The 72,089-nt window shown below is 31.6% G+C and overlaps 2 protein-coding genes and 1 long non-coding RNA gene across 3 annotated transcripts; 1 reads left to right on the top strand and 2 right to left on the bottom strand.

Annotated features, from left to right (window-relative positions):
- The first annotated feature begins 9,873 nt into the window (after positions 1-9,873).
- On the top strand, positions 9,874-10,796 carry LOC149540017 (ethylene-responsive transcription factor ERF054-like). The gene has a single exon (XM_089799420.1). The coding sequence runs from the start codon at positions 9,929-9,931 to the stop codon at positions 10,652-10,654; it is 726 nt and encodes a 241-aa protein (XP_089655546.1). The 5' UTR covers positions 9,874-9,928; the 3' UTR covers positions 10,655-10,796.
- An 11,366-nt stretch (positions 10,797-22,162) lies between these two features.
- Positions 22,163-22,530, bottom strand: LOC149540016 (uncharacterized). Its single transcript, XR_016355962.1, has 2 exons — positions 22,445-22,530; positions 22,163-22,315 (listed from the first exon to the last, which is right to left on the bottom strand). It is a non-coding gene; the product is annotated as an uncharacterized LOC149540016 (long non-coding RNA).
- A 9,014-nt stretch (positions 22,531-31,544) lies between these two features.
- On the bottom strand, positions 31,545-35,911 carry LOC149540015 (HXXXD-type acyl-transferase family protein). Its single transcript, XM_089802642.1, has 2 exons — positions 35,432-35,911; positions 31,545-32,420 (listed from the first exon to the last, which is right to left on the bottom strand). Exons 1-2 carry the CDS (start codon positions 35,909-35,911, stop codon positions 31,545-31,547), a joined length of 1,356 nt encoding a protein of 451 aa, XP_089658768.1.
- Positions 35,912-72,089: the final 36,178 nt, after the last annotated feature.

Raw genomic sequence — 72,089 nt, 5'->3', positions numbered from 1 at the left:
AACTACAACCCTAAACCTACATTAAACCTATTTGTCAAATTCAAATATTTGTCTTATACATAATAGTATTATACAAGTTCATATTATACAATTTATGTATAATATAATATTATATAATAAATATTAGAATTGTATTCTTTTAACATCCCCTCTGGATGCTACTAGCTATATACATATTATATATTTATATAATATATATACATTTAGTCAAGAGATATCGAGATTTTAATTTTTTAGTATAATTTTTTTCTTCTTCTGTAAATTAAAGCCTCGATATCTCTCGGCTAAATGTATATATATATATTATATAAATATATAATATGTATATAGCTAGTTAGTCGATAGGCTATTATAAGTGAGGACTTCATCCCAAACTTGTCAAACACTTAAAAAAACTAACAGTTTTCAAAGGTGGTTTGGAAATTGGATTGTTGGATTATAATTTGATGTATTCAGTTGATTTTTATTCTTGCTTTGTCTTGCAAGTCTTAATTTGTTAGGTTTTCCTTGCAATGACAAATATCATGAAATAGTCATTTTTATGTATTCATTTGTGTCAAAATATGAAAATGCCAAAAAAGGGTGAGAGCTAACAAAGGGAGAAGATTTTTGAGTATTTCAAATATTTAGTGAATACTAATTTTTAAATTTTCCTCATATGATAAATTTAAGACTTATTGGGGCTCAACTCCTTTGCAACATATGTAATAAGCTACTGCAAATTTGTAAGAAGCTTAAGTAGAATTTCAACAATGTTTAAGGCAGAACAAAACTTGAAATTTGTAAGTTGTACTAGAAAAATGCAGTCAGTTCTCAATAGTTCTAGATTTATGTTTGACGACCATTTGTTTTAGTTTTGATTTATTTTTTTTAGAAAATAAAATTCAGCAAAATAGAGAAATGTTAGGGATTATGTTTTGAGGATTGTAGTCATACCTCCTTTAATAAATATTGAATAGAATATTCAAAATTAAGATAATAGTATAGAAGTGATACTCCTCTAATTAATATTGAATAAGAGTATTAGAAATTAAGATAGTAGTATAGAAGTGATATGTTAGAGTTGTTTATTTTATTTTTTGGTTGAAGTTGTGAGTTGTTTAATATAAGTCGAAAGTTAGTTGTGCTGAAACAAGTTCTTTATCAACAATCATCTGAATCAAACTCCATTTCCATTTCTATGGAATCAAACTAAAATTATGGCAATGTTGAGAATGATTTAATGTATACATTCTCTCAACATCGAAATTTGAAATTAGAGTATATATTATAGTCGATATGCTACATAAATTGATAATATAAATTGTTGGCGGAATTGAAAATGATTTTACTATATAGATGGTCTATACAAATCTTGTTGGTAGTCTTAAGAATGCGGTATTAGTAGAGTGGTATTGACGATAAATTTCTAGTATATATTGTCGGTAGTAGTAAATCACTCTGCATATTTTTTATTGGTTTTTAAAAAAAGGAGTTTACGATATATGTTGCAAATGAATTATATAGCTTGGTACACACTATTTTTTATTATCTTTTCATGTCTTATGAGTTGTTAAGCATCATAATGTATAATATATTAGTCTATATATAACTTAATCGTACATGATTAGTATATCAAAAAATTCAAAAAAAATGTATAAATGTAAAATTAAAAAATCAAAGTTTAAAATAATTTATAAATTTATAAATTAATATACACGATAATAATAAATTTTATAATTAAAATTTTAAAAAATAATGTAGTGATTTTTTAAATTTGAGTCAATTGAAATTTAAAAATATAAGCAATAGCTTTTATCTAGTGACTAATGTTTTTAATTGAATCAATTAAAATTTAATATTATTTACAATAATATTTATAAAGTAAACTTATTAGATACTTGGTTTCTATAATTTTAAAAACTTTTCATACTTTTGTTTTGAAGTTGTAATTTACATTGTTCAATTTTGTCTACTAAAAATACTATTTATTTTAAATGTTATAAGAAACATAAAATTATTTGAGTCTATAAGTTTGTAAATCTAAGGTTCTAATGTTGTTCGGTACTCTTATCAACCATGCACATGGTTTTTCAATCTCCTCTAGAGAAATGAGCATGCTTAAGCATCATCTTTGCCTACAAATGTAAGTAGGAAATCTTGGTAGTCTCCAGAGGTTTCGACCACTATTACATGTTTTAGTTTCTTGCTTGTCATTTAAAGTAGTTTTCTTTGATGGTCTTCATGTCAACCTTAGCATGTTTTACAACCACTCTTGTAGGTGGAAATTCATCTATCCTAATTTTTTCCATTAACAAATGTAGGACTTGCATAGAATACAGTAGAATTAAATTAATCTTCAAAGAAGATAATCAATGGCAATGGTCTTAAGATGATTTTTCTTATTGTCTTTTGGATAGATATAGGAAATGAGAATTAGTAATATGAAAAGATAAGATGGTACTTCCCTATGTTCAAATTATTTCTTGCAAACATAATGGATCTTACCATCATGAAGTGCATTTTTGGACAACAACTGCATCTAATAACAATTCATAATGCATCCTAGAAGTCATTAGGACTTTCACTTTTCAAGGCATGTGTATACAATAACAACATGCCACTTAGATTCTAGAATAACTTTCTTAAAATGTTCAATTTGGTATCAGAAATAAACTCTTTAAGCTATCAGAATGGTGAAAAAACTAATGTCATTTATTACATTTGACATTTAAAAAAAAAAACTATTGCAATCAAATACCTTCTTAAGTGCATGGGCTAATCATCCTACTTTTCACTTTCATAACTCTCTCTCTCTCTCTCTCTCTCTCTCTCTCTCTCTCTCTCTCTCTCTCTCTCTCTCTCTCAGAGTGAGATATCAAAGATCGAGATTTGAGATTGAGACCTTTTTTTTGATGCTCCATCTCATTATCTACTTGATTCACCAATATGATTTCATAGAATTGTTCAAATTGTCTATATACCTTTGTGTAGCATCTGCCCCTAGTTTACATTTAGCTATTATTGTCGAAATCTTTCAGGTTAGTTTATGTTTATGCTTGATGATTAGTAGCATTATCTTCTAGATTATTGGATATTGTTTTCATACTTAGTTGATTATAAGATGAGACTACTTTGATACTAGTTACTTCATGTATGCATGATTATATTTCAAATGATGATGATTATTTATGGTGATTTTAGTTATTGGATGATGTCAGTTAGATGGATTATTTGTACATGTTTTATATGGATACTAACCACATATTGCATGTGTATGGTGTGTGCGTATATTTTCTTTATGTATGACATTTCTGATGTGGTTAAGGGAGTCGTAGTCACCTGTTAGTCAGGATCTACATGATGCACCACTTCCTGTCATTGCCTCTTTAGCTTAGAATATATGTGCTTGTACATGTGTGGATTTTATGTAGATTCTAGGTACTAGGTATCGACTTTCTTGAATTTCTAGGATGAGCGTACCCTATCACAATATCTCAATGGTAAGAGATGGGAGATAAATTCTTGAGTCCAAATCCTAACCTTTAAACCAATTGTCCTAGAAAATTAGGACAAGTATCTACGATGATTACCCTTCCAAATTTATCATATGACATAAATTCGTGATTATAACCCTTGAGTTCAATTTTGTCTATGGTATTTTATGATGGGTTCTCATATTTCGTCTTATAGGTGTTTGATATTTTTTTGTTAATTAAGTCAAATTAAAAAATTAATTAATACTTTAATTTAATAGAAAATTATTAAGATAATTTCAATATTTAATTATATTTAATTAATTGGGAAATTAATTAAATAAAAAAATTAAATTTAAAAGAGAAAATTATAGTTCTAATTTGAGAGCACGTAATAATATTTATTTAATTTAATAATAATATATTTAGGAGATTATTTTTAAATAAATGTTAAATATTATTATTACTTAAGTTAATAAATATTATATTAAAAAACATTTTGAAAATTAATAAGAGAGAGTAAGAAATTATTTAATAAAGTTTATTTTAATTAAATTGCATAAAGATTATGCATGAAATTAAAATATAATAAATTTATTTAAAAGAGAAAGAAAATAAATTTAATAAATATATTTTATATTGCAAAAAGCGTGCATGAAAATGTAAAAGATAAGTAAATAAAGAGTTAAAAAGATTGTGATCAAGGAGTTCCCTTGGGTGATTGCACAATTAGTGCCCCGAATTTAAGAGAGAACTCCATGTCAGAGATTGAGAGTTCTTTTCACAGGGATGGACATTTTTGGATATGGGATTTTTTTGAGAGAAAGTTTTGAGAGAAGAGAATTCCCTCACAATCTTTGGGTGATTGCATATTAGCATCAAAACCAAGTAGAGTTTCCTGTTTTATTCACCCAATGATTTATGTTTCTTCAAATTTCCTATCTTTATCATGATTGTTGAATTGTTTTCCAAATTTTGTTTGTGATGAACCTTTCAATCTTTCATTTGAATTACTAGTATTCATATCAATTTCTTCTATAATTATGAGGATTGAAAATTGGTAAAACCCTCGTTCTGTAGATTTAAAAGTTGTTAATTAAATCGAGAAGGGTTTTGAAAAGAAATGGAAATTTTAGATTAAAATTTTGATTAATTGATTTGGGTTTCCCTATCAAACTAAATTTGTAATATATATATATATATATATATATATATATATATATATATATATATATATATATATATATATATATATATATATATATATATATATATATATATATATATATATATATATATATATTGAGGGGGGATTGTTTAAAAGATTTAAAAAATATCTATTTGTAGAGCCACCACACACCCACCTCCCTTCCTCCCTTTCTGATGACATTATTAAAAGTTGTGCTAACCCCAGTAAGGATTGCAGCAATAGCAACAATATTTTGTAATGTTTTTGCAACCGTAGGCCCACTACAGTTGATAGCCCTTTAATGCTCACACGATTGTTTCTAGGTTGATGGGCCATAAACAATTGTTTGTGTGTGTGTGTGTGTGTTTTGGTTTTTCTTTAAAATGATTTTTAGATTTTGGTTTTTATAAAAATTTATTATTAATTAATGAATTTTATAAATATATTTTATTAATAAGTTTTATTATTAATTGATGAATAAAATTTTATTTATATAGTTTTTTAAATAATTATTAATTCAAATTAATTAATTTAATTTTTTAATTAATAATAAATATTATTCAATAAAATTTTAGTTATTTATGAGAATAATTATTTAATAATTTTAATTTTCAATAAATTGTTAGTGAATTTTAATTTTAATTAATGGACAATTATATTATTATAATGATTTATTTGAGATAATTATTTTAAGTCATCTTATGATATTAACTTATGAATTTGGGGGATTTCATAAGATAAGGGTAATTGGATAATTTTGTTCAAATTCGAGAATGGGTTAAGCTGTAAGGGTAAAATTGTAAATCTCATCTACTCAAAAAATTACATTAAAACAAAAACTTAACCTTACTGTTAATTTAGACTGTGTGTCTTCAAAATCAAACCAAACTATGAAACTACACTGTTGACTGCCTGTTTTCTTGTGTTTTGGGATTTGGGTGGACTAGAGTGTGGACCAGTTTTAGGGTGTTTACTAGAGGCTCGGGAGTTTTGTGTTTGTGATGTCATGATGATGATTTGATCTCAATCTTTTAAACTCAACATGGTAATGTGTCTGGTATGCTCTATGATGAGTTTATTGTTCATTATTGTTTTTAGTGTTCTTGTGTGAAACTGAGGTGAATGGTATGACATATTTGACTTAACCTTTGAGTCTTCCATCAATTTTTTTGGGATGCTTTCCAGTTTCTTTTAAAGGACTAAGATGTTATTGTGAATTCTCTTTTGATGCTTTCCAGTCACTTGTATAGGGCTGAGGTGAAAATTGTGATTCTTTGATTTGTACTTTTATGAGCCTAGGGTGGGTAATTTTTATGTTAAGTTGGGAAGTGGCTTGCAATGGAGGTCAAGGCCCTAAAGAGGCTGACGAGTAACCCATCGTAAGTAGTTAATAAGTGAAAACACTACACTAAATGAGAGTAAAATGAACCTAATAAGAGTCTTTTCTTTCTTCGCCCATGCCTTGAGTGCTAATACAGACTAGGATGGGAGTAGAGAGGATGCTTGGTTGCGACCATGCATTGTCAGTATGCCTTGTCAGTATGAAAGGATACTAGTGCCGCATAGAGTCACTAAGGAGCCGAAGAATTAAAAGACTGGCTAGGTAACCCTAGAGTTGGTTCATGCAATGACACTTTCCCACTAGAAATATATATTTCTTACATGTCTTTTTTTTCCTCTAGGTCTAGATGTCATATTATCTTGGAACCTTTGAGTTAAATTACTTTTAGGGATTTCCTTGACATAGATATTACTCTTGATTTTTGGGATTGATATTTTGTTTGGGACTTGAGATTATCTCCTTAGTGCAGTGGGAGTGGACTTTTTTGGGTTACCACAAGGTCAGGTGGTAGTGCTTTTTACTTTTACAATTGAGATCTATCCATAGATGTCGTGGTTGGAGTTGCTTGTTTTGCATTTCCTTTCATTTTATCTTTGTGTATTATTATGGACAGTTATATCTATATGATGGATGATTTTACTTATTGCTTTGTATTTTGTTTCATGGATCCAAAAGGGATGATGTAATCTATTTTATAAATGTATATTCTTTTAGCCTTTCATACCCTATGACATGTACATCAGATGATTATGCATTTTGAATTCATTATCAAGTGGCATTCAGAACAAATGTATATTATTTAAATGGACTGGACTTGTAATTATTCTTTCATGTGGATTTGTTATTTATTTGACTTGGTATAATTTAAATTTAAATGTGATTCAATGTCTTGGGATCCTTAAGGAATGTAATATGTTATGTTTGCTTATGTATGATTTTATGTTATTGCTTCTGCTACTTTATGATTGATGCTATATGTTATCTTTAAAAATTTTTTTTGGAAAACTTAGTAAAACTTGAGGTTTGTTCTTTTGGATCCCTTGGTGGGGAATTACACTTTGTTGATACTCCAGTTAAAAAAAAACCTTTACCTAGATGATAGAATTGTCCTTTCATTTAGACAATTATCGTACATTATGAATTCCCCCAAGGTTTCAACTCAAAATTTGTTTATGTGATCAAATCAAGTTAGAGTTCCATATACCCATGCGATCAAATCAAAATATAATGTAGTAAACATACAAATCCAATATTTTTACTTTGTAGGCGTTTCCACTTGAAATGTTCCAACCTATTTGATGCTTCAAAGGGAAATGACTATCATCAAGAGATTCTTTTTCATCCATTCCAAGTGTTTCATTGAGCTCTCAAATATCCATATTGATGCATTGAATATAAATTAATGTAGTAAAATAGAACCAAAATAGAAAAGTTGACCAAGTCTACACATTTTTATAAAAAAAATTATTTGATGTATACCAACTAATAGAATGACAAATCAATAATTGTGAAATATACATATTTGTAGATGAAATTTACAATTTTATGCATATTTGCATGCCCCTATAACAACTATGATGTCTTTGTTTATTAGAATTCTATTGTATATGTTGTATATATTGATGTGAACATCTACTCCATTATGCAGTGGGAACTCTCATTCTATTTATCTACTACCCTTATACAATTACTTAATGTCCATTATTATTATCTTTGTGTGGTTTGTTATGCACACCATTGAAACTACTAGAAATGATCTTTTTATCATCAATCATAGTGCCCAGGAAAATATTACACATCTCTTTCAATCATCATCATAATTTTGAAGTCCAATGAATACCAAACAAAGGTAGTTAAACAAGATTCTTAGTGACTTAATGGTAGCATTTTTTCTTAACCATAAACATATATGGTGCATAAGTTCTTGAATTAAAGAATATCATAGCGAATTTTGTGACTCTTAGCAAGAAAGTCATGTAGTACATTTTTCCAACACTCAATTGGTTGAAGAATTGACACATTTTAGATCTTTCTTGAGGAGAACCCTAATGTGTGGAAGAAAATGGCATGGTGAGCTTTCAAATATGATCAACTAGTTAGGATCCCATACTCTATTTTTCACATCTAGTATCACAGATACTAAATGGCCATAATTTAATCGATTGTTTTCAAGTGACCTTCCATCTATCCTTGAAAGTAACAAAAAACACACAAACAATAGTAATAATAACACACATACCATGTCCCCATTCTTGCATCAAAGGTTTAGGCTTTTATACAAAATAGTGATATAAAATTCTTTTCCTTGACATACTAATGGTATAGATAAGTATGGCAAAATTAATTTAAGAATAAAATATGTAAATAATGAGACCATTTATTATTTTACTATATTAATTTAACTGTATTTCTTTTCTTTTTCTTTTTTACATTTCCTTTCATATTATACCAAAAATAATATGTCTTTTTTTTTTAGGGTCACTTTCGGCATAGCCCTTCTCCTGCAGGTGCTAGTTATTCTTGTTTATATTCAAATTGTGCTCACAAATATTTTTATGATTTCTTTTGGATCATGTTGAACTTATGCAAGCCAGTTTGTTGAACACCAGATATTTGTATGAACTGTGCGAATACACGTCTTCCTACTCCGCATGAAACGGCTTTCAGTCAAGAAATTCAACTGTGTAGCTGCAGATTCATTCCCCAATGGACACTGTGCCGTACAAAGTGTGATTTCTGGGAACTCTAGAACCTACATTGCGGCGCACAGAATCGAAGTTGTCAGACTTATCATCACAGTTTCATTTAAAGGCAACAACTATTCCTTTAATCTCCGCGAATTGGACGCTTTGAATGGTGGGACGATAGACTGGGCGGGTATTCCGAGGAATCTAGGGTTTACTTCAGCAATCTGGAATCTACTTCTGGATTAGATCGATTTTTCTAAAATTTTGTGTAATCGAGGTGCAAAATATATCAAACGACAATTTAGTTCTTTATAATATTAACTTTGTAGGTTTCTAGAATGCTGTGCAATGGATCTTCAAAATGCGTCAAAATCTACGAATGATGGAAATGAATTTGAAAATATTTATTAACTTGTGCAACAGGTCTTCAAAATATCTGTGGAACGTCTATTTTATGTAGAATTATACGATCATTAGATCTAGAATTATTATTTATAAATCTCTTAAATATTGTGCAACATATCATAAAAATTTGCTCCTTAAAATATCTCTGAATCTTTAGAATCATACGATCATTAGATCTAGAACTATTATTTATAATTTTCTTACAGATTCATGTGCAAGAGATCATCAAAATGTGCTCAACCCTTTGAAATGATGTCAGTAGTACAAAGAAAATGTTTAAACAAACATCATTCGCTTTCATTTGCCATCAAACTCGTAGGGTTGGGACAAATTTTTCATAGTTAGGGCACATTCTGAACTTTCGATTTACAATTGTTAGTGTTTAAGATCAGGAAATTCAGACAAATTTAAAGCAAATTTAAGGGTTAGGACAAATTTAGAATTTTAAGTTCGCAATTAAGTTTTTTTTATTAGGTTTAAGACAATATTTAAAGCAAATTTTTAGGGTTCAGACAAATTTAAATGCAAATTTCTAAGATTAAGACAAGTGCGATGAAGATGGAATTCATGCTCTATTTTCCATGTTTTGCTGTAAAACCTCGCCACGTAGCTGCGCGATCCGATTGGAGCATCATCCCGCTAATGAGTGGCAAGCAGGGGACGCGTGTACTGTGAGCAGCGCCTCTGTTGACGTAACAGACAGCTGTGCTGCGCGAGCTTCGAACCGGCTAGGGCAGATCAGATTCGGACCATGCTCGCTTATATTGGATTGGCCAGGCAGATACCAAACGTAAATTTGGAGGCAAGGGAAAGCATTTACCTACATACCTAGGGTTGATATTCTCAGGAGATGCCAAAGCAGGCGAGGAAGAGGAAGAGGGAGGCGGGAAAGGGATCGAAGAAAGGGTGTATGAAAGGCAAAGGCGGGCCGGAGAACGCTCTCTGTACTTTCCGAGGAGTAAGGCAGCGTACCTGGGGAAAATGGGTGGCCGAAATAAGAGAGCCAAATCAAGGCGCTCGTCTCTGGCTCGGCACTTACGCCACTGCCGAAGAGGCCGCGCTCGCTTACGATGCCACGGCTCGTGCTCTCTATGGCTCCTGTGCGCGCCTCAATTTGCCTTGTGCTGTCAGATCTAGTTCTTCCGAGGGAAAAAGCCCTAATTTTGATGAAGAAAACCATAGCTTTCATGGAAGCCCTAGTTCTGATAGAAACCCTAGTTTTCATGGAAGCTCTGAGCCCTGTTCTTCTTTACCTTCGAAAGCCGAGGAAGAGAGGGGAAAGTGTCCGGAAGAGGATTCGAAAGGCAGGGCCATTGAGGGGCAAGATCAGGGCGTATTGGAGGAGACATTTGGGGAGATTTTCGATTCTCCGTCGCATGCCCTTGCTGAAATTAGTCCCGTCTGGGACAATCATCCCGTGATGAGTACTGTGGAGTATTCGGACTTTGATGAATTGAAGGGAGATGAGCTCTATGCTTTTGATGATGGATTTCATATGGACGAAACTGCTCTGAAGAAATGGTTCTCTGAGGGTTACGATCCATTCGTTCATTTATCTTGGGTTTCTCCCGTTTGATTCAAAGTATATTGGTTTATATTGGCTTAGATTCATATATTGATCTTATTTGTTTCAATTGTCTTTCTATTCGTTCTGTAATGATCTAGTATATTTTTTTGCCAAATGTATGGGCCAGGTTCGAATCTCCATTCACACCTTCTCTCCGTCTGTTCGATCCCATTAATGGTGCCGCTGCTTCTGCTTCATTCTGTTTCTGTTAATTCTTATGTATATAGATAAATTATCTCTGTTTCGTTGGTTTTCTCTTGACGTCCTGTTCCGCCCGGAGATTCCTTTTGAATTCCGTGACCCGTTTTATCGTGAAATTTGAATTTTGGTGCCCAATTTGTCAAATGGTTTGATTGTTTCAAGGAAATTGATTCAGTGTTCCGTTTTACCATGGAGTTTAAACTTTTGGTGCACAACTTTTCAAATGGTTTGGAGGTTTCAAGGAAATTGATTCAGCGTTCTGTTTTATCATGAAGTCCAAACATTTTGTTACCAACTTTTCAAATGGGTTTAAGATTCAATATAGCTGTGCGTTGCCTCATTATTGAATCATATTTTCTGAGTCGTGCATTTCTTCGTTCGTTCATTCGGATAATGTTTAAAACTTTTTATCGTGGATTCAAATTTTGGTGCCCGACTTTTCAAATGGTTTTTAAGATTCAATTAAGCTGCGCGACGTCGCATTCTATTGAATCATAATGATATTCATAATATATACTGAAACAGAAATGAAATCTCAACTATGATCTATTAAATATAGTAATTGTTTTGTTTTTTCAGATACTGTGAAATGTAATATATATAGTTTTAAATAATGCAATTATATGTTTTCTCATTGTTTGGGATTGCACTTCTTATAATGGTAATGGTAATCCGTTTTGGATAAGGATAATATGCTGTGGATCGCAGTATAACGCCATTATAATGATCAAAGAGTATACGTTGAGCGTTCCACTTGAGAGTGATACGATTTGATTCTAACGTCTCGTAATGATATAAATATAATAGCGATAATGGTAATATACAGAGTTCATCCGTTGGGATGATAATAATAATAGGAATGGTCGAGAAGATAAATTTGGATTATGCATTTTATGATGATAATGATTATCACCTCACATAATAATGATAAAGAAGAGTTTGTTTTGGATTACACTTCTGATGATGAGATCAAATAGATGTTATAATTATAAGTTGAATTTATCCAAATTAAAATTTCGTAAAACTATTTTTTAAAAATAAAGATTCCTAACAGCAAAATAATGCACATTTATTTACTGTTCAGTTGACTCTTCAAATTCAGCTAAAAAAAAAATTCCCTCGAGTGGATTGTTCACGGCCAACCTTTGAAAAAAAAAATTAAAAATTTCAAAAATTAAATTGTGGATATTAGATATTTTTTAGCTTGGCCCACCACCCAAACCCAATTTATATTGTACTTCATTTATTCTTCAATATAAAATAAAAGCTAAAAATTAAATTAAAATTAAAAATTAAATCTAAATTCTAATATAAAACTTAGAAAAGGTTGGTATAAAAGCTAAATTTCAATATAAAACTTAGAACAATCTATCTAAATTATAATATAAAACTTAGAACAAAGTTAGTTTGTACATGTATTGTTATTGCTATGCTTTTTTATTGGAAATGAACATGAACATCATAGTTTCTAAATCTAAATTAAAAATTAAATCTAAATTGTAATATAAAACTTAGAACAAAGTTAGTTTGTACATAGTATGCTTTTTTATTAGAAATGAATATGAGCATCATAATTTTTAGAAGGAAAAATAGTATTGCTAATGTATTAGTATTGTTATTCTTTTTTATTGGAAATGAATATGAGCATCATAATGTTTAGAAGGAAAAATAAGGCTAAATAAAATATAAGGAATGTAAAATAAATGTCAAAAAAACAAATGAAGTGAACCATCTTCATCTACAAATACTAATGATTATGGTAGATCTACCATCATATTCAATTAGATTATTCAATTGGAGATTTGAGGATGAGTGTAGATAAATATAAGACACAATCATAAATCAAACAGTAAATACCATAAAAAATAAGTTAAAATCAAACGAGTACTATTAAAAATTATTTATGACAAACAAAAGATTTTAAAAACACCATTCCATTCATAAAAAATTCAAAATATTTACGTTAGATAAACCTACATTTCTAAGCAAGGAATCATATTTAGTGACTTATTCTCATTTATATTAAAGAAAAAATTAAAAGGAAAGGAAATCCTTATGCAATTAAAAGAACCTAGGTGAATATGCATAGAATAAAGCGTGAAGAGAGGAAGGGACAAATAAATATTGATAAGTATTGCATGAAATGGACCACTATTTGGGAGACTTTGGAGTCAAGTTATGACTTAGTCACGATGATAAATTCTTGCAAACATTGCTCCAAGCATGTGAGAGATCTTTTGAGTAATTGATGTTATCCAATTTAGTTAAACTACTTTTGTCATTAAATGTAATGTCTAATGTCTAATTTACTAATTATGCATACGAATATTAATCTTATGTAGAAATAGTCAAACAATGATTTTGAAACCAATCAAATTGGGATCCACTTACAGCTAAGACTACTTTCCACAAGCTTAGTGTGATTTCTATGTCGGTAACTTTTCACAAGCCTAGTGTGATTACATTTAGGTAATTAAATTCAATAGCATTTCTTCATCCTCAATATGTGTAGCCATTACAATTGAAGAGTTTTCTTGTTGTTCAATGCTAAATAGTTTGTTTTAGAATTTTGCATTGTTCCTTAAAAAATGTATTATATTCATACTTTAAAAATGTATTATATTCATACCTAACATTGGTTATGTATTTTTCTAACATGCTACATATAATGTGTACATGAAAAAAACTTCAAAAGTAATTTATAATATAGTTAAAGTTTTTGAGATCTACTTTAAAATTATCATTAAATTTAATTACAAATCAAAATACATGCAATAGACATAAGTATAACAAGTTATATATAAGTTATAATAATTATAATTTTATATATAAATATAATTATTAATTAATTAAGTCGGTAGTCTTTTTATTGTGAAATATAATGGCCAGAAAACTTTCTCATACCAAAAAACTGTCAGACACTAAAAATGTGTCTGAAGCGGAAGCGGAGTAATAAATTTCTCTTCATTTCTTCTTTTGCTTGTGACCAACATAGGCCAATGTCAAAGACCTTTAGGTTTCCATCACTGTATAGTAACAAATTGTCTCTTTTCAAATCTCTGTGAAACACTCCCTTCTTGTGAAAGTATTGCAATGCACATATAAGTTGTTCAAAATATAGTCTTGCTTGATTTTCTTCCAGCTTTCCACCTTGCAATACAAATATTCAAACAATGTAGTTGTTTAATTAGTCATAAGAGCTAATAAAAAAAAGTTGTACTAAATTGCAATACAAATATTCAAACAATGTAGTTGTTTAATTAGTCATAAGAGCTAATAAAAAAAAAATTGTACTAAATAAAAAGAAAAAAAATTACCATTCTATAGTTCGCACAATCAAATTACAAAATACTAGTGCTTATCATCCCTATCTTAATTCTGATTTTGGTTTATATTATTGATGATTACATTATATTTAATTTGAGTCCAATATAGTAAGAATCCTTGTATCCTTGTATCGATGTTTGAGATTAGAGATTTTTAAAGTCTAATACTTTTAAGAGAAATGGTATTAGTTTTTAAAAATTATAAATATGAATTGATATATTAGTTTATTTTTAAATAGTATTTTTTTTTTCTTGGATAGGTAATCTACCTTTTATTTGTAGGTTCTTTTCTATTTTTAAATAGTAAATTGTTATAGGTTAAAATAATTGTATGTTTAAGCATGATTTTATAAAATTCTATTGCCTAACAATTTTTTGAGTAATATTTTTAATTATTATTTCTTGCGGTCATTTTCGACTTGTATTCACATTTAACCATAAATAGTTCTTTCCATTCGAAATAAATATAAAACATTTTGAAGATTCGTCGTCTCTATCAAACTATGTTAAACTATTTTCCTTGTAAGAACAACATATTTTTTTCCATAGTATTAGTTGTTGATATAACAATGAGAGAACTGATATAGTTTTGTTATTCACTGCTAAAAGGTTTTTTATGGTCAAATAGATGGAGCTATTCCTGTTCATATACCTGCTATAAACTCTAGGATTACCCAGTTTATAGAGAGTCTCTAAAGCTTTGAGCCATTAATATATATAAATATATAAAATGTCCCTCACACAGATGGGGGCACAACATATTAACATTGGGTGCTTTGTTTCACCTAACCTGATTGGTCATTTTACAACGTCAAAACTCTAAAACCATCCATTATCAGAAAATTGTATTCATTTCATGTGAAGTGGAGAAGTCTCTGTACACTATTTATATAATCCTCCTCCTCTCGGGACATGTTTTATTTCCAATAAACAAATATAATAAGTTAAACCGCCAATTAGCTTTGTAAATTGAATCTAATAAATGCAAGATATATTTTCTGGACCGAATGTTAATTCAATTCATGCAATATATTTTGTTATGAAAAAGTTGGTAATTGGATCTCTTAAATCAATTATTTTTTCGATATGTATTAATTTTTTCAAAATTCTATGCATGTACTATTCATTATTTTTAACTTAAAACAAACTTTCATCAAAATTATAATAAAAAACATGCCTTTAAAATTTAGTACGTACATTGGATTGCAATTACTTTTGTTCAAAATTGTATACATCATTCTATTGACTCTAATCGATAACATTGGTAGAAGCCTTATAAAGGCCTAAAGATGTTACAAAGAAAATGGTGGTTGTAATATATTAATGAATCTATACCATTGTCTGCATGTATATGCTTAGTCCTACAAATCATATAGTATGTACATTTCTTACGCTTTCTTTCTTAAGGCCCACTGTTACTTTCTTATGGTCCACTCTTATTATGAATTATCTAGATTCAATGTTGTGAAACATTATTGCAACATGATTATTTTATGGACTATAACATATTATTTATGAAATAACTGTTATATTTAATATACAAATCGAAAAATTTATGATCTTATATATCTCAATATATATCGCTCATATATCTCTCCATATAGGTTTCATATTAATAGCTCATTCTTCTCTATGTAAAGTATAAATAATCCTCACTAAAAATGTTACAAAATTACATTTTGGACAATACTCTATAGCATATGTTGATATCAGTGTAAACATTGCACATTTTGGCAATATGAACGCTGGACACATTGGCCCACATTTTTTGGCAAAGTGTACCTTGGTTGCAGACCCATCTTTGGATGGGTTCGGAGTAAAGACCAGAGAGATCCAATGTTTGTATACCCCTTTTGAAAGGATTTAAACAAAGAAATTAAATGTCGCAATAAGAAGAAATACACAACATCGGATTTATCCTGGTTCACCAAAATAGTGGCTACGTCCAGACTACAGAGTATTGAATAAATAAGAAAAAGTTATTTACAAAATGAGCAGGAGCAGCATATAAATGGGCTCCAATAATATTACAAATGAAGAGTCTTTGGAAACCAAGAGACTCGATTATTGGAGGGAACAAAGATGACTGTTGGCCTTCACAATATCAACAAACTCCCACTTGAAGGACAACAGTCATCTTTGTTCCCTCCAATAATCGAGTCTCTTGGTTTCCAAAGACTCTTTATTTGTAATATTATTGGAGCCCATTTATATGCTGCTCCTGCTCATTTTGTAAATAACTTTTTCTTATTAATTCAATACTTTGCAGTCTGGACGTAGCCACTATTGTGGTGAACCAGGATAAATCCGGTGTTGTGTATTTCTTCTTATTGCGACATTTAATTTCTTTGTTTAAATCCTTTCAATTGGTATCAGAGCACGAGGTGTGCAGATTGGAAAATCAGTGTTGAATTTTCTGGAAAGATGGAGGATTTGAAAATAGAGAAATTTACAGGCAAGAATTATAGCCTGTGGAAAGTGCAGATGCGTTCCTTGCTGGTTAAGCAAGACTTGGCTCTTGCAATCGAAGGAAAGTCTAAGAAACCATCTACAATGACTGATGAAGATTGGCAAAAGATGGATGACAAGGCTATGGCATCCATTTTTCTCTCACTAGCGAAAAATGTCTTGTTCAATGTCTCAAATGAGACGTCAACGAAAGATGTTTGGGACAAACTTCAGAATATGTATCAAATGGCGTCGGCTGCAAACAAAATCTTCATTATGAAGAAACTCTACAAACTGAAAATGAAGGAAGGGATTGCAATGTCAAATCATATAAATGATTTGAACACCCTATTATGTCAAGCAAGCTCGGTTGGTATGACTCAAGATGACGAATCCAAAGCAATCATCTTGTTATTTTCTTTACCTGACAGTTGGGATCCCGTAGTTACAGCTGTAAGTACTTCAAGCTCTACGAAGTCAAAGCTGGCCTATGATGAAGTTGTTGCCACTTTATTAAGTGAAGACATGAGAAGGAGTAACAAAGACTCCTCATCCGGTGATGCTCTCACTATGGTCAGCACTGAGAGAAGAGGAAGAAGCCATCATAGAGGAAATAATAATTACAATCAGCGCAGATCAAAGTCACCCAATCGTTCAAGGTCAAGAGGTAGGAATGGTGAATGCTGGTTTTGTGGTAAGCCTGGCCACACAAAGAGAAATTGTCGAGCTTACAAGAAAGCGCAAGAAAATGTGAAGAAAAGAAATTAAATGTCACAATAAGAAGAAATACACAACACCGGATTTATCCTGGTTCACCACAATAGTGGCTACGTCCAGACTGCAGAGTATTGAATTAATAAGAAAAAAATTATTTACAAAATGAGCAGGAGTAGCATATAAATGGGTTCCAATAATATTACAAATGAAGAGTCTTTGGAAACCAAGAGACTCGATTATTGGAAGGAACAAAGATGACTGTTGGCCTTCACAATATCAACACCTTTCTCTCCTGCTCCCTCTGACCCTTTAACTTCACCATACAACATTCATATAAGAGAAAACCAAAGAGAGAAAATCAAGATAAAACCAGAGTTAAAATACTGTGAAAACATCCATGTTTTTTTTGGAATGTAGAGTACATTATATGGAGAATAGTAGCTTTATGCCGTTAGAATCTAGTTGTGAGGTGTTTGTAATGGTAAGAGCAATGTATCTCACTTGATGCAGAAAGTGTTTATTCAGTAGTTACTATGAAAGAGATGACTTTGGGATTTGAACTTGATAGAGAAAATGGGAGACATTGTCCTGACCAATCAACCCTAATGCTTCTGCAAACATTAAAATACTTTTTGCTGCAGTCCAGAACTCCTGGTTCAATGTCTTTTTCTCGTCACTGGGCATAAACCATTAGCGATTTATGAAAATTTCTTAGACCTACAATTCATTGAATGGCTCTTAGTTGATAAGAACCATCAATTTTATTAATTTAAAAATAAAACACTATAAATATATCCCAAAACTTTAGGATTTCAAAAAAACTCAAGAAATTAATTAGACATAGACATATGGGAACATTAGTTCCCTTCTTAGGTAAGGACTAATAATATACAAACCATAACAATAACTAGGAATAAAGTAACAAATAAAAATATAAAATACAAACAATCAAAAAATGATCAATACATATATAAACTTAAAAGATAAATTAAAAGAAAACACAACTACCAAACAATAGATGAATTTTAATATAAGACTAAAATAGTAAAGAGAAAAAAAAAAAATTATATATATATATATATATATATATATATATATATATATATATATATATATATATATATATATATATATATATATACATATATATATATATATACATACATATATATATATATACATACATATATATATATATACATATATATATATACATACATATATATATATATACATACATATATACATATATACATACATATATATATATATATATATATATATATATATATATATATATATATACATATATATATATATATATATATATATATATACATATATATATATATATATATATATATATATACATATATATATATATATATATATATATATATATATATATATATAATTGTGTGTGTGTGTATGTGTGTGTTTATATATATAGAATTTTTTTTCCATTAATTATAATTCATTGAGTCTGATACATCAAAAATTGAATACCAAAATATAATCAGTTTACAATCTGTAGTCTGTATAAATCTACAATGTAAACACATCGAAGCAATTCAAAAATAAATGAGACTAGCTTTTAAATATTATGTTTGAACAATGGTCCATCAGCCCATCTGAGTCTGAGACCCTCTTCTCAGATTTCATTTTGTGGATTGTTGAAGAGTGCTTCTCAAGGAAGTGCAGGGGATGAGGAATCACACCTATTAAGATGCATGGGGTTCTTCCTTCTCTTACTTCCAAGATTTGCTATAGGTCACTACTAGGATATCTATTGGTCTTTTATCAGTTTTGTTGATAAGCATTGGTTTGTTGCATTCATTGTCACTACGACAAATGGTCGTCCCTTCATTGGCCTGCTGAACAGATTTTGAAGTTCTATTTGATTCAATGGGTTTTTTCTTCTTGATGATCTGGTTTAGGAACTCTTTCAAAGTACAGTCAAAATAAAAATCTTTTTTCTCTTTAGTATTCAACTTATATGATATGTTCTTCTTTATGAGAACATTGTTGCATTCTCTAACAACCTTGAGTAGTTGATGCTCCTTTACCTGGAAACTCAATGTAACCTACATGGAAATATGATGATAAATGAATCTCCGCAGACACTCAGTAAAAATCCTATTTCCACCTTTAAATATATTCTCATTCCTAAGTAACCATATATGCCAAAGAAAATGAGAGGAAAAAATAGAGCAAAAGAGTTAAGAAACTTGGACATCCCAGGAATAAAATTAGAGATAACATGAAATAAATAAATATTCTCATTCAGTGATATGCCAAACACATCCCATACACTCTTGTAAAAAGTGTAATATGAGAAGACGTGGGGCATAGACTCAAGTTGTTGGTATACCAAGAAGATATAAGGTTCACCATTGAGTTTAGAAAAGAGAAGTTTGTAAAGATCTTTCCAGAGAAAACATTGGATTCTAGGTCCAATAGGTCTATGCCAAAGGAGGTTTAGGTTCTTGGAACAATCCTGAGGGTTAAAGTTGGAGAGCCATTTGATTTTAAAATGTGCAAAGATGTCAGAGGAGTCAGTTAACAAACTATATACATACTTGGTTTTGGTGGAATGTAGAGGGGAGCTTTCAGGCCACTTCAACAAAGGTAATCTATCAACAACCTCTCCACACTATAAGGGAAGATTTAGGTACTCCCAAGCCTCTTTCAAAATAGAGAAGGTTATTTCTAAGTAGGATGTATCTCATATTTGGAAACCATTTCCTCCCAACCAATGAATCTACCATCAATGATGAGGTCACCAAGTTTGTCAATGCCATGTTTGAACCACTGATTAGAAAAGAATACTAGAATACTTGGAGGAGGCCAAGTGCTTATCAGTTCTCTCAAGATTCTACCACAAGGACTTCTTTGCACATATTTTGAAATTCTTATTAGTCATATCTAATCATGATATCCATTGTCTATATGTTCCTACCATTTCTATATTGCTGGGAAAACTAGAGACCCCTCAACTTTAATTTTCCATTTCCTTGAAAGGTGGTCATGGATGTGAAGTCCTTTCCATGTCTTACCAACTTGAGGAACACCTCTAGAAATGTTATTTTGGATTAACACCATCCAAGGTTCTTTTCCTTGAGCAATTTTTTTTGTTCTTTTCTTATTGGTGTTTTCTCACCTTCTATTTAGTTTTCTTTTTCTTAAATTTATTTATTTTCCTTGAGCAATTTTTTTTGTTCTTTTCTTATTGGTGTTTTCTCACCTTCTATTTAGTTTTCTTTTTCTTAAATTAGTTTTCTTTTTCTTAAATTTGTTTATTTTTATTGCTTATTCATTTTAGCTTGTTATTTTTGTTCTCTTCCTCTTCCTTCATATATTTTCTTCCTCTTCCTTCATATATTTTCTCATTTTCTTTTAATTGTATATGTTATTTTTTGCTTTTGATAACTTTTCCTCTCCTCATCTTTTTGATGTGTTTCTCTTTATACTCTCTCTCATCTTGATAATTAAGTTAATTCTAAAAAACACACAATCTAAACCAAATTTTGTATTAAAGATAAATTGTAAAAATTTGGTAATGTTAAATCATATTTCATTCAAACAATATTAATTCTAACGCAATCTATTCATAGTCATGGGATTTGGAGGTTGCACATACAAAATGGCTGCACCTACAAAATATGTGCAGCATCAACAAATCTCCATAAAATGTGGAAGAGTCTACAGGAATCAAGGTCATTAAATAGTCAATAATTTTAATTTCCATTAAAATTAGAAAGAAATAAATGTGTGTGTACAGGTATGAATAAAGGAGATAAAACAACAAATTCTAAAAGAGATCGTAAACTAGTTACGAGAATACCAAGATGTTTTGAACATGATGACCGAGTTGATAAGAGCTCCAAAACTTGTTGAAGAACATAAAAGGACAAGAATATTGTAGGAGTGCTTTACCACCCTATCACAAAGTTGTTAAGGTTCCTCAAAATATTTTCTGAGGTGAAAGATACCCAACCCAAAAATAAGGAAGTCTAAATAAACAAAACTAAAAGAAGTAATGGAATTGCAAAAATATAAGATATCCTTTGACACTAACATATCTCAGCAAATAAATAACCCAAAACAACCATTCCATGAAGCCAACTCATAAGATATTAGGTAGAAATTTAACTGTACATGATAAATCCACAAAAGCAACATTCTTCTTTTTTATCTATCAGTATTCAATACAAAAATTACATACAAATTTTCTACAAGAACAATATAAAACACAAAGCCATGGTTTTATGTTTCTTACCACACCTATATCAAAGCTTTGACAAACCAATTTCGTTGCTTTCAACTGAAATGTTTCTCCGCCTTTGTTTTCTATTGCCCTTTTTTTGTTATACTGGTTATTACTCTTACCCTCAACTATTGCAAATCTCATCGACATATGTCCGCACATCTCCTCTGCATACAAGGTAGCTGACTGTAAATCCAACGATACAGTATCTAGAAACCCTAAATCCACACAAGTAATCAGACGATGTTTGGAAATAGAGAAATTTCTGGAATAGAATCAAGCTCAACAGAATAGAAGACAACGTTTACACTAGATCTGGAAGTATGTACCTTCTCTAACCTAATAAAATTGAAAACCTTTTTGGACAATCTACAACCCTTAACGTACAAAAATAATAGATTCCGGGGAGCAAATGTTGGTTCCTGATTCATAGAGAGTAAATCGTTTAATAACAGTGAAAATGAGGGAATGATCTGAACATATACCAACATATTCTGAACAAGCTTTGGAAGTTGTGACTAGATGGGCATCCTCAGACGCAAAAAATTGTAGGCACTATTAATGTTTACAACAATTTGTTTTTCTTATTCATTCAACCACGACAAGCTATTTCAATACAAGATTCAGAGTGCAACAATTTTGAAGCGAATACCAATGCTATCTAAAAGTGTCCGAAAATGCTCGAAATTATCCAGTCTTGCAGTGCCAACCCTGGTAAAACAACCATGGACAAATTTTAGAATGAAAGCCTAATAAGTTTTGGATTCAGATTTTAGAGCGAAACCCTAAAATGTCTTGGGCGCAACCCTCAGAAGATAGATAAATTAATAAGAAATATACCTTTGAATACAACCGAAGATTGAGTTGCAGACTAGAATGTACAGGGTGAAGACCATAGTCTACCCCCTAGAAAGCCAAAATCTGATGCAGTATGAAATGAATAAGCGTCCATGTGTCTGAGATGAAGTTTACATGCACAAGCCACGTCTGGAGTCTACAGATGACACTAGGCTAAATGCATCACTCCGTTGCCACTGCTTGTCACGTCCTCGACACTCCTATTTTCTGCGGAATAATTAAGTAGGAAAAATAAAAGACTGCCGAGAATAAAGCCCCCGGCCAATAGGAAAATAGAAATATTGAGCCTGAAATTTGTGGAAAATGGAGAATATTATGTGCGAGTGAATTTTGTATGAATGTTTTAAAGTTTTTTCGACTCTTCAAGCACAGATTAATGGAAGGAGTGAGGTGAAAACATTAGTCCCCGCCTATGGGTGGCAGGTACTAATAAAACTAGATATTAGAGCAGAAAAATGTCAAGTCTTGTGAGAGCTTCTCTAAACTCTCACATAGAGTGAGACAAGGTACTGATCTAGCAATTATGTGCTATTGCATTTTAATTTTCTACATGGCATATACTTACAATTGTGGTCTAAAAACCAACCACACTAGTTAAACAAGGAACAAAACATCTGATATACAACTAGTTAAAGCTACTGTTCATATGTCTCTCTTATTGACCTATACTCATATTTCATTGTTTTTGAAAATAAATGGTAGTGTGGTTGACTCTTAAGTGACAACACTAGGTCTACTTTAAATATGATTGAAGTGGGTTTACTCAATAGCGTTGAGATGACAAGGACTAGTCCTTTGTGGCTTGAACTCAACATGAAAGAGTTGCATTTTCCATATCACCTGAAAGCCAACAACTCAATCTTATATTATAATAGAGATCTCTAATATTTTTAATGTGGAAATAAGTAAACAAGGTTGTGATCTATGTGGTCAAATCAATCATCTAAAATTTAAGGAAAATGAATCAATCTTACCTGATGTCGGCGAGAGTTCTATCTCACAGATAATAGTCAGTGGTAGATTGAATGAACAATAATTAATGTCATAGCCAAAAAAACCATCCGCAAGTAGTGCCCACAATCAGGTTGGTCAGGTCCTTCACTCTGAGTAGCCACTGACTTTCCATATGCTTACAGTATCATTTGGGACATGGATTCCCTCAAATCTCTTTCACCATAAGACAACACCTTACTTTCTTTATCTTTTTATTCGACGCTTGAGGGTCTCTTTAGACAGAAGAGCCATGCCTCCCTTTTTGGTCCTTACGTCCCATTGATCAACTTATTTACAACCTCTACCCAGTTGTTAGAATAACATAATTGAATTGAATCCTCTTTTTCTCCCTCTACAAATTTGGCACTGTGGAATGTAAAAATAGGACTAATTTCCTCATATAAAGCCATAATGTTCTACCTTTATCAAGCCAAAGACCACCACAGTCTCGACCAAGTGATCTACATTGTGCCCCTCGTTCCCCCTACCCATTATTCCTCTCAATAACACATGCACCATTTGGATGACCAAAACTTCCAAAATTCTTATGCTACCTACCATTAATGCCAAGCCTATGCATAAAGAATGAAAGGATAGTGGTTATAAAGATTTGAAACTGGTGTTCTTTAAGTCCCACTATCAAGATTTATAATCAAACATGATAACCATTATTTAATGATATACCCTTGTAAATTTTCAAATTCAATTTATAAAAGAAAAAATTTAGATGTCAGAAAGAATGATCAGATGATTGTCCATATGAAAAATAGTTGTCACATCCTTCCCCACTTAGAAAATGCATCATTCTGATACAATGGTATATAAGAAATTTCAATCATATCCAAAGACATCTAAGGAAATAAAGATAACAATATCAAAGTCTTTCACTACTCACAATAATGTATGTACTACGTTTGATTCTATTAATAATATTGATGGGTAAGTGCACAAAGTTGTGGACCAAAAAGATGCAACAAATTTTTTTCTAATCTAAGCCATAGTGTGATTGTACTATTGTGTGATTATGCTATGGTTTGGGTGGGATGAGCCTATTACTTGTGCAATGGAAATGGTAGCGCGATCGCACTATTTGAAAACTTAATGAAAAGGATATAGTGATTGCAATCTTGAAAAGTTTTATATAAGAAAAAAACCCAAAGACTTATTTCTCACTTGTCTCCCTTTTCTCTCTATGGGTTTCCGCTTCTCTTGTCTTCCAAGGAGCATGAACACACTGTGGCAAGTAGTTTTTAACCCCTATTTGCATGAGATATGACTCCACTTCATCAGAAATCACAAACCAATCAAAGAGGTATGGATTTCAACTCTAGTTTTTGTTAAAATTTGTGTTTTTAAATATTTTTTTGAATTTAAATTGGGGTTTGCTTAGTTTTTAAAAATAGTATTTATTTAATTGTCAAGTAATGTAGAAAATTCACTCGTGAACAATCCACCACAAAATCCAACATAAGACCCTCCACATGATCAACCCAAAAACCCTCAAAATGAAGAACAACCACTTCCAGGGACCCAAAATTTTTTTTTGAATAAAATTGAAAGAGACAAAACCAAGTTAGAAACAATTATTAGGAGTTTAAAGAGTTCACTTCAATATAATCCTAGTAGGGCACAATTGACATAATCCCTTAAGACCATTGTGGGTCACATTTGTTACCGGTCAATTGAATCTATGGAATAATAAAAGAGAAGAAAAAAGAAGATATCTTTTGATAAATTGTTATATTCAAAGATCTAAATAAAAAACCGATTACCAAAGATGAGATATGTGCTTTGTTTAAAATGCCTGGAGAACAAAACACATTAAGAAATACAACAAAAAGGTTCCCCATCCATTGGTGCATTCATGAAGGTATTAAAAATAAATTTTGGGGTAGGTGTTGGATGGTGTTTGATGCCCCTTTTTGTAACAATCTTGAGGTTCCAAAGTATTTCTTGAAGAAATTGTATTGTGATTTTGTCCTTTGGGGGATCCCCAATTATTTTGATATTCTTCATTCTTAGGGTAGAGGTGGGGGATCATCATTGGATAGGTCAGACACAATGTAGAATACATCATCAACTATGCTTGATCTGATCATCAATACACAGTTCGTACAACCTTGTTCTTTGTCTGTTATGCTGCCAGTTTTTACAAATATAATACTATGTTGACATCAATGGAAAATACAGTCATGAATGTAAAATGTCAATCATGTTAATAGTCTCTCCAATTCTTAGGATACTCCCCCTAAGGAATACCATCAACATTGTTGCTAACATAAGCAGCATCAAAGTTTTAGAATGGTGTTAGTTTGTGGTGACTGATCAAGGAAGTACTGTACATAATTCATAAATTCTTTGAGGTGAAAATTTTTTTGGACCGTGGCTGACATTATGGCCAATGTATGGCCAACATATTGTAACCCTAAAGTGGCATAAAATTACTTGTATCAAATGGCTTAGGGTTAGATGTTTTCATAAGGTGTGATGCAAAAATTGGTTCTTGCAATAGTATTGAGTTGTAAGGGATTATGGATTGTAGTTAGGTTGTAATCACTAGATCGTAATAATATTGGACTTGTTGCTTGGTGGGCGTAGCTCAAGGATTGGGTGAACCATGTTAAATCTTGGTATCTTGCGTTCTTTTTTGTGTGATCTATTATTTTCTAATATTGGTTATATTTGCATGTGATTGTTATTTCTATCTGAGGTTTAATCCTAACAAATGGAAGATCCACTAAAAGATACTAGAGGGACCAAATTAGATTACCTAAAAACTTACTTTTTAGGCCTTGGTATTCATATCAATATGATCACCTAGAAATAGAAACTCCCATGCTTATCCCACAAGACACCAAGCCTTCAATTTATCACTACTCCCGTGTTGTTTTTTTATTACTCTTTACCCCACTTCCTCCCCAAAACTATAATATTTCTTAGTGCCCAAATCCACAATGTGTATGATTATGTAATCGGAGAGAAAAAGATAATGTTGGAATAAACTATTTCAACTTTTCACTTTGGCAGTTAGTTTCAACCAAACTGCACTATGTGTTAAACGTTCCTTAACCTATGAAAAATAGTGAGCCACATCTTCTTTTGGATTGGGACTTCTCTCCTCATGTAACTATCTATGTGGAGAATAAGTTAGGATAGAATTTAATTTGATTTTACCATTTCATATTCTAGAACTTGTGAATACCCTCTATAAAAAGAGGCAATGCAATTACTCAATTCAATCAATGAAAATCCTTTCTTCTCTAATATGTTGTTGTAATTGTTCTTTGTTTATGATGTTGTGATAAATCTCTTTATTTATTTATTTTTTAACTTGGTACCACAGCATCTATGACCCTTGGGGTTGTGGTAGAATTATTTTGTGTGAAATTCTAATTTTTTTGTTGCAAGTTATAATCTGACTGAGTAGCATCAAATAAATCTTTGGGTGTTTGGAAAGCCAAGATGGGTGATGGAATAGATTTTTTTATTTTTGAAAATTCCAAGACTAATAAAATATTTCTAAAGAGAAGGGAATGTTAGTAGTTCCTATATCGGCTATCGCTACATTAAGAGGAGAACAAAATTGTTTGAGGTAAAATTATTTGTTTTGTTAATGTAGAGAAAATATTGTGGAAGTCTTTTGCCATTGAGATGGGGATCATGTCAAATATGTTTGAATCTAATTTATTTTTTAAATAATTTAAATTCAAAGAAGAGGATATAGTTGTGAATGTGAAGTATGGTAAATATATTGAATTAACTATTAGAAATTCAAAGAAAGTGTTGTTTGTGGATTAATTAGAATGGGGAAGCAAGGTAAAAAAGTGTTATCTAGGAGAATGAAAGTTTAATTCTTGAGATAAATAATTTACAAGAATAAATAAAGAAAGTGAAGAAAGATATATAAGTTTAATTTGTGAAAAAAAAAATTGAAAGAAGTGACAAAGCAATGATATGGGAGTAGGAAGGTGTAAATGTTTTAATGAGAATAGTGTTTATACATATGAAAATGAAAAGATAGATAAAAAGTTAAAGTTGTTTGATGATATTAAGAAGAGAAATGTAGAATTAGAGAGAAAATTGAGGAAAATAGAAGAGGAGAATGGTGTGTTAAAAGATGAATTAAATCAATCACTTACAATTAGAAATGTAGGCTTGAAGATAAAATTAATATGTCATATTTCATGTAGCACAGATAATTTGGATCCATCACTTGATACATTTGATTTTTATAAAGATGATAACGAATGTAAAAATGAAAAGGACAATGTGCTTACAAATAATACTAGTTGTGATAAGAATGTTGGTTGGGATATCATGAATAAAATGGGCTACAAAGGTAAAGGATTGGGAAAACATGAAGAAGGAATTTAAGAGCCTATTGAGCCAACAATGAGACCAAAATACAAAGGACTATGATATAAAACAAATAAAATAAATGATGATATGGGTTCAAGAAAATATGTTCAATGTAAACAATATATGCAATGTTCAAATTGTAATAGGAAATGACACATGAAAGATAATTGTTAGGATCTATCCATGTAATATTTGTGGTTTAAAGTCATACTGAAAAGTTGCATTAGAATAGAATGTAAAGAGAATTCTATGTAGAAGTGCTTAAAAATGGAATTTGGATGAAGCTATGGATCAAGTTGATAGAAGATCACAAATACGAGCAAAGGCTTGTTTAATTACAAATGTTTGAGTGTGAGAAAAAATAAAAATTCATCAAAGTTTGAATTTTCAAGAAGGATAACAAAATATTTGAAAAAATTGGAATCAATGTCTAGCAAGACATCCATGAAAAGCAAGATTTCATAAAGGAGGAAAGATCAGAGATAATTTTCCCATCATTGAAATGATGTTGTTTGTTCCAAGTCTTTGAAGGGTTTGTGGTAAGCCAAAACCACTTGTTTGGGTGAAAAACCTAAAGCAAATGCAATTGAATTAATTAGGAGAAATCCCAAATGGTAATGAGTGAGCCTGTTAAAAACCCAAAAACATAATGACAAGAAGAAAAAAACTCCAAAGTGATAAGGGGAACCAAAATTTTATGTTGTAAATGGGTACCTAAGAAGGCTTAATGTTGGGACCCATCCTATTTGATTAAACTTAGAAGTTTCAAGGAGGTTTCTATTTGAAATTTTGTGTTGTAATAATTTCTCCCACATAAAGATTCATTAGTGGTAGAAATTAAGGGAGGGTATTGGAATAAACTATATCAACTCTCCATGTTGGCAGTTAGTTTCAAGTGAACTGCACTATATGTTGAACATTCCTTAACTTATGCAAAATAGTGTGTTGTGTCTTCTTGTGGACTTGGACTTCTCTCCTCATGCAGTCATCCATGTGGAGAATTAGTTAGGATAGAAATTAATTTGATTTTACCATTTCAAATTCTAGAAGTTGTAAATGCCCTCTATAAAAAGAGGCAATGTTGTTGCTCAATTCAATCAATGAAAACCCTTTCTTCTCCAATTTATTGTTGTAATTGTTCTTTGTTTATGATGTTGTGATAAATCTCTTTATTTTCTTATTTTATAACAGATTAGAAACCCAAAAAGAACGCTCCTACTCCAAGCCATCGTTGTGAGACATAAAAATATGTCCCCATTTGAGACACAATACTACCTATGATGCCACCACCATCTAATACAAGCAACTTTGTATCCACCAATTTACTAAGATTGCTAAAAAAAATTCCACCACCACTTAGCCCCAGCTGCACCTTGTCAATTTCCACTAGATGAGCATGTTATTCCAATTTGAGATATTTTTTCGGCTTGAATTGGGAACATGACAATTACCCATGGAGGATCCCCTGATAAGTAGCCTATTAGCTAATTTCATTAAGGCTAACTCAATGAAACTTCAAGATATAATATTATTTTTTAAAATTAAGATATTCGTTGGTGATATTTAAAAAGAATAGAATACTTGTATGTATGTTCACCTTAGATGGCTTCCGCTTCTTTTATACATTAAAATTTATTCTAAACAAAGATTATTATGACAAGAGATGCAATGGATCAAAGTTCCTATCAATAGAGTGGGAAGAAAGAGATGAAGATGGAAGAAGATATGAAGATAGAATGAGATTGGAGATATAGTAGTATGAAGATAGAGTGAGAGGGGAAAAGGGAGATAAATAGATATAAATGTAGGAATGGAGAAAGAGATCAATGACAAAGAGGGAGTCAACAAGGGAGATAAGAGTAGAGGTAAAGAGAGGGGGAGAGATATGTAAATGATATATAGAAGAGGGTGTCATATACATTTACTAGTATATTAACTTCAAGTGGTATATGTAAAAATATATATACAATTTTTTTGTATATAATAATAAGAAAATTGTTGTTAGATTTTTTAAATATAATCATCTATACTTAAATTGTGATAATTATCATCATGAAAGTTTTAAATAATAATTTATATTTAATATTATTTAATAGTTTATGAATTTTACTTTTCTAAATGATTGATGGAAAACATGACTTCTAAGTTACACTTAACTAGCATTAAATTAATGAAAGAAAAATATTAATTAATTTTTATTTTTAAATAATATTTTTATCTTTTAAAAAAAATTTTTTTTTAACACTTTTAGAAACTAAGAATATACTCCTCAAAATAATTATTATTTTGACCATTGAAAAATAATAATGTTATTACATAGCAAAAATTAAAATGTCAAATATATATATAGCACTTATTTAATCTATGATTAAAAGTGAATTTATTAATTTTTTATTATAATATATTAATTTTCTTAAATACAATTGAAAAAATTGAATGGCAAAAGAAAAATAATAATACTTAAAATTGTGAAATAAACCATCAATTTTTTCATAACATTAAAAAAATTGTTTGTACCACATAGTTTGTTAAAGGGAAAAAAATGTTAAAGTTTACAATAAACTAGAAATATCTATATATTAAACTATTATATGTACCTTTTGCAATAATGATGAGGTCATTGTAGTACAACAATTAACATAAGATAACAAATGTTTTATAATTTTTTTGATATGTAAAAGGCCAAAGCCAAGATTAATTATTGTGTGTTGTGATTAATTATTATTATTTATTAAGCATTGGTAGATTCAAGAGGCTCACAATTTACCATTGTGTTGTAGGTTTTTGCCTTTTTTATAAGTTTTTTTATTAATGATGGGTAGTTATCAATAATTTTTTAATATTTAAGAAAAAAAATTTTATTCTCCCTTACATTTTTTTAGTGTTGGCCAATAAAAATATAGATAAATGAGGACAAATTCCAAGATCTTGGTAGATCCCTTACTTTGTTTCAATTGAAACTCATACGCTTTAAGATTATCTCACAGGTGTGCTGCATTATGAAACTTGAGAAGGACAAGCTAAAAAGATTTCTCCGTGATGGGCATGCTACTATGTTCATCTACGAAATGAAACATGGGCTGGAATGAGCTAGCATTATTGATGACTAGGCTGCTTTTGAAGAAGCTCTTAAGCGGCTGATTAAGGAGATGCGGGATACTAGAGGCCCTTTTTCTGATAGACTTGAGTTCTTTGCTCATATTCTTGAGCAGAAGAAAGTTGTTTGGATGGAAGGAGAGCTGGGATGGACTGTGTGGATTGATGATCGTGATGATATTCTGGATTAGCTTATCTAATTTCTCTTTTTGTAATCTCGCTGAAACTATTACATATTGTGCTAGTTGACTGATTATGGATTACCAATTAAACTAGGAGGTTGAGGTTTGCCTCCCCTCTTTTGATATTGTACATTTCTTTTTGATCTACCAATTATTTAATTTAAAAATATAGATAAATGAAATTTTTTATACTCGTTAAAATAAAAAATTAAATTGAACTATAGAAATTTGCTCTAGAAACATTTAATTGTTTATCATGATTGGTTGAAATAATTTAAATAATTGTTCTTGATTGCAATAGTATTCCTGTCTTTAGGAAGAACTAAACATACAAGAAATAATTTATTACAATCTAAAGATGATAGAAAATGATACAATTTAAAAAAACATTTATCTCTTCAAAAATAAGTTGAAGGAGAAGTCAATTGGATTGTGGATACATGGGTCTACCTTTAATATTTTTGCATGAGGTAAAATTTAAAGCTATTGATTGAAGAGAGAGGTAAGCATATGCATACGATGATGGAGCCACTCTCTTTGTGATGTGGTGTAAATAAACATAGCTGTGGAAAAGGAGAGAGATCAATAGGCCCTGCATATGTAGGACTTCCCCATCCAAAGTTAGTCTCATACAAAGAAAATCGAGTCCAATGAGTAATTGCTAGCTTTCCAGAGAACTCAATCCTAGTGGGTTTTTTTACCTCTAAATAATCTATTGTAGATCGTATGTACTTCTCTGTGATAGATTTCCTTGTTATTTGGACAAGATGAACAATTTCAGATAATGATTTACTAGTCAACTCATTAACTGTGCTCATAGCACATGCTACACCTATAAAGTTTCCATAAAATCCTTCTTTAATAGGAGATGTAAGCACTGATCTCCCATTGGTTGCAAAAGTGAGTCTGATCTCTTGATCTTTAGGAGTGATCTGAAGAGCTCTTATCCATGACCTCCAAACATGTGCAGCCATCACCTCAAAGGTAGAGCATCTCAACCCTGACTCCATGAACACTTGCTCCTTCAAAGATGCTTGGCATTTATGGTTGAAGCAGAATCCCTTTTGAATTAATTTTTCTTTTGACATGAGGCCCATCAAGTTAGAATTATCTTCAATGTTCTCAAATTCCATGTGCTTAAATTGGATGAGAGGGGGAGATCTAGGCTTTAATTTCTCTCTTTCCCAACAAGGAGGGACTGAAATAAATCTTGCTCCCCTTACCTTCTCTGCCCATGCATTCATAAATTGCATTGCTCCCATCCCATCACATATACAATGACAAATTCTCAATCCCAGTGCAAATCCCCCACACTTGAAATATGTAACCTGAATCATATAAGATTTTCTCAATTATATTCATAAGATGTTTTTTGTGTATATATAAATTCTAATGAAAACTAATAACAGCATATAATTACATAATCATCATAAATATTATTTCAAAATAATTTAATCCTACTTTATTCTTTGTCTTCTAAATTAACAAAATATATAGATTGTACTCCTTCATATTAAATATTTTATTTAAAACCTATTCAAGTTAGATTATTTAATCTTTTTGGTGAAAATATGTATCATTTGATTTAATTATATCATAACTACAATTTAATAGCCACATGATATGCCTAAAATTTTCAAAAGGATAAGAACATTTATAATAAAAAATAATTTTTAAATTATAAAATACTATCTCATTAATTTGGATAATAGGTTAATGAAGTTTGTAGTTCATATAAATACTATTAGATAATTTCAACCTTAGCCAAAGAAATACAACTTGATTATTTTTATAAATGACAATATAAAAACAATGAAAATTTTAAAAATTATTCTTATAAATGACAACAAAATTTTAATGCATAAATCTATTATACAAATGATATATCTATTATCATTTAAACCATGTAAGGAATTATCAGCATAAGCCTTTATTGGGAGTACCACCAATTTAAGGATGAAGAGGGTATTCATCTTTCAAGGTGGTGACATGCAAGTGCTATTAATTGGGTGTTGAGAAAAGATTGTTCAGAGAAATATTTTCATAATTCATACCGTTTAAAAGTATCCATCATATTTCTTAAAAGTATTTTAATAGTTGTTGGTAATAAGGAGAAATAAAAATACTATAAAATATTCATGTTGCAATCAACAATGTTATTTTGCTACGCGGCCTTGTTTTAATGGCCAGGGACCATGATTGCGGTTAGTGATCATTTGTTATCTACTAAAAGAGGTCATAATTATTCAATATTTCCTCATGAGAAAGATTATCTTTGACAAATTGGATTTCTCACACGGATTAATAGGAATGTCAAACAAGAAAAGTTACATTTTTAGAGTTAGAAGAAGCAATCAAATTTTATTTCCACTATAAGATAGATTGATCATGATTTTGACATTACCTAGTAAAATATTTTGAAAATCATTTCTTTCATAATAAATGTATACAATTTTTAACAATTTTATAAGATTAAACATTTCATTTTTAAGAACTCCCTAAAATTTTAACAAATATAAATTATATAATATAATAATAAATATGATTAATTAATTATCTTAAAGACTATAAAAAATAAACTTATTTTATCTTATATTTTATACCAATAAAAAATAAAAATTGTTTTAATATAAAATTAATGATAATAAAATAAAGTAAAATAACTATGATAATATTTCTAATTTAAAATTCAAAAATAACTATGACAATAATTATGATCTTGATTGAGAGCAAGAAGTTTTTTAAAAGAATGTGATCAATTTAAATTTATTTTTATAATTTAGAGTGAAATTTATTAATGTATTCTATTAGTCTATGGATAAACTAATTATTTGAATGTTCTGGCTTTAAAATACATTCTATTTTTTAATGTATTATATGATAATTCCAATGGCTAAGTTTAAGTAAGACATTCAAAACTTTAATGTATTATAAATTTGATAATTCAAATATTTGACTACCCATTAATGTGATTGAACCAATTAAATCAATCAAAATTCAAAGTGTGTTAGTTAAGACTAATAGGAACCTACCTCTCCCTCTTAAGTATTCTTGTTTCCATTAGGTCATGTTTTTTTTGGTTATATTCTCAATGATTATGTCATTTGAGCTCTTCAAATAAGTATCTTCCCACCTTTATTTTCGACATGGAATAAATTGGACAACCCACCTCATATTCTTGCTTACATTCATAGTTACCTTTATTTTATTCTAACTTGCATTCCATGATTTCTTTGGAACTTAACTTTTTTATAAATGAATATATAAACATTTATTTTATAAAAAAAAATGAATAAATTTAAAAATTATTCTTATAAATGACAAAAAATAAAATTAATGTATAAATCTATTATACAAATGATAATATACACTTGAAAAGAGTTAGGTTATTTTGATGTATAATTCAAACCTAGTAATATGTGAAATAAATAAGATGAATCTAGTCCACCTCATTATAGTCTTGTCTTGGTGGATTTGTTTATCTCTATTTTATTATCTACAATATCTTATATAAATTTTTGAAATGAGTCTTTTCTAATTAAGATTGATTTATAAAATATATAAATCTATTAAATAGATGATAATATACACTTGAAAAGAGTTAGTTTATTTTCTTATGTATATTTCAAACCTAGTAATATATGAAGAAAATTATATGACTTCAACCTACTTTCTACATACCCCTACTCTCCTGAATTTGTTTGTCTTTATTTAATTGCATGTTGATATCTTATACAAAGTTTTGAAATGTGTCTCTTCCACTTCAAATTGATTTATAGTATGTACTAAATCTATTATTGAAGTGTTGATATAGACACTTGAAAGCAATTAGCTTTAAGGCAGGGGGGAGGGCATAGTTATTTGCCATGTATATTTCTCCTCTATCCCTATAGATTTGTTAATTTCTATTCTATTTCTCACTAATATCTTATATGAACATTTGCACGCCTCCCAAAGTTTGGTCTATTTCTCACTAATATCTTATATGAGCATTTGCATGCCTCCCAAAGTTTGGTCAAGGGCATTCATGGTGGTAGGAAGAAAACAACTTACTCCACGAGGATTTCAGAATTTCAAATTCCATTCTAACTCTTTTTCCTCTAATAATAAACATCTCATAGAATTTTCTAAACTAGAACTCTAACATGAACATTTATTTATCAATATATGTACTATCTATCTATGACCTCAAATTGACTACTTTTTTCTACCCTAATTATGGTGAAAGCTAGCCTCTCTATATAGACAACAATGTAGAAGATAAGAAAAACGAAGGAGCAAACCCTAAAAGTGCATTATCCAAATAAGTTATAAGTTATCTTGTAGACCAATTTCAAACCTGAGCAATGAGGAGAGGGAGGTCAAGTATGGTGAGATGTTCCTCCCCGGGAAAGCAGTAAACGAGTGGCTTCCATGAGGGATTGGGCATGGCAAGAGATCCCAACTCCTCCAAAGCCAAATCAGTAGAGGCCTCCACAAAGAAAGCTCCTTGTGCCGTACAATCCACCTCCAATTTTCCTCCTCCAACATCTCTCAACCTTCCAGCGAGAGGATAATAGGGCACCAACACCTCAGCAAGAGCCCTCCTTATCACTTTCCCCGCCCTCAATCCATCATGTGGAAGAGGAAGACCCTCTTTTCTACTGTAAAAATAAATGGTGGGTGTAAGAAAGCGTGTTCCCACCATGTCATCCAGATTAGAGAGGTAAAGAGAATGAGTGGAAGTTGGGGCCACTGGAATAACTGCACCTTTCTTTTTCACACATATCTTGATCTCAATACAAGGAGCTTCTAACTCATTGACACAACTCGATGACATTTTTTTTTGGGTTCTCCCTTCAAGTTTTGATTTGTGTTCTTTGAAGACGAGTTGAGTGGGGTATATAAGTAGTAAAAGGAGGAGATTTTAGTATTCATGCTCACAAAGATGGTGGGCAATACAAGACTAAAATAACTACTTATGTCATAGAAGATAATTCATGCTTTCCATATTAACTTCTAGAGTTTTCTGATATGGGTACTCTGGATAAGAAATGCATTGTTGTAGACTCGTTTTAAGTGAGAGGTTTTGTAACATATTGGTCATTCTCTTTGTGGCCACCTTCCTAACTTATATCTACTCTATCTACACGTTGCATGCAATGGCTTGTGTGAATAGTAAAATGACTTGTGCCAAGATGGTGATGTAGGAAATAAATTCGTTTGCATAAGAGTACTATAGAGAAATGGATTTGGTTGTTACCCACTTCTGTGGGTCTAAATTCCATGAGTTGAATTTAATATGTAGGGAACATCTTTAATTTCTCCAAGTCTGCAAATATTGTACTACTTGGACTCACATTAAGGACTCATGTCTTTAATTTCTCCTTTAAGATCAACTGTAGACACCGTTTGTTTAATTTTTGTGTAACCATAGAATAAATGTGATTGTTTTCGTTATTCTTCTTTGAAATGTAGAAATCACATCTGGCTTTGTGGTGACAGAGGCATTTAAAGCTCCCAAGAAATTTAAGTCGGTAAAAAATGATTTTGAAAGAAATCTGTCATAGAGGTTGAAACCGTGTTATTTCCCTCAAAGAGCATGTACATAAAACTTAAAAGTAATTATGCAGAGTACACGAGGCTTAAGCAACATCGCACTCATGTATGTTTTGATTCCATTCACAATGAATATGATACTGTAAATATTCTTATTCTGTAAAAATAATTATTTAATTCCTTATCTGTCACAAAAAAACTTGATCCTTCATCAATTTGGAAGCGGCTATCCTCCTACAAATTGTATGGTTGACCAATTTTCAAAAAATTGAAAATATTATGATTTTTTCTCAAAATTTCAGCATTTGATCTTCAATCAAAAAAAACAAAAATATTTGAAAAGAAATCACTAGGTGACTCTGGAAATAAACGGTCTGACTTTGTTTTGTTTTCAGTACATTTTGTCTTGAGATTAGCCTGTCCCATCAATTTATTGGCCTGACAAATACACTGATGTGGCACAATCCTTACACATTTATTTTTCAAAAATTTAAAGGCTTCTAAAACTTGCAAAGATCAAAGACAAAACCACTAGCAGCAAAACTATTTTTTTAATAAAAGTCATTTTTTTCTACATTTTACGATTTCTAATCATTGAATTGTACATAAATGTCATTGTTAAATATTAATCATTAATGTTATAGAATTAGGTAAATACATTTCAATTTTGGTAGTTGTTAAATAGCAGTTGAACTGCTACCTTATCTATGTAATGAATGTTAATGAATAGAAACAGAAATTTTTTGCTTATGTTTTAATTATTTTCCATTATATGAGATTTCCGGGCCTAACAATGGTATCAAAGTAGGGAATATTGATACAACAAGGGAGAGGGAAATAGAATGTAGTTATTTTGGATTCCCTAGTTATAAGGAACCATGACCATTCCCATGAAGAAATGGTGGAACAAAGGATGGTTGCAAGTTGAGTAATGTTTAATATTTTAATAAAGTTTGTTTTGATAATGAGAAAAAAAATATTGTTTATTCTCTCTCTGATTATTTACATCATTTTGGTATTCTGTAAATTGATACGGAATATGTCTATGTTTATATTGTCAAATCTGATGGAAACTGATACATGTTTGGTTTAAGAACTGATTGCAGAGTAAGACTTCATTTTGTCCAAATTTGATTAGTGGATGGAGCAAATATTGGAATTTATGATTCAAACATTTTTGGTTCTTTGTTTGAAAAAGTCATTTCAGTGTCTAGTATGTTTTTGTTCTTGAATTAAATATCATCAAGAATAAAGTTATATACTATTTTCAATGGACAATATTGGACAGACTCAAAAATCGACATGCAAGCAAGATTGAAGTATTTTCATGAGCTTGTTAATATACTCAATTTATTGGTTCTGAGATTTTTAAAAGTTTTTTCCAAAGATTGGTATCTAATTATATTTTAGATTAAATAATGCTTGTTGGATTGTTACCGGGTCTAGTATTTGAGCATTAGCAGTAAATACTATTTGAAAAGTTCAATATATATTTCATAATAGCAAGTTTTTAAAACAGAATCTTGAATACAATACGTCAAGTTTGGGCCAAGTTAATTGATAACTATTGCATGATATTGGAATTTCAAAAAGCATTCAGCTATGTCATGAAGATTAAATGTCAAGTGAATATTTTTTATTCGGAAAAGGTGTACTATTATTAACAAAGTGGAGAAATAAATGGATTTGTCTATGGCTAGATGTATAAGAGTAGAGTGAAGAATGTTTATTTGTATTTGACAAAAAATGATATATAAATTTGAGAGAGCTATTTGATCCTCTACATCAAACTAGTATAAGATATTTATCAAAATTATGCAATTGTGACATATTTAGAATAATTTCAAGAAAGATTGTGATTATGACAATAGTCATGGTCATGAAATTTTATTGGTGAAAAAAAGAATTTCTTTATGTTGGAAATAAATTTTTTGATCCATACTGATGCACTCCACCTATTTGAAGCAATGAAGACAAATATGTGGTATCTTATCCAATGGTTTATCACATGAATCCATGTTATTAGAATTATTTCCTCTCATCTACAAAGGGGAGGATATTCTGCCAAGGGGAGGAAATTTTGTATATGTTAGATTCAAGTTCAAGCGAGTGCAATTTTAGATTCAAGTTCAAGTGAGTTCCAGATTCAAGTTCAAATGAGGGGCAATTACAATAACTCATTGTATACCATTTTCAAACAAGTTTATTGCACCTAATGTGTGCTATTATCAAAATATCATATGGACAAAATAATTCGTAACACCCAAATTGTGTTATTTCATAGCACCCAATGTGTGCTCTCATGTAATGTCCCCATCTTTTTAGCATCTTAGTAGAGTTCTTAGCCTTGAGATTCTCCAAAGGCTAAGTGGAGAAATAAGGAGAAATTGATTAAATTAATTTCTTATATAGTCACTAAATAAATTAAAATAAAAAGGTGACTTTATATTTAATTAATTTAATTAATTGAGAGTGCATTAATTATTGGAAGGGGAAACTTCTACTAATTTAATTTTTTAGAAGCACAATTAATTATTGTATTGCAAGAGAGAAGCTTCTAGTGAGTACATTAATTATTGGAAGGGGGAAACTTCTAGTAATGTAATTTCCTAAAAGCACATTAATTATTGGAAAGGGAGAAACTTCTAGAGAATGCAATTATTAAATATTTTATTTCCTTCTAGAAGGGTGAAGGAAGAGTATAAATAGAGGTGAGAGCTTCATTTTTTATCATTCGATTATTGTGAATTGCATTTGATATTAAGTTGGGAGAAGAAACTAAAGTTTCCAATTTCAGTCAACCATTGGAGAACATCAAATCTTCAGTGTTGCAACCATTTGAGATGGTGAAATATCCATTAAATTTTTTATTCAAGAGAGCTTCAATTCATGAATTTTATTTGTGCTTAAATTGGAGAATAGATTTTGGCTACTACAGTACGCATGCACGGTGTCGTGTTGCAGTATCTATGTTTGATTCATTTCCATTCTTGGGCATCATTATTATCAAGTTCCACTTGTAACTATTAGTAATTAGCATTTTACTTTATAAGCATATGATTTTGCTATGATAATTCAAAATCAAATTTTGGCATTTTTGTAGTCATTATTTTATGTCAATTGTTTGTCAAAATGTCAGTTGGTTGTAGTTATGCATTTCATATCTAGTTTCCATGTAGTTGCATTGAAAATACCAAAAGAATTGCACTTGCATTTTAGTTCCTTGTAAGAGGATATTACATTGGTATCAAAGCTTGCTTGCAAATTGTTTGACAAAATGTCAAACAACTAAACTAGAGAAGATTTTGGTGTTTGAAGAAGTTATAACCTATTGGAGTTACTACATCTTATCAAATTGTAATACAAACAAACAAGTCTATAACACCCAATGTGTGTTATTCTATTGCATCTAAAGTGTGCTCTTATCAAATTGTAACATGAAAAATACAAGTACATTGCACCCATGCTATTTTCAGTAATTATGCACCCAAATTGTGCTAATTCAAAGGGACAAAATAAGCCTCAAAGTGATACCTATCAAGGTAATAGACAGAGGAGTTCAAAATACTCCTAATTTCATGTAACCCTTTTTGATTAAGAGGGAATGTTAAAGTATTAATCATTAGGGTTATAGAATTAGGTAAATACATTTTAGTTTTGGTAGTTGTTAAATAGTAGTTGAACTACTATATGACTACCTTATTTATGTAATGAATGTTAATGAATAGAAATAAAAATTTTGGTTTTAATTATTTTTCCATTATATCAGATTTTTGGGCCTAACAAAATGCCATATATTTTCACTAGATTGGAAGCATTTATATTTCTTATACTTAAGCTCACAAATTAATTGTTTTGATGCACATATTTCAATGCATATGGGTTTTAAATGTTCTGTCTAATGCACGCGGATATATAAATGTCATTGTTATTCCATAACAAAATCCTTGAAAAGGCCATAGATGCTTTTGAAGGTAACCCTTGCATTAGGCAACAATCTCTAAATAATTTTTTTCATGGATGATTTGGATAGATTCAGTTTAAATATGCAGATGATCTCATTTTACTTGATAAAGTCATTCCTATATGTGGATGTTCTCATTTTAATTGCTAAAAATGTTGAGGGTTTTAAGGAACACTAGAATGTGCTTAATACCTTATGTCTATTGGCTGGGATGCAAGTGAACACTAGCAAAACCAAAGTGATGATTTTTTCTTTGAAAAGAAATAATAAGAAACAAAATTTTTTTTTTTATGTTGGCAACCCATTGGAGACTATGGAGAAGTAAAAATATCTTGGAATCAACTTTCATAACAAACTCAACTGGGACACTTGTAGAGCAAAAAGAATTTAGGGACGATGGAAAGTATTATATTCTTTACAAAATAGATGTAGGATTATGGGATTGGAAAATCAAAAAGATACTCTTGGGTTTGTTGGTTACCCCAATGACCCTTTATTGATGTGAGATTTGGGGCAACAATTTGTTAGATAAAAAATAGAGATAAATAGAAAGAATCCACAAACATTTAATCATTTGTAATCTCAAGATTAAAACCATCATTCCTTACAAGATCCACTTTTCCGTTAGAGGTTGTTCGATTATTATGTTATTCAAAGAAAACTCAAAGAATGGAAAACTAGTGATGGCCTAAATTGATCATAGAAGAAAGACTTAATGGAAGAAAAATGTGTGGATTAAACAAAATGGTAAATGGATGGAAAAGTGGAATATTAGTATGCAAGAATGTCTAGATAACAATGATGAAATAAAAAATTATTGTGACAACACAAAGGGCACAAAAAAGATTATTATATCAAAGAATTTAATCCAAAGAGAGAGCACATGGAGAAAGCATACATAGGAGCAAATATCAATTGGAAAGCATAGAATGCTCATAGGTCAACTTAGAGCAGGTTCCCATCACTTGAGGTGTGAAATGGGTAGGTGGACACTACCAAAGGAAGAATGGGAGATAAAAATATATTAATTTTTCAACACATGAGTGGTGGATACAAAAAAACATTTTATCATGGAATGGCTAGCATACATTGGCATGTGCTCCAGGTATGATGATATCCTAGCAATAGAGAATTTGGATTGCATTTTTGAGGAAACACAATTGGACAGGACAACAAATTTAATTATCAACATTCATTGTAGAAGAATGGGCCTAAAGAAGTAGTTCCAAAATACTTAGGGTCCTCCCACCCTCTCAAGTGGCATGCTTTCCTAGGTGATCCCTTAGGCTACTTTGGCCTCATGGGCATTATTAAAATTTTCCATTCATTTAATGTAATTTGTTCTTATATTGAAGTGTTTTAAAAAAAAAATTTGAACATATTTTGTACTTGAAATGGGTTTAATCAACCATTAATGTCATATTGGCCATGTGTGAAATCAACATAATGATGGTAATGGACAAAAGATTAATAGAAAGGGAAATTATGAAGAAATATGGACATGGAAAGAATACTAGTCACGTTGACAAAAAAATTACATTACAACTATCATTTTTTTAAATAATATTTTTACAATTCAAATTTTTATCATATTACTCACATCTATTAGCAATAAAGTGGATACATCATGTTGCTCACTCATTTGATAGACCACTAAAGGTTATAATGGAGATTGTTGCACCATAACATTGAGAATTGTGTGTGAAGGTGACAAATATAAAAAGAGAGAAAAAGAAAAAGATCTAGAGAGATGCATATAGATATAAAAAGTAATTGAGAAAGAGATTAATAAAAAAGAGATGGATAGGGAAAGTTATATAGGAGTGGAAAGAGACAAAGAAATAACGAGATGAAAAGAAGGGATATATGGAAGAAGAAGAAAGGTGGCAAAAGAGATAGAAAGATGCATACAAATATTAAAAGTGATAGAGAAAGTGGTAAATATGAGAAGTTATATAGGAGTGAAGTGAGAGAAATAATGAGATGAAAAAAGGGATTTATGGAAGAACAAATAAGGGAAAAACATGGAGAGATTGGTGATAGATGAATCAAAATTGAATATCAAAGTGGAAGGTAATTATGAAGAGAGAGATAAAGATAAAGTAGGAGGAAAATAAATAGGAAGAGGAGAGGGGGCAGATGAAGAGATAGAAAAATAATTATATAGAAAATAATAAAGCTAAAATAAAATGGCATTGAAACAAAATGTGATCAATTACTAATGAACTTAATATGAACTTTTAAACTTCTTATATAGAACAAGAATTCACAAAATCTTTTCAAAATTTTAAACATATTACCCAAAACAAAATGTCAGGTAGAAAATGTTGGTAGAATGTCAAGTAGAAAATGCTAGCAAATAATTCTAATAGACAAATATATATATTTATATCTATGAAATAAAATGTTAGGTAGAAAATGTTTCTAATAGACTAATATATCCATTTATATCTATGAGATATATGAATCTAAATATAAAATATTTTTTATTACATTATTATAAATGAAAATACAAGAACTTATATTAAATGAAAATATATATGCTTTAGGAACATTGAGGTCAAATATATCTCAATTCTTTTTTATTTTAAAATTGTTTAAAACCTCCAAAACTATTATCCTACCAAATACTTTACTATATCCAAAAAAAAAATTATCAACAATACATTGATATCATTTAACACATGTAAAATTTATTCCAATCATTCAAGTGCGCTAAATGAGTATTTCCAAATCAAAATTTTTAGGAAATAAATATACTATTTGAACAAAATTTGATGCTAGAAAGATTATAATTATAAACAATTAGCTAGAGAATGGAATTTGAAGTAAACTTCATCGACATTTGGGATACATATTGAGGTTTACACTAGACATGTAAATGGTTGGAAAGAAAATTGAAAATGTATAAAAGAAATTGAAAATGTGTAGTATCATGTATAGTTCTTAACTATCTTAAGTCACTTATCCAAATGATGTGCATTATACACCTAATAAATATTTTCCTTTTGATAACTCCTTGTATATACTAACACTTAAGGATTGATCTATGGGAGCTAACTAATAATAATCATATGTAAGGACTGAGAATTTTAGGGGAGCTCACATTATTACTATCAATTTAGGTCTATTTAATAGCATTATTATTTATTATTATTAGGGCATAACCATAATTTTACCATTTTGCAAGCCTTTTATCTATTTGATAGCAATGCACCATTGTCACTTTTTTTCAGTTTGTTAGATTTTAATATTTTGCATTGTAAAAATAAATAAAATATAAAAAATAAATAATAAGTAAAAACTTTAATATAAATTTTTATCTAATCCAATAGGATTGGGATTCTAAGAATTTCCTAGCAAGTATAAAAAACAATTTCACCTTAAAGTCAAATTTAAATATTCAACTATTTCCATATAGATCCCTTTAAACTTTTGCAGAGAATATGTAGATCATATATGAATATAAGCCTTGATTTTATTTTCTGTTTTTTGAAAAATCTCTTTCAAATTTAATTCCTATGCCAAAAATAGGGGATTTGAAATAGGGTATGGATATTGGTAAAAGAAAAAAAAAAAAAAAAAAAAAGGGAAGCTGAATATTGGGAGAAGTTATAGTGGTATCCATGAATTGTTTAACAAAATACAACAAAAAAATGTGGTGTGCACAAAATATATTTGTTAAAAAGGCTTTAAATATTTTCAAGAAAATGAAAGTAGTGAGTGTAAACCTACACTTAACAAAACTCTCCACTATTCTCCCTTCATGTATTCAAGTATTCACATTACACCTATAATTTAAGCATTATCTATGTATGGAAAACTTTCTTACATTATGTCAGCTATCTTAAGCACATGTAGATCACATATTAATATAATTTTAGGAGTATTTACAACTTATGCTCTTCTCTCAAACATCAATGTCAATATGGGTGAGAGATGCAAGATATTTTCATCATTTTAAATATGGAGAATGTTCTCATTGAAATTATTGGTGATACTTGAATAAAATTACTTGAAAAATAGGCTTACATTGACATTATGTAACATATATAACACTATCAGTGTAACCCGTGTACCCTTCAAAGGTGCAAGTGTTAGTTCTATAACTCTTTTGCATGTCAATTTTCATAAAAATGCTCAGGTTGAATGAAAGGAATTCTAAATGCGAAAACACATCCAAATGCTAAATCTAACCTAAGATATGATGTTGAAATTTATCTCACAAAATCTTAAATTATTGCAATCTAAATAAACACATACAAAAAGATTCAACACATAAACACAGAACACAAGATATACATGGGAAACCCTTCTCGGGAAAAAATCTCCACTCCAAAGCTAGACTCAATTGTATTATTAGAAACAATAGTTACAATACAATCTATAGAGCCAAAACTCTCCAAGAGTATTTGGCTATGATATCAAATCCAAAACAATTTTAGCAGCATAACAATGTTTTTCGAATAATTCTCTCTCTTATGACTCTCTACAACAATGCTTTGTACTTAGAGAGTTTTCATACAAGAGGAAATTGTTTCTAAATAATCTACATTGAATGCATCTAAAAATTATTTTAGAGACTTCCTTATGCACAACCCTTTCATAAAAATAAAACATGACATAATAAATCACAAAAAAATAAGCGCTCTCTATTTTTCTACACCAAGTTTTTTTTTTGTGAAAGAATACAGTTTCATGTAGCAACTTTCCAAGAAAGTGAAAATAAAATAATAAATTTTGGTAAGGTTGAGTCACCTTATCCCAACCATCTCCTACTTAATGAAGACCTTGCAAAAGTTATTATATCATAGCATAGGCCCATAGAGCCAACACACCATCTGAACTTTTCAGTGCTCACTAGATTTGTCAATGCATCTGCAACACACTCCAAAGTTGTAACCTTTTCTAACTTCACATTTCCATCTTCTACCATATCATGAATAAAATGATATTGCACATCAATATACTTTAATCTAGCATGGAAAGTAACATTCTTTTATAAACAGATAGCACTTTGGCTATCACAACATATAGTAATATGTCTTGCATTAAAACCAATATCAGAACACAAGATTCTCTTAATCCAAATGGCCTCTTTAGAAGCATGAGTAGCTACCATGTACTCTACTTCCATAGTGGAAAAAACAGCTATAGCTTGTTGCGTACTCATCCAGCTAATTATACCACCAAACATCATGAGAACCTATCCACTAGTGGATCTTCTATTGTTAATGTCACCTTCCCAATCTGAATCCACATATCCATGAATGGAAATAGAATATTGAGATACAGAAGAGTTACCATGAAAACATAAGCAATACTCATATGTTGCTCTCAAATATCTGAACACTCTCTTAACTGCATCCCAATGCACCCTTCTAGCATTAGTCATATATTGACTAAGGACTGCCAATACTTGGGTGATATCTAGTCTTGTACAGACCATAGTATACATCAAGCTACCAATAGTGCTCACATAGGATACTCAAGACATGTCCTCCATCTTTGTAGGATATTTTGGACAATCCTTCATAGAAAGCTCCCTTCCCCATAACACTGGAACAACTAACTGCCTTCAAGTTGTCATGTTGAATTTTTCCAACACAGAGTTAACATTCTTCTTCTAACTCATCTAAATCTTTATGCTAGCTCTATCTCTAATGATCTCAATCCTAATAATATATCTAGTTGCACCTAGATCTTTCATCTCAAACTATTCTACTAATTGAGACTTCAAATCTAAAATCATTCTTCTACCATTCCTAATAAACAACATATCATCCACATAGAGGACTATGCTAAGGATGTGACCATTTTTAGATTTATAATAAACACAATGGTTACATTTAGATCTTATAAATCTCAATGACAATACTTGGTGTAAAAAATTTGATACCACATTCTAGGAGACTGCTTCAAACCATATAGAGATTTCTTCAACTTATAAACAAGATTTTCTTTAAATTTTTCAATAAAGTACTATGGCTGTGACATATAAATTTTCTTCTTTAAATCACCATGAAAAAATATCATCTTCACATTCATTTTCTCAACTTCAAAATCATAAGCTACTACAAGTGGTAACAACAATCGAATGGATGTCATCTTTCCTACAAGAGAGAATATTTCACCATAATCAATTCCCTTCACTTGTGAATAGCCCTTCATAACCAACTATGTCTTATACTTCTCAACACTACCATCTAGACCCAATTTCTTCTTGGACACCCATTTACATCCAACAGGTTTATGTCCTTCGTGCAAAGGTACCAAATCACATGTAGCATCCTTCTTCAATGCTGCCATCTCTTCATTCATGTCTTTTTGTAAGGAAACTTGCAAGAAAGTATATAACCATTTCCACATAACCCATAATAGATCTAAAATAAATATGTAATTAAAACCACACACAAGAGAATAGAAAACATACCCATAAAAATGTGACACAAGATATACCCTGGGAAACTCTCATTGAAGGAAAAGCTTAGCCTCCAAAAGCATCCATTACTATGTATTATTCAACAAAATACTAGTGTAATACAACCATTGAAGTCCCTAAAGTCATGGTCACAACCAAACAATCCATGTGAACAAGCACATTGAATCCACACATCACATGTCATGCTTTCAACCTTCACAAATTCTCCCTCAACTAACCCATCAAGCCTTGTCTTGCTTGACTTTCCTTTTGCCTTTTGCCATTTTTTCTTGTATTTACAACTACCCTTGTGGCTACTTAAATAGTAGCAAGTCCCACAAAACCACCAAATGGTATTACATAATCCATGTGATACCTAACCCATTGACTCCATATTTAATATTGAACATTTAATTTTATTTTCCCCAATATTAAATAATTACATCAAATATTATAACAATGTTACAATACAACTCATCAAGTATACCCCATGGGAATCTCTACATGTTGCATGTCCATATAGATACAACATTATATAATAAAATAATATAATATAATATAATATTATTAAGAAATGTGTGCAAAATACATAATCTCAATACTTCTATCTAGGAGTCTACATCATTCATACTCATGGCCTCTCTAATAGTTCTAGGTTCATCAGTGGTAGAAATCAATGAAAATTTACAAGTAGAATCCAATAAAGAATATCCAAACCTCTCAAGTAAATACCCAAATCTATTAGGTCATTGTCTATCATGAGTAGACCTCCTTAAACTTTGAGGTTTAGGTTCTTTCTCTTCTTCAACACTTTAAAATTGGTTAAGCTCTCCTCATTCTTAGGTCTATCATGAGCTCATAGTTCTTCTTCCTTAGAGGTACATATGTACTACTTCATTTTTTTGTGTCTTTTCCTTCTCTGGCTACAAATCAATTATGGAAGACTTCAGCTAATGAAATATTTAACACTTCTACTATAGAGCACCTTCCTACAACTAGTTCAAAAAACTTGCAACCTTTCACAATGATGCCATAGCCAATGAAGATACACTTAATTGCCTTGTTCTCCAACTTTGATATGTTTACACTTGGCACATGAGAATATGCCTCATAGCCAAACACTTTGAGATATATTAAAGAGGTTTTCTTGTTAGAACACGCTCCCATGGGTGTCTTCTCAAAAAGTGTTGAAGTGGGAGACTTGTTACTTAAATAGCATGTAGTGGCTATAGCTTCAACCCAAAAATTTTGTTCAATACTAGCACCACTCAACATACTCTTAGCCCTCTCCGTCAATGTTCTATTCATCCTCTCTACCACTCCATTTCACTATGGAGTGTATGAAGTTGTCTTATGCCTCTCAACTCCATGATCCTTATAGGCCCTATCAAATTTTGTTAAACAAAACTCACCACCATTATCAGTCCTCAAACACTTAATTTTTTTGCCAATCTAATTTTCAACCAAGGATTTAAATTTTTTAAACTAACTAAAAACTGTAGATTTACTTTTGAGGAAATACACAAATGTCCTACTATAATCATATATGAATGAGACAAAATACAAAGATCTAGATATGAAAGGAACATTAACTAGACCAAACACATCTGAATGAATATAATCCAAAACCCTAGAAGACTTATGAGGACTATAATAAAAGGAAATGTAGTGTTGTTTACCATAAATACAATATTCACATAAGTCAAACTCTGTATTACAATCATCAAGGCCTTCAACAAGGCTCTTATTTTTTAGGCGTCTAAGACCCTTCTCACCAATGTAACCAAGTCTTTGGTGTCACAACATTGTCTTCTCAGCAAGGAGCTTCATCTCCAAAGTATTAGCACCCTTAGGCACCTAGAAAGAATGACCATCAAATGTAGAAACAATGGTCTTCTTCTTTTTTTGATCTTCTAGTGAAGATGAAGAATCTAAAGCCCTTTTCTTAGACATCAAAGAAGTGCTATTGCACTGAATCGTGCATGCATCAAGCCTATACAAGGTTCCCATCCTAATACCCTTAGCAAGCACCATATAACCTCTTGTCACCTTGCATCCATCACTCAAGAAAATAACTTGCACACCCACATCACCAAGAAATTCTACTTAAATTACATTATGTCGAGAATTGTTTTGAAGAATAATCTGTTAGTTTGAAAGGTAAAATTTAGGTTTCGTGTATGAATTCATGATAATTGAGAAAAAAATTATGCAATGCAAATTGTTTTTAGGATTAAATTGTAAATGAAATTTTTAGATCAACACTTCTTATCATGAAAATAAAGCTCTAAAATCAAAATTTGTTACAGAGTTCAATGCTTAAAATATTTTTCATTATAATCTATGAGCTCTGGAAAGATAATGCTATCTTATTTTGGGGCTAACATCTATTTCATGCTCATGCTTGATGGACATATTACATAAAAAGAACTTAGAAGAGAAAATTCCTCGTAGAGCATAAACTCAATTCATATTAAGAATCATTGAAAATCATGCATTTGCCGCTTAAATTGGAGTTGAAGGCAAAGATTTTGTTATTTCCCTCAAAGAGCATGTACATAAAACTTAAAAAAGTAATTATGTAGAGTACATGAGGCTTAAGCAACATTGCACTCATGTATTTTTTGATACCATTCACAATGAATATGATAAAAATAATTATTTAATTCCTTATCTGTCACAAAAAACTTGATTTTCCACCAATTTGGAAGTGGCTATCCTCTCTAAAAACTGTATAGTTGACCAATTTAAAAAAAAACAAAAATATTATGAATTTTTCTAAAAATTTCAGCATTTGATCTTCAATCAAAAAAACAAAAAAATTGAAAAGAAATCACTACATGAATCTAGAAAAAGAAAATTTGACTTTTTTTTGTCTTCAGTACATTTTGTTTTGAAATTAGCCTGTCCCATTAATTTATTGGCCTGAGACATTTATTTTTCAAAAAAAAAAAAAATTATTTTTTATTAACGAAAACAAGTTTTGAAGGGTGCCTCAAACCCTTTATGAATCAAAATATTTTCAATGAAGCCGAAACCAAAAAATACTACAGTCATAGGTGAAAAAGGTCACTAAACAAAACAATGTGACTAGGGTGGCATCACAAATAATATAGTACTCTTCAACCACAAAAATAGGTTTTGAATGAGCACCTAAAACCCCATGGTTACAAAAGAAATAGATAGTAAGTCCTTGACCATTTCAAATTACACAGAACAATAAACCAAAAGAGCCAAGAGAACCAAAAATGGGACAATTGTGAACAAGTTGGGCCTCAAGATTTACCTTTCAATTTCGTCTTTTGAGATTGACTTTTTTTCCTTTTACAATTGTCCATGCATCCTCCACCATACCAGCAGCCTTCTACCACACAAAGTTAGCAACACCACAACCAGCCCCCAAAATCTCCATGACAAGACAAGAACCACCACCACATGACATCAGGACTATTGCAAAAGAAGGGATGGCAGAAACATCCTTAGATAGAGCCACAAGAGGGGATACAATCAAATCACTAGTGAAAAAATCTGAAGGGGGGAGAATAGAAGAGGTCACCATCAATGGGGAAACATTCTACCATTAGAGACAACAATTGAATCTTCCACCTAAGTGTCCTGAGAAGAGCCACCATCCCCAATAGAGGGGGCTTTCAGAATTGTGTAGTGGTCATTAGAAACCTTCTTCCCCCAAGAATATGACATCTTTGGTCTAGACTTTACAGAGGAGCATCACACAGCAAGGTGGTCAATCTCCATCATTTAAAGGCTTCTAAAACTTGTAAAGATCAAAGACAAAACCACTAGTAGCAAAACCATTTTTTAACAAAACCCATTCTTTTCTACATTTTATGATTTCTAATCATTGAATTGTAGATAAATGTCATATATTTTTTCTAGATTGGAAGCATTTATATTTCTTATACTTAAGCTCACAAATTAATTGTCTTGATGCACTTATTTCAATACAAATAGTTTTTAAATGTTCTATATAATGCACGAAGATATATAAATGTCATTGTTATTCCATATCAAAAGCCTTGAAAATGTCATATATGCTTTTGAAGGTAACCCTGACATCAGGCAACAATCTCTAAATAATTTTTTTCGTGGATGATTTGGATAGATTTAGTTCAAATATGTGGATGATCTCATTTTGCTTGATAAAGTTATTCTTATATACAAATGTTCTTATTTTAATTATTAAAACTATTGAGGGTTTTAAGGAACACTATAATGTGCTTAATACCTTATGGTTGGTTGGGATGCAAGTGAACATTAGCAAAACCAAAGTGATGATTTTTTCTTTGAAAAGAAATAATAAGCAATAAAAAAAATTTATTTTTGTTGGCATCCCATTAGAGATTGTGGAGGAGTACAAGTATCTTGGAATCGATTCTCATAAAAAACTTAGCTAGGAAACTTGTAGAGAAAAAAGAATTTAGGGATGATGGGAAGTTGTACATTCTTTACTAAATAGATGTAGGATTATGGGATTGGAAAATCAAAAAGATACTCTTGGGTTTGTTGGTTACCCTAGTGATCCTTTATTGATGTGAGATTTGGGGCAACAATCTGTCAGGTAAAAAATAGAGACAAATAGAAAGAATCCAGAAACATAAATAATCCTCTGTAATCTCAAGATTAAAACCATCATTCCTTACAAGATCCACTTTTCCACTAGAGGTTGTTTGATTATTATGTTATACAAAGAAAACTCAAAGAATGGAAAACCAACGATGGCCTAAATTGATCATAGAAGAAAGACTTTACATAAGAAAAAATGTGTGGATTAAAAAAATTGTAAATGGATGGAAAAGTGGAATATTAGTACACAAGAATGTCCAAATAACAATGATAAAATAAAAAAGTATTGTGAATACACAAAGGGTGCAAAAAAAATTATTTTATCAAAGAATTTAATCCAAAGAGGGAGCATGTGGAGAAAGCATACATAGGAACAAATATCAATTGGAAAGCAAAAAAATGCTCATAGCTCAACTTAAAAGAGGGTCCCATCACTTGAGGTGTGAAATGGGTAGATGGACACTACCAAAGGAAGAATAGGAGGAAAGAATATATTTATTTTGCAACATGTGAGTGGTGGATGCAGAACGACATTTTATTATGGAATGGCTAGCATACATTGATATGTGCTCTAGGTATGATGATATCCTAGCAATCGACAATTTGGATTCTATTTTTGAGGAAACACAATGGACAGTACAACAAATTTAATTATGAACATTCATTGTAGAACAATGGACCTAAAGAAGTAGTTTCAAAAGACTTAGGGTCCTCCTACCCTCTTAGGTGGCGTGCTTGCCTAGGTGGTCCCTTAGGCTACTTTGGCCTCGTGGGTGTTGTTAAAATATGTCATTCATTTAATATGATTTGTTCTTATATTGAAGTTTTTTTTTTCATTTTTAATGTATTTTGTACTTGAAATAGGTTCAATCAACCATTAATTAATGTCATATTGGTCATGTGTGAAATCAATGTAGTGATGGTAATGGACAAAAGATTAATAGAAAGAGAAATTATGAAGAAATATGGACATGGAAAGAACACTAGTCATGTTGACAAAAAAGTACAATACAACTATCATTTTTTTATATAATATTTTTATCATATTACTCACATCTATTAGCAATAAAGTGGATACATCATGTTGCTCACTCATTTGATAGACCACTAGAGGTTACAAGGGAGATTGTTGCACCATAACCTTGAGAATTGTGTGTGAAGGTGATGATTAGATAAAGAGAGACAAAGACAAATATCTAGAGAGATGCATATAGATATAAAAAGTGATAGAGAAACAGATAAATAAAAAAGAGATGGATAAGGGAAGTTATATAGGAGAACATGTGCAGGATCATGGTGTGCCAAAAAGTGGCGATGTGAAAAAAATAGAGTTTGAACACATCTAAAAGTGCTTCAAAATCTGCTTTGACTTTTTTTCACCTATCTAGGTACCAAGCCTGGAAGGAAAGGCTGAGCCGTATCGGATATCTGATCTAATATCGGATATTCAATTTAATATCAGATATCTGATATTATCGGATATGTGATTATATATCGAATATCTGATAATTACATTACATTATTATTATAATATTATAATAATATAAAAAATTATATATAACAATATAATACATTATAATATAATATTATTAAATATAATATTATTATAATATTATTATATAATATTGTTATTAAATATATAATATAATATAATAATAATAAAGTATAATATATTATAAACTATAATAATATAATATAATATAATATAATATATTACAATAATATAATATAATAATAATATTATATTATAATAATATAATAATATAATATAATATTTTATATTATAATATATATAAAATATAATATTTCAAAGCTATATATAAAATATAAAATATGTTATATATCTTATATATAAAATATAAGACATGGGTGCGATCGGATATCTGATCCAATATCGGATATCTGATATAGTATCAGATATTCGATACCTATAGCATACATTAAAAAAAAGAATAGACTCGCGAGCCCTTATTTCTCACTGTTTGAAGGCCAGTATTACCATGCGAGTGGATATCAGATACAAAATCGGATATCGAATATTGAGGTAAGCTTTTTTTGTTTTTTAAACTAATTTTTAATCTAAATTCGATAGATTTTAGCATGCTTTTGTTTGTTTTAGTTGAATCTAGGGTTTTTTTTGAAAAAAAAGGTTAAAATTAAGGTTTTTTTTAAATATGTATTACGTTTTGCAATTCAATAGGAATGGCTGATTAGAATGATGACACTGAGGCAGGGAATAATATTCCTCTTAACCCCCCACCAAACAATCCAATACCCCCACAAAACCATCCACCAAACGATCCTCTACCCCCTCAAAACCCTCCTCAAATCGAGGATTTGATAAATGAAAATCTCACTGAGTTGAGAGGTTTGCATAGAACATATAATAATGTACCTACATTGGCTCCTATGTTATCCATGTTAAACACCTTAGTGGATAACATTGAAACCCTTACAAACCAACAAAATGTCGCTCTTCGTTGGCGTGATCAAATGCATGATTTTTTTGATGATGGTTTGGATTATGATGAGGTTGCAGCCCTCAACATAAGCAAAGACAATTTGGCCAGCCTTTTTTTGAACCCGAAAATGGGTTTACCAATTGACCCAAAAAAATCTAAACTATCGATTAAATGGTGCACAAATGACACCATACATGCAAACTTTTGGGATCGTTGGTGGATGGTCTTTGATATACCTCCACATGGAAATTTAGACATACCATTTTATTTCCTTAGAAAATTATATGCTGAATTTGTGTCGAAACTTAAAGTGAACTATTGGAGCATGAAGCCCAACATGGGCTTAGGACTAGGAGCTCCTCAGGATAGACCCTCTTCCCAGTGGAAGAAAGCTGGCACTTTTGTCCCCCCACCTGATATCTCCCCTCCTCCTTGAGTGCAACATCTAGATATTATGATAGAGGCTAGCTCTCATACTATCAGAGCCATTCATAGGCTGAGTAGCCTAATGATATCTTAGGCTAGGTCAATCCCACCTCCTCGTGTTGATGATGTTGGTGCTAGTTCATCATCGGCTAGCTCATCACATATTTGTGTGTCTCACACTTGAATTACATGCAGGAATATTTGCTTGGGTCCCATAGGTGATCTTCCTGAGTATCATTTTGTATTAGACAAGGATACACCAGACACACACGCAGAGGCTATAGACCCTAATGTGAGAGAGGAGGGGAATGTAGAGGCATGGACTCCTTCGGTGTTGGTACGTGTATATATATTTTTGTTATGACATATGTGATTTAAAGTTAATTTCTATAATAGAGTAATTTTAATTTTTAAGCCATATTGACTTTTATATGTATGTGATCTTCATTCACGTTTAGTTGATGACCGAGGAGGAGCTTAGACAAATTGATGATGCCACACTCTCGGCCATTTCATTTGGCCTTGAGAGATCTATGGTACATTATGTTGTGTTCTCATTTTTTTTCTATTTGATATTGTAGCATATATGGTTGCTAATCTTTCTTTTATCTTGCAGGTAGCACCTATCCCGGAGGGACAAAGTGCGGAGGGTGAGCCAACACGCACTGACAAAGGAAAGGTAATTAGGCACTTTCTATTTGATTAAATATCGATGCATTCTTGTAAAATGTTTGTGGTAATCCCATTTAATTACATTCTTTATTGTATATAGGGTGTCGCTACTGGTGATGAGCCTGTACAGATTCTGTGTCATAGACCATCAGGGATTTCCATTCGCACTGAGAGCCCCATTGTATGTATAAGTATCATTTATTTTTTATTATCCTTATCTTCATAAATAAATTCAAAACTGATTTCTGTGATATTAACAACTATTATTTTGTATCTCATAGGAGAATCCTAGTGCACATGAGGTCTGACGGGACAGTTATGTAGATTAGATGATGCAGCCACTCACTCCCGAGGAGGAGCCTACAATAGTAAGTTGTAGTTTGAATTCATGATTAAATATGTTATAAATTTAGCATGCTATGAATTATAATGTTATAGTTTAAATTGCAGATTCATCTGACAAAGGAATTTGAACATATACAGCCCACAATCAGAGAGGTACCAGCATTGTCGAGGGCATATGAGAGGACTCCTTACTGGCGCAAGAGGTCGACAAGAGAGGTATTTATTATGAAATTTTGATAGTATTAATCATCATTACAAAAAAGATCATTATGCATTTGAGTAATTCAATGTTAGATACGTAGAATCATATAAATTTAGTAGTCTAACTTTGGGTTTTCCTTTTTTGTTTATGTAGGAGGCATCTGATCCACCTCGCACAGTGAAGAGGCTGCATTTTGATCATCCACCAGCACCCTAGGATAGTATAGTTTTCATAGGATGCATCATGAGACATTTTGAGATGGCATATGCCACATTGTATACAGAAACATTGATGTTATACACATTTTGATGGCATGATCAGCCACATTTTGTATATGGATCTATGTATTTTGATATATATTTGAGTACTTTGTCTATGGATACATGATCTTTGATATATATTTGTGTAAAATTTTGTCTATGGATACATGTATTTTGATATATTTTTTTTTCATTTATGTGCACAATGATATACATATTAATTTAGTATCTAGTATTGTTCAATTTATCGTGGATCATGTGTCATGCCCTAAATTTTACTAGTAAAAACACAACAATTTTTTATTTAAAAAAAAAAAAATTGTAGCTTATGAAGTCGCATAAGAAATTACATATTGTAAAACAAGGTTATCATTGAATAGGAGTTCAAGACTCATGTGGATAGAACATTTTAGTCATAGGTGGTTTTCAAATAGATTGGATGATAGTCTAGTTCAAGTTAGTGTCACGAGTCAAAAGAGAAAGTTCAAGATACAACACTCATAAATTAGTGAGGTAATTCATATCCTAAAAAACCTCTAATACTAATATTCTATTAGGGTCGGTCGGTTGTATATATGGACAAGGTCATGATTCTAGCATGTAAGGGAAGGGGATCAGAATTATGTATTATCCTCGTTACCAATGTACACACATTCATTAATCATTACAATATATATTAATGTTACAATTAATATATGGTGTGGAAGTGTAGTATATCTTAATCGATTAAACACACGTATCTAGAGAATTTAGATTTAGTACTGATCACATGAGCACCCTTAGTCAAATAAGAAAATGTGCACTTATCTACCACACTATATCAGATCTAACCATTGGAAATTAGAAAAGATATGCCCCAAAGGTAGCTTCGAAGTCTACATGATGGAGAAGGGGCCACTTGTATTGATAGTATCCATCATTCAACACATACCATACACAGCTTATGGAATAAACAATTTGTTTTATGTGCCAAACATGTATGGGTAAAAACACAAACCCGTGTCACCTTTTATAAAGAAACGTGATATCAAAATGTGACAGTTCAACATTAGTGACAAAAAAAATGGTATTTGTGTTTAAAATATGAAGATGATGTAAACTAATGAAATGTGTAGAATTGAATGAATTTTATGCCTATATTTTTTATAATTTTTTTGATTAGGAATTTATTCATTTTATTTTATTTTGAAGTCCCTTTTTTAACTGTAAAAAATATAGGGTGTAGTTATCGTCAAACAAGTATATGCAAATCATCTTTTTTTGTTCTGATTTGAAAATATCTTATAGATGACATGTATAGCTAGTGCACAAAAAAAGAAATAATTATTTTTGATGTATATTTTTTTTGTTATAAGTATTCAAGTTTGACCTTATCAGAATCCAATAGTTTTTTCCTCCCGTCAAAACTTTCCTATCAAATCTATAGCTTCTTGAATAAAAATTACACATTCGTGAAGAGGATTCTCTCCTCTAGAGATAAATATAATTTTTTAATTTTTTTGATATGATTTACTATTTTTTTCCCTTTTTTGAGTGAGAATCTTTTGAAATGTTGAAATAATGACTTATAATACTTTGAGATTATAACATATCATAACTAATCAAAAAACTCAAAAATTTATATAATGATGATATTGAATCTGAGATCTATAAAAGGGTATTTTTAGTTTTTGAAAAAAATTGAGTTTTGATAGAGAAATGAGATTTGACCAAAATAGGTTTTGGTATCACAAATGGTGACACAGATCTGTGCTTTTACTCGTATCATGTGCTTGCATCCATATCTTACTAGTTATAGGTCCTCTCAAAGATTGGACCAATACTGAGTCATTTTCTCCCTCTTTACTCTATTTAGTCATCCTTATGCATTCTATCAACATTGCTTCCTCACCAAACTAGCAATCACTACAATTTCCTAAATACAAAAATTACTATTTCAATACATAAATTAAACTCACTCTAACAAAATACAATTACTAACTATCTAGCTCATCAACTACTAACTAATCTAGCTACATTGCCATGCTTTTACATTTACTATTTTAATTACTATAATTACTATACTATTACATTTACTTTTTACATTATTACATCTAATTATTCACCATAACCTCACTTTCTCACTATCAATATTATTATTATCAAAGCATGTTAAGGTTCAAAGTAGTTTCATAGTACGAATTAGTAAGCACATAAAATGAGGAACTCTTAGTAAGTCTAAGGGCCAATTCAAAGTACTTAACTCAATAATAATTCACGATCAGTATTTAAACACATCCTACTACACCATCATATTGAGTGTGTCAATTTAAATTTGTTAGATGAATTGTTTATGCAAGGATTAGGTGCAAGTGTATAAATAAGGTTTGTATATAACATACCTTGTCATTCTGACATATATGTATTCATCATTTCATGCAACTAACATAGTAAAATGTGGTGTACATGAATCATATTATAATTAATTATACATAGGGTACATGAGCTGACGAGCTACCTCTAATGACATGCCTATTGACCCTTATTACATACTAGCTAACTAATGCTTTATTCCTACACTACATTTTCAAATTGGTATATATATTCTATCGACTTTGATATTGTACTAATATCTTCAATTGAATCCACAACATTCATTATCTAACTAACATCCCCTCAAGCCAAATATAAAATTCACTTGACATTAAATCCAACATCTACACAGGTTTGTCATGCATTCAATTCTATCTAGTAACTCTTATCTATCAATGTGCTTTATTTACTAGATAAAACTAGATTTGAGTTATTATTTTAATCCACCATCCATTCTTATCCTTGATTCTCCAATCCCATCATCCCGACAACTTACTTCATATTAACCCTATTATATCTACATCCAACTATCCTAATTTACAATCTTAACACTAATTTAATTAAACCCTCTATACTTAACATCATGTTCAATTATATATGCATTCTCGTAAACTTATTTATTTCATTTAATTTATTTTCCTATATTGAGCTTTTCCATTACCATATGGTTTAATTGTTACATGTTTCTAAATGAGCCCCTTGATATAAACACTACCCTTAAACTAAGCTCAAATACACTAAGTGTCATTATCCTCTATTCAAGACTTGAAATGATTCAATAATTATCTGATAAAAATAAAAACAAATCTAAAGGGTGAATCTCCTATCTATCTTAAATCCTCATCATTCCCTAACTCTTACCAAGGCCACATTTCTTCCTACACGTGGTCCCCACAAGGTCCCATGTGGGTCATGTGCAAAATTTTGACTAATCCAAGCCTTAGGACATCTTTTTCCCATCCCTCCAATCAACAATCCTAATGTGAAAAAGTCATATTAAATTTCAACTAGACATTCTCCTAAGTACAAATCCCTTGGGATTGCTATCCCACTCCCCCTTAATTTCAAGTTGTCTACCTATGGTTGGGAACACGTGACCACTGCTACAAGGAGGGGATGACTAGTGCATAAGACAAGGATGTGACATAAACCCTTTCTCCTATGCACCCAAGTATATTAATGGGGATGAAACCCCTTTTCAAGGAGGCAAGCTCAAGGATAAAAATTTTGACATGACATGTCAAAATGAATGTCAGATTTAACAATATGCCTTGGGGAGTGGAGAAAACTTTTTGCATTATGATGGCTTAGGAAATGTTGGGGGCTACTCTAGAAGAGCGGTCAAGATCAATCTTGGCTTTTATTTTATTTTTGAGTTAAATATTTAAATTTTTCATATTCTCTAACATGCACACTAATATGCCTTTATTTATTTAATTACTAATTCATTATTTGAGTGTTGGATGTGACTTATAGGTCACAAGATTGTAATGTGTACCATTCTGTCACTTAGGAAATATATTAGTCTAGGACACTCATTAGTCTCTATATGCTATTATTATTTTTATTTTTATTGGATAGCAGTCTAGAATCTAGGAATATTCTTTAATATTTTATTGATCTATATTAAGGAAGGGATTTATTTGCCTTTACCATACATTTTCCAGAGAGGAAAATGCATGCCTACAACAATGTATCTCATAGATTTTGTTATGTCTTCTCTTGCAACAAACTTCATTTTGTTATATCATGAAATTAATTTGATGATTTCCTTGCTTAGAATTGCATTAAGCTTGGTAATTAAAATCAATGTTATCCATGTATGTGATATGAACATAAAATTTTCCTTCCAAATTATTGAGTGCACAACAAGATTGTAAGCAATCTACTAAGTTTTAAATTTATACAATCAATGGCATCACATAACATCTATGGATTGTTATTATCAACTAGTCATTTACAATACCACAAGGAGAAAACTTTCTTTCACATTTTCAAATGATAGCAATGATGTCAAAGCAAATTTGTGACTCATACCAATGCTTTCATAACAATATAAACTCCAAATGAAACATGCATATACAACCTTATCAATTATTTCCTCTACACGTACATTAGGTAACAATGATACAATCTCCTTCCATCACAACGGGGCAACATAAGGGACTTTTCAAAATCATAAGGAACATGAACATTGAAAGATATGGAAAATGAGTAACATGAACATTGTCCAACATGATCATTGAGAACATGAACAAGCTAGTGAATGCTCCTTCACAAATGAGGGCACAATGTCAAGTTTTCTCATCCAACATCAATCTGAAAGATGATCATTCCAAGCCATTTCCATTGCTCCCTTGGAAACAAATCTGCATATGCAACACAAAAAAATAACAAGGACCATGGGTGCTTTCCACCCTACCATAGGCCTCAAAGAGACCACCCCTGCACTAGGGAACAAGGCTCAAACTGGAATATACATGCAATCTTTCAATGTATAAACATTACATTTCAAACTTGAACAATTTCCCCCCAAGGCTATTTCACAATGGCTTCATAGATGGAACCATAAACATAGGGTGAAGGTGTGTTCTAAAATGAAGACTTTACATATCAAACCATATCTGCAATAAACAATTTTCATGCCCTCTTGGGGCTATCATAATTCAGCAAATTTCATGCCCTCTCGAGGCTATCATAAATCAACAAGTTAATGCCCTCTCGAGGCCTCCACATTTCCTCCTCCAAACCCACTACCATTAGCTATAACTCCTCAAACTTCCTTTCTACACCATACTTTCCTTATCACCCCCAGCAAGATATGAATGGTTATGGCATACAATGGAGCCCATACTCCAAGGTTCTCAATACATTTTTCAAACCCAACTTAAGCCCTTCACCCTGGACTTCTCTTCCCTTCCCACAAGGGTGAGTGTAAGTCCCACACCCATAACAACACTCAAGCACAAAACAAGAAAACAAAACCAAGTAGAAATAAAACAAGAAATTTTCAAGAGCACATCACATTTTCACAACATAATATCAACACCCATAATACAACAAGGAAATAGAGGAAATCCAAACCTCATACTCACAATACTCCACACAATACAACAAGATGCATAATGGTGTCACACTAATCTACATGGAATGAACACCATTCAAGCACTCACATGAATGCTACTCCACAATGCAATGCAATGCATACTCCATTGATAAACTCCACACCTACATATTTGCTTAACCATGCTAAAAGAAAGAAATGGAAAAGAAGCAAGTTTGAGATACCAACCTTGGTCCAAGCTAGGGTAAGGATAGTTGTGGTAGAGCTCCCCTAATTTCCCTCCAAAACCTAACTGTCTCTAAAATTAGAGAGTGGGTAGACACCCCACTAGTTTGGCCAAGACCCTCTAATAAAGCCTTCCCACTAACTTATTTTAGCAAAAATACTAAGCCACTACTTCTAAAAAACTTGTCTCCTCTAATAGTTCATTGATAGCCCTCATGAGCTCTGAGTTATGACCCTTGAAAGATCGACCTCAAAATGCACTTAGAGCACCTTGGAGACTCCTTGGTACGGGGTGGCCGTAAATGATGGATGGTCTCTGTGGCCAAAACAAGGGTGTGACTAGGGTTTACTCACCCATCCAAAGATAATGGCACTAACAATTCGATGCCAAGATCAGCAGTTTCAAAGTTACGATGTGGTGCACCTATGAATTGAGGCACACTGCGAGTTTTGGCATCGAGCGAGATCGTTGTGCCAAATCCAAATGAAATGTGATCTCTCAAAAATGAGATAGGTTATTTTAGGCCTCAGTAACACTTTCCTATAGCATTTGACAATTTATCGATAGCCCTCATGAGCTCTGAGTTATGACCCTCGAAAGATCGACCTCAAAATGCACTTAGAGCACTTTGGAGACTCCTCGGTACGGGGTGGCCGCAAATGATGGATGGTCTCTGTGGCCAGAACAAGGATGTGACTAGGGTTCACCCACCCATCCAGAGCTAATGGCACTGACGATTTGATGCCAAGATCAATGGTTTCAAAGTTATGTTGTGGTGCACCTATGAACTGAGGCACACTGCAAGTTTTGGCATCGAGTGAGATCGTTGTGCCGAATCCAAACAGAATGTGATCTCTCAAAAATGAGATAGGTTATTTTAGGCCTCAGTATCACCATCCTGTAGCATTTGACATTTTATCGATAGCCCTCACAAGCTCTGAGTTATGACCCTCAAAAGATCAACCTCAAAATGCACTTAGAGCACCTTGGAGACTCCTCGGTACGGGGTGGCCACAAATGATGGATGGTCTCCATGGTCGGAACAAGGGTGTGACTAGGGTTTACCCACCCATCCAGAGCTAATGGCACTGACAATTTGATGCCAAGATTAGCGGTTTCAAAGTTACGCTGTGGTGCACCTATGAATTGAGGCACACTACGAGTTTTGGCATCGAATGAGATCACTGTGCCGAATCCAAATAGAATGTGATCTCTCAAAAATGAGATAGGTTATTTTAGGCCTCAACATCAGTGTCTTATAGCATTCAATAGTTTATCAATAGCCCTCATGAGCTTCGATTTATGACCCTCAGAAGATCAACCTCAAAATGCACTTAGAGAACCTTGGGGACTCCTCGGTACGGGGTGGCCACGGACAATAGAGGGTCTCCGTGGTTGGAACAAGGGTGTCACTAGGGTTCACCCACCCACTCGGAGCTAATGGCACTGACTTGTAGCCGTTAGGAGTTAGATTTTGAAAAGTTGTCAAAAAAGGTTGACCCCTTTGACTTGTATCATGAAAGGTTGCTTTGTACCTTGCTTGATTGTTTGAAGACTACTCCATGTGTCCCTATCTTTCTTGGAAAAAAAATTGCTTTTGAACATCAAGTTTGCAATATTATCAATTATTGTCAAACTTTTTCAACCAAGTCAAAACATCAAGTGCAAATATTTGTTTGCATTTTCTCTAAGGGGAGTTTCATAAATTGACTTTGATTTTCTATGTCTCTAGTGCTTGAACATGCTTAAAATGGCTCTTTGGTCTTAGAGCTATTGGTATTTTCTAACTTCATGGTCTATGATATGCATACTAAGAATTTCTTTCACTAAATGGTTTCCTTGATCTATTGACTACACTTAAATTTGTTCACTTGTCATCTCTCTTTCTTTATCTACATTGCTATTTGGGATGTTTTCGTAGCTCTTGACTTGAGTCACTAGTGTTGAAACCTTCTTGGATAACTTGTTTGACAAGTCGCTCATTCATTTCTACCTCTCTTTGACATGTGAACACTCTACCTCTCTAGTTTGGACATCAAGTTATCTTGTGTCACCTTATTAGCTTCCTCTAGTCTCCTTCATGCTTTATTATCTATCTACCACTATGGTATTCAAACCTTGTGCTACCAAACCTCAACCAAATCTAGATGATCATGATATCCTCCATGCCACTAAAGAGTTTCAAGATCTATATGTTCAATACAAAGAGCTAGAAGAGACAAATAATCTTTCTTACCTTCATCTCTATAAGCACATGATAGAAATCAATTCTAAACTTGAGAAAAGGTTAGAGGAGAATATTGCATTCTTAAATTAATCTCCCTTAAGACCTTTACATACACATGGGTTATCTTCTTCAAGGTCTACATATTCTACTCCAAGACATCAAATATCTTCATCTTCTAGATCTAAAGACCTCTTTAGAGAACAAGCAAGTGATACCTCCTTTGAGCCTATGCCAAACTTTCATTATGGACCTATCTTTGACAAAGATAGTGATGAAGACATGGATGCATTCTATTCACTTAAGAAACAACAAAATTATCATGGAGAAATTTTTGAGAGAACTTTTACTCCATTGGAAGATTCTCATGATAACATCTTGCAAACACTTCTTGATAATGAATCCATCACATTACTAGACAACTCTAGACCTTATGAACCCAAAATCAAACCTCCATGGTGGAGAAATTATCATTATTGCCACTTCCATGGAAGAAAATTTCATAAAACTAAAGATTCCATAGTGTTGAAACATAAAATCCAAGATCTCATTTATGATGGGATTGTTGATACCTCTAATGACTCATGTGTCACAAGATCATGATGATGAACCTATGTCAAGTGATGATTTCCTTGACACCTTCACTTCTTATAACACTAATGAACCTCCGAAAGTGTCAAATCTTTCCGAAATGCCTCCACCAAAAAAAGAACCTAATTCTTTCCATATAGACCATGTGTACCCTCAAGGGCTACAACTAAAAGAAAATCAAGCTAACCTTCACTTGTCTGCAAACCTTTTCCATGCTACTAAGACTAAAGATCCTCAACATTCATGCAATACTATGATTACTATTCCCACTTTAGCTAATCTTTCATTATTGCTTTAAGATTCTATCATGCACACCTCACATTTTCCCTTGTCCTTAGAAGGTGCTCCATATCAAGATGACTCTCAAAAAGAAAAATATATAAATAAAGATCAAGATCAAACACCTTTTCATCTCATCCAAAATTTCACCTTTCTATATCATGTGTGTTGCCTACCTTCTACATATGATGAGGATACCATTTCCACAACCTCCATTGAGCTTACTGAAACTTATGGGAAAATTGATCTTTCTATGCTATATAAAGAAACATGTCAAGATCAAAGTGTCCCCTCATGTTCTACTTCTCCATATCCACTTCAAAACTATGCTTAAGATTCAAACACTCCTATCAAAGATCTTTCTCCTATAAAAGGTACTCATGAGTCTATTGATGACTTTGGTCATGCTACTCACTCTAAAGATGTTGAAATCCCTATTCACTATCCCTTTGCATTTCCTAATTCTATCCTTGGTCCTTATCCATCTAATCTAAAGTCTTCAAACCTTCTCCTACACTTTCCACTTCTAGCTCTCCTAATGTACCTCAAGATCAACAAGACATTCATCTTAGAAAATAAACGTCCACTCAACCATCTAAACCAGTCATATCAACCTTATTCATCCATAAGTCCCAAATCTTTTGGAAACAATTTGGATGTTCAACACAAGAAATACAATAATACATTTAAAAATAGAGATCATTATGTCTCATCTAATCATTATGTGAATGGACATAATGAAAATATATTGAAGATACCACAAAGGTTCACTATTCAAAAAGTGAAATCAAAGAAAATATGGGTTCCTAAACCCATTATTGAAGAAATGTGTTATAAAATATCCAAAGGAAAATATAAAGCTATATGGATTCCAAAGTCTCTCTTGAAAGACTTTAATATTAAACATATAAATCTAAGTTGACATTCAATATTCCAAAGGCTTCCACTCCATTTTCTTCCAAACATCTTTCTCAAAAGCTTACAAATATTCCACTCAATCTTCTTCTAACATTGTCCTACTAGCTCATACATCTAAACCTTGATCTATTTCCTCCATGATTCCTCCATCATTCGGAAACCCTCCAAGGTGTGTGTAAATGTTGATCTTTCCCACTTTTTCACCTACCCTTATGCAATGTTTTCAAAGCTACACTTACCTACTATCCATACTCATACAATCCTTCCAAGGAATGAACTCTTATCCTACTATCATCTCACTTCCTTCACCCTATCAACATCATTGAGCATACTTATCTATGGTCTTGGCTTATCATAACTTATCTTTCCTATAGGAACACTATCTAACTTGAAAAGAGTTGACCTATTTCTAAAAAATAAAAATAAAATAGAAAAGAAGATAAAAAATGTGCCTTGGTGAAAACCATTATTTGTGGCACCTTGGTAGAAAAAGTAAAGAGAAATAAATTCATTCCATGGTGAAAACCACTTCTTGTTTCTCTTTGGATAAGTACCATGATGAAAACATGGTAAACATGCATCATGTGTAATTCTTCCATCATCCATCTATTCACTCTTCCTCTTTGATCTTGACAATTTTGAGCTATCCTTACGTATTGGCTATCTTATCCATGAGATTCCCTATTTTACTTTCTCATTCACTTATAGCCTTCATATCTAACTTCATATGATGTCATTATGCATATGCTATCTTTCTTATTAGATTTAATTGCTTATCCTACATGCTATCTTCTTTCATTGATTTCATGGCTTATCCCAAATGTGCTTCATACAACTTTTCAATATGAAAGTCTTTCAAAACATTATACAATATTATGACTCTTTATGCTTTCAAATGCCATGATTGGTTGCAAAATGGAAGAAATCAAGTATTCTAATTGTTCGTCCGTACTTTCTAAATTTTTCTTATTTGATTAGTTTGATAAAAAAAAGTTTTCAATAATCATAATGTCAGCTTTATGTCAAATAAGGAAAAAACCAAATTTGTAATAAGATATCCGCAAGCAATTATCTTTCATATAGTTATAAATGCTCTTAAAATTGTCCTTACAGCCTTGTATCACATGCAAATATGATTTGCAAGAACTTATTCAATATCTTCCTCTTATAATTCCTTACAAAGAACCTACCAAAATACAAAAACCATATACAAAAAAAGTACACATTTTACATCATAATACATCATAAATTTTAGAAATTCTCCCTAATACCACCCCCCTCCAACTCTTCATGATGTACCTACGTTCCAATATCATAAAAAAATTAGTAACTTATTGTATTAAACAAGATAATCATCAATTCATTAAATCATTATGAAGAAAATAACATAAGAAGTATATATACCTAGTTGAGTATTCCAATAGGGTCCTCTCTTTGTTTTAGGGTCTCCAACAGGGCTTCATGATCAACATTAGAAATAGTAAAAAGTTCTTTTACTTTTGGTCTTCCTTGGTGCTTCAATAACTTTAAATTTGTTGCTATAATAAGATGTGAATATATGAGAATTACTTTGTGCTTCTGATAGTCTTCAAATGCAGGAATTCCATTCCTTCTAAGCATGTATGTATGTATCCATGTTCCAGCAACAACCACTGAACCAATAGGATATGTGAATCCATCATCATTTGTTATCGGTTGTGCAAGTTTTTGTTTACCTCTTACACAACGTGCTAACCCATAATCAGATTTCTCATCATTCCCTAATGGTGCAACCAATGCAAAGACATGTCCTGGCTGAAGTAGATCTGATAGATGGTTATGCTCAAGTGAACTTTCCATGTCATCATTTTTGATAGAGGATATGATAGAAAATGGAGTAAGATAATGTGGTGCCCATGTGTCTACCCACTCACTTGACTCACAGTGATCCCAATCACACTGAAAACAAGTACGACAAAAACAAGCTAGTTTTTGTGTCCAAATGGTCCATGTACTAGAATTAAAGCTCCAAAATGAATGCATTTTGATGAGTCTCTCACTGTAGCACAATCGGATCTATCACCTATAGACCCTTCCTCAACCAACCAAAAGAACCTGCATACCACTGAATCAAGAGTCACCCCCTGTGATAATGCTAAACTACACCAATCAATAATGCTACGAGCATCAAGAAGCTCTGTTGTTGAAATCTTCAGTTTCTCCTTAACTAGAGCTCTCTTCACACATGCCCCTGCTCCATCATGTTCCCCTTTTCCATGGCCGAACTCAAAAAAACTCCAAATATGAGGCACCCCTCTCTCTACGTGCATCCTACACAACCAATAAAACATGCGAACATTCTTGAATTGACCTGTATAGTTATCTGACCAAATGATATGTCTATCCATAGCAATTGCATGCTCATGTAAGAAATCAAAAAAATTCTCGAAACAATGTTTCACAAACTCGTGAGAGTGAGATCTATCATCACTCATAAAAAAATGATACTCTCTAATAATCTTTCGATTATCTTCCACACTATCAGGGGCATGTCTATATGTTACGTGAACAAAAATTGCAAGGGGCATGTCTATATGTTACGTGAACAAAAATTGCAATTTGAATGGAGTTGTAATACTGAGATTGTGTCTCATTTTGAGGTTGCAATGTGTAGTTCTCAGCAAAATCAACAACTAATATAATAGTGCCAGTGGGAAAAGTCTCCTTACACGTTCTAAATTGTTGATCCAACCACTGAGACCTGTGACTATGTCTTGCATACTTGTAAAAAAGATTTGTTTTGAAATATGAAATAAAATTAGCCACACTGATATTTTTTTCAACCAATTCACATCTAGAGCTCTCACTCCCACTCTTCAATGTGTATTTCACCTTTTCATATACCCTTTTTTTCAGTATTGTCTTTCCAAGATCTTGTTCGCACCCCTCATGGAAACATGTGTCAAACTTGGATAAGCCACCACATTCTAAAAACTTCTCATTTAAGCAAGCATTTCTATAAAAGGAACAACCATCAACTCTATGACATAAGAGTTGATCTAGCAAGCCTCTTGATGATTTTGGAAGCCCACTAGCCCCACAATCCTCCAACATTTCTTTACTATGCAAAGTAGAACAGATGGAGCGTAATAGTTCATGGTGCATAGAAAACTCAACATGATATTTGCAACAACATGTATTTCAAATTTTGAGTGGCACACAATAAAATGGCTTCAAAGATTCAAAAGCCCTTTCTGACATATGAAGAGTTGGATGACTCTCTCTAAATTGTTTGAACAACATAGTTTGACTTACCTCCAAATGGTGTTTAGGATGTGGCATGCGGTCTCTGATGCCAATTCTCAACTTTAAGATGTCTTTAGCATTGGGTGATACTCGTGAGTTAGAGTGCCAAAATTGTCTAATTTTTTCTTTCACATTGTTGGATAGCTTCTTATCAAAACGTGAAAGTCTCCCATCAAATGCCCATGTTTTATTTTGAAGAGGATCTTCAATTTTCTCTCATCGACTAAGTGCTCTTCTCAAAGTAGTATGATTTAGATTCAAATCAATACAAGTTTGTCTCATATATCTACCCTTTCTCAAATGATGACTTACCAAAAGAGGTTGTAATAACCCTTCGAGCAGCTCTATTATCCTTCTCTCTGCTATTTTTCCCAATGCTATTGAGAACACTGAAAAGATTCTTCACAATAATGACATTTCTTTCCAATTTTTTATTGACATGAATCTTCAATTTGGAAAGCATAGGTCTCATCTTTTGCATCTTTAATAAGTGCATGAAAAGCTGACATTGCTCTACCATTGTCTTGTTGCCGAAAAACATCTGATATAGTCTTGAAGCCCATAACCAAATGGTTCTTTCTAATTGTTTTCCTTCCAAACTAGTAATAATCATTTCATCAATTTTAATTATCCATTTTGGTGTTGTAGAACCTTCATGTCAATTATAATTAGGAGATATGTAAGGTTCTTGTGCATTAGGTTCCTATGCATTGTCATCTTCGACATGGTCAATTATGCAATTTGGATTATGACTTGCTAGCATTTCTTCTTCAAAGTTTTCATTCTCCAAATTTTTATTTTCGGCATTATCATTTTCAATAGGTACATTTTCATTCCCCAACTATACATATTCATTATCTAACTCTATGATTTCACCTTCAATTAATTCATCATCAACTTGACTAATATTTAGCATACCTTGTTTGTTTCTTCGATGTTCCATTTTGTCCCTTTCCCTATATGCCGCAATGTCTTCATTGGATATCTTCTTTTTGCGTTTATCCTTTCGACGACTATTGCTTCCCATTTAGATGACAAATTTGAACACCTAAGCTAATATTTTCAAAAAAAAATCGATTGGTTGGGCCCCAAAATGCAACTTTTTGCAAAACTTGTGAAAAAAGAAGTGAAAAAGTGATGTTGTCAGGTCTGCAGGGATAGGGAAATATTAGGAATTGGTGCCAGTACAATCGGATATCCGATCCTAGATCGGATATCCAATTTGAAATCAGATATCCGATTTTGTAAAGTGAATTTTTGGGGAGAAAACTTGCTATAATTTGCCTCCTTTGCCATAATTATATTAATATTATGAAAATCATTGGAGGAAAACCGACTTTGGTTTATTACTAAGCTAATAATATAATAGTATTAATATTAAGTATCAATAGTATTAATATATAGTAGTATTAATATAGCTATAGTATTAATATTATTATTATACCCATAATAGTATTAATATTATTACTACAAATATAAAAGTGTAAATATTTAGTGTTTATTTATATTATTATTATTATGCTACAATATAGTATTAATATTTATATTATTATTATAGATATAATAGTATTATTATTATGACTATAGATATAATAATATTAATATTTAGTGTTTATTTATATTATTATTATTATCATAAAATAGTATAAATAGTATAAATAGTATATATATATATATCCTCTCACTTTTTAACCCATATACATATGAACAATTCGAATGTCCCTAAGGGTCCTAGGACCCCTAATGACATATGTCATCGTTTAATGGGTCAAATGGGGTCATAGGCCACCTTATGACCCCCTTTGACCCATATGAATGATTCGAATATGTCCCTTGGGGTCCTAAGACCCCTAGGGCCATATGTTGCCATTTAATAGGTCAAAGAGGGTCATAGGTCACCCTATGACCCCCTTTGACCTATATGAACGATTTGAATATATCCTTAGGGGTCCTAGGACCCCTAGAGACATATGTCATTGTTTAATGGTTCAAAGGGGGTCATAGGTCACCCTATGACCCCCTTTGTCTCATAAGAACCATTCGAATATGTCTTTAGGGGACTTAGGACCCCTAGGGACATATGTCATCATTTAATGGGTCAAATGGGGTCATAGGTCACCCTATGACCCCCTTTGACCCATATTACCCATTCAAATATGTCCTTAGGAGTCCTACGACCCCTAGAGACATATGTCATTGTTTAATGGGTCAAAGAGGGTCAAAGGTCACCCTATGACCCCTTTTGACCCATATGAATGATTTGAATATGTCCTTATGGGTCCTAGGACCCGTAAGGACATATTTGAATCATTCATATGGGTCAAAGGGGGTCATAGGTTACCCTATGACCCTCTTTGACCCATAAGAACCATTCAAATATGTCATTAGGGGTCCTAGGACCCCTAGGGACATATGTCATCATTTAATAGGTCAAAGGGAGTCATAGGTCACCCTATGATCCCCTTTGACCCATATGAATGATTCGAATATGTCCTTAGGGGTCCTAAGACCCCTAGGGACATATGTTGTTATTTAATGGGTCAAAGCAGGTCATAGGTCACCCTATGACCCCCTTTGGCCCATATGAACAATTCAAATATGTCCTTAGGGGTCTTAGAACCCCTAGGGACATATGTCATCGTTTAATGGATCAAAAGAGGTCATAGGTCACCCTATGACCCCCTTTGACCCATATTACCCATTCAAATATGACTCTTAGAGACATATGTCATCGTTTAATGGATCAAAGAGGGTCATAGGTCACCCTATGACCCCCTTTGACCCATATGAACGATTCGAATATGTCCCTAGGGGTCTTAGGACCCCTAGGGACATATGTCATCATTTAATGGATCAAAGAGGGTCATAGGGCCCTTTGACCCATATTACCCATTCGAATAAGTCCCTAGGTGTCCTAGGACCACTAGGGACATATGTCATCATTTAATGGGTCAAAGGGACCTATGACCCCCTTTGACCCATATTACCCATTCAAATATGTCCTTACGGGTCTTAAGACCCTTAGAAACATATGTCATCGTTTAATGGGCCAAAGGGTGTCATAGGTCACCCTATGAGCCCTTTTGACCCATATGAATGATTTGAGTATATTCCTAGGGGTCTTAGGACCCCTAAACACATATGTCATTGTTTAATGGGTCAAAGGGGGTCATAAGGTGACCTA

The sequence above is a fragment of the Cupressus sempervirens genome, chromosome 9 (genome assembly GCF_028749045.1).
Source record: "Cupressus sempervirens isolate cs-2001-9-10 chromosome 9, ASM2874904v1, whole genome shotgun sequence".
Taxonomy (NCBI): Eukaryota; Viridiplantae; Streptophyta; class Pinopsida; order Cupressales; family Cupressaceae; genus Cupressus; species Cupressus sempervirens.
This window is presented reverse-complemented; position numbering and strand designations above follow the sequence as displayed.

Excerpts from the sequence above, each read along its gene's own strand:
- LOC149540017 (XM_089799420.1), top strand. The coding sequence starts at position 9,929 with ATGCCAAAGCAGGCGAGGAAGAGGAAGAGGGAGGCGGGAAAGGGATCG.
- LOC149540015 (XM_089802642.1), bottom strand. The coding sequence starts at position 35,911 with ATGTCATCGAGTTGTGTCAATGAGTTAGAAGCTCCTTGTATTGAGATC. Across the intron at positions 32,421-35,431 it reads TCCCTCTCCTCATTGCTCAG|GTTACATATTTCAAGTGTGG; the intron begins GTTTGAAATTGG and ends TATATGATTCAG.